The 72,089-nt window shown below is 46.2% G+C and overlaps 3 protein-coding genes across 3 annotated transcripts in view; 1 reads left to right on the top strand and 2 right to left on the bottom strand.

The window, feature by feature from the left end:
• The window catches only part of LOC144602821 (nuclear factor 7, brain-like), a 17,511-nt gene extending 10,601 nt beyond the window's left edge, over positions 1–6,910 (bottom strand). The window contains exon 1 of the mRNA XM_078415942.1: positions 6,500–6,910. Within this exon, the coding sequence (XP_078272068.1) occupies positions 6,500–6,910 (411 nt within the window). The remainder of the gene's footprint in view (positions 1–6,499) is intronic.
• Positions 6,911–25,715: 18,805 nt separating this feature from the next.
• LOC144602822 (zinc-binding protein A33-like) lies at positions 25,716–44,091 on the bottom strand. The gene is made up of 9 exons (XM_078415943.1): positions 44,035–44,091; positions 39,437–39,590; positions 38,105–38,219; positions 34,271–34,481; positions 34,085–34,180; positions 30,236–30,469; positions 28,690–28,712; positions 28,479–28,594; positions 25,716–26,361 (listed from the first exon to the last, which is right to left on the bottom strand). Exons 1-9 carry the CDS (start codon positions 44,089–44,091, stop codon positions 25,871–25,873), a joined length of 1,497 nt encoding a protein of 498 aa, XP_078272069.1. The 3' UTR covers positions 25,716–25,870.
• A 23,281-nt stretch (positions 44,092–67,372) lies between these two features.
• Positions 67,373–72,089, top strand: part of LOC144603097 (zinc-binding protein A33-like) — an 8,151-nt gene continuing 3,434 nt past the window's right edge. Inside the window, exons 1-3 of the mRNA XM_078416237.1 lie at positions 67,373–67,780; positions 67,871–67,966; positions 68,844–69,077. Of these exons, the coding sequence (XP_078272363.1) occupies positions 67,373–67,780; positions 67,871–67,966; positions 68,844–69,077 (738 nt within the window). The remainder of the gene's footprint in view (positions 67,781–67,870; positions 67,967–68,843; positions 69,078–72,089) is intronic.

Genomic DNA, 72,089 nt, shown 5'->3' on the forward strand with positions numbered 1-72,089 from the left:
CCCGCGGGAAGGGCGATTGTTTCAATCTTTATATTTTCACAAAAGTAATTTCTGTTCCGTGGCCGGACGCGGTTAACGCGTTAAAATGAACGGATCGACACCTCTGATTCCACTTGCTGTTTATTTCTCTTTTCCCACATTTACATTCCCCCAGGTTTTATTTCTGCGCTCACTGGGGTTTTTACGACGTGGAATTTGGGGATTAAATGGGAGCCGTTCAACGCCGACCTGTTGTCCACCGGGTTTCTGCCCCACAGCCCCTGAGCCCCGCTCCTGACGCCGGTCCCGGGACCCGACCCTTTTACACACCTGGAGCGGAACCGGAGCAGATTCTCAGCCACTGGTCTTTCTCCCAAAGCCCGAAGAAAGGATAAAGTTTCTCCGTGAATTTATTCCCAGTGAAGGTGTGGAGATGGGACTTGGTGTCCGCGTCGTAAAATGAAACTGTCCCGGACTCGTAACTGAGATAAACTCCCACCCTCCCGGGGATGGGACGGGCGGGGAGACGGGATGGAGGGGAGGTGAGTGCAACAAACTTGTTACCCCAACGCCTGATGCTCCAGACTCCAGTCTCCGGGGTCAGTGCGACCCATTCCTTTCTCTCCACAGACTCTGCGGCGACTCCCAGACTCCAGCCTTCACTCCCCGCCACCTCCACCTCCACCTCCCAGTAATGTCTCCCCGATGTGAATCCCTCCGATCCCAGCACACACGCACTGTCTGTAAACCTCTTCCCGGTGTTAGGGAGACTCCTCCAGGTCCAGGTTCATCTCACCCTCTTCCGATCCTCAGACACCTCGAGCTCCGGATGCGCTGTTTCCACATCCAGGGTGACGGAGACTGGGGGGAGAAGCAGAGAATCAGAGAGTTCCCGGGGGTCGGGGGGAGACTCGGGCAGCGCGGCCCCGGGACCGGGAGAGAGGCCGCTCGGCCTCAGGCACAGGCGGGCGGACAACTGAAACCTTGCCCGGGGTTTCACCCACAACCACATCGGGTGGACAACAGACATCTTTACCGACGTTTTTATCCGGGGATGGAGAGGGGAATTTCATGAGGTGGAGGAGGGTGGACGGGGAGGACGAGTGCGGAGAGTGAGGGGGATTGCGGTGGGGATGGAGGAATGAAGCGGGTTGTTCAGATATGGAGGCAGATCGGAGCAAGAGGATATTGAGGTGAGTGGTCATTTGAGGTTGTTAAAGAGGAGTTAGAGGTGTGTGGTGGGGTCGTCATGATCACAGTGAAAGGGGGCAGACACGAGGGGCCAGATGTCCTGCTCCTGTGTTTTTTGAGTGGAGGGTGAGAAAAAGGGAAGGGTGGGTTTGTTAGTCAATTGGAGTGGGTGCAAAAGGGTTTACAACAACTTCATCAGGTCTGAAGGGCTGGGTTATCAGGTGAATTTGGACAGTCATAAGGTCATAATGTCATAAATGAAAGTATTCGAATGAGGCCATTCGGCCCATAAAGTCTACTCCACCGTTCAATCATGTCTGATCTATCTCTCGCTCCTAACCCCTTTCTCCTGCCTTCTCCCCATAACCTCTGACACAAACACTAATCCAGAATCCAGCTATCTCTGCATTAAAAATATCCACTGACTTGGCCTCCACAGCCTTCTGTGGCAAATGAATTCCACAAATTCACCACCCTCTGATTAAAAGCATTTCCCCTTATCTCCTTCCTAAAAGAACATCCTTTAATTCTGAGGTGATGATCTCCAGTCCTGGACTCTCTCACTAATGGAAACATCCTCTCCAAGTCCATTCTATCCAAGCCTTTCACTATACTGTATTTTTCAACGAGGCCCCGCCCTCATTCTTCTAAACTCCAGCGAGTACAGGCCCAATGCCGACAAACGCTCATCATAGGTTAATCTACTCATTCCTAAAACAGACTATTCGGACTGGGATATTTTTTCATGGGAGCCTGTCAGAGTGACATTATACATGTGTATAAGATGCACAGATAAGGTGATTAGTCACAATACTTTACCCAAGATCGGGGAGTCTAAACCTCGAGTGCATCAGTTTAAGGTGAGAGTGGAAACAATAGAAATGACCTGAGGAGCAGGTTTTTCAGTCAGTGGGTAGTGTAGATGTGGAACGATCTGACAGAGGAAGTGGGCGAGGCAGCTACAATTACAACAGTTTACAGAGAATTGGGTAGATACGTGGATAAGAAAGACTTGTAAGGATATGAGCCAGACTCAGGCAAGTGGTTGGGCAACTTGGTTGGCATGGTGTAGTCGAGTCAAAGGGCCTGTTGCTGTGCTACAAAGCTCTCTGACTCTGTGATGGTTCCCAGCAGATGAGCTTGGTGGGAGATCAAACCTTCAATTTCCCTTCAGTCCAAAATACCATTAACCTTTGCATCTTAGTATTACTTAAAGATAGACACAATCAAAGTTAGACACAAAATGCTGGAGTAACTCAGCGGGACAGGGAGCAGCTCTGGAGAGAAGGAATGGGTGACATTTCGGGTTGAGACCCTTCTTCAGACTGAAGAAGGGTCTTGACCTTAAACGTCAACCATTCCTTCTCTACAGAGATGCTGCCTGTCCCGCTGATTTACTCCAGCATTTTGTGTCTACTTTCGATTTAAACCTGCAACTGCAGTTCTTTCGTACACATGTTACGTAAAGATGTCAGAAACAAGAACAATGGAAAAGGTATTAGCTTTACCTTGCTTGAAGTCATCAGATGTTTCTTTAAATGCTGTGTTGAATGAAACAGGGCTATGAAACTTTTCAATTGGCAAGGCTTCATCTACCACCAACAGTGGTTTGGCTTCATCACGAACCCTGCGAATATTTAACAGCTGGTTATCAACTGAGCATTAGAAATGTTTTGAACTGTTCCACCAAAACTTACGACGTTTCCGTCAAGAGCATGTCCTACCTTCGCTTGCGACCAGCTTCCTCCTGAAAGAAATAAAAAACAAATCTCAATTGACTGAGATGGACCGTCCTCATCCCGACAGCGGGAATTTCTCCACATTTCTACAAACCTCTAATATTTCCCATTTCCCAACTCTTATCGCCGCTGTCATGCAGATAGAAAGTGGACATTACCGTTGAGACGTAGAACAATGGGGAAAAGCACAAGGATTGTTCATGAGAATTATATCATAACTGAGAGGATGGAACTCAATGGAAAGACTGGGCAGGTCGTGGGAGTTTATCTGGAGAGGATGTCAGGAATCATGAGAGAGGATTTAAGTTTTTTCGGTGGATTTAAATGGGTGAGGATGAAATAATATCTCTAATCGATGGGAGAGCAAAAACCAAAGCTGAAATGTAACGTGGTCTTCAACAAATTCCGAAAGGAATGCAGTCATGAGAACATGGACCTCACTTGCATTGGAAGGACTGAAGCCAACAGCAGAGATAAATTTAAGGGCGATTGGGATAAACACGTGAGCACTCCTGGAATTCGGGGTATTGTTACCGGGTGTGGTGAGTAGATGGCAGGGATGTTGAGTGGAGCAGAAATCCTGACTGGATAGGATGGGCCGAATGGCCTGTCTATGATGTAGAATGGGATGTCATTCTATGGTGAACAAAGGTGGGTAAAACAAACAGAGCAAATTCCCCCAAGGTGACCGCCCACTGCTGATGGGAACCGGATATAGATGATCAATCTGCTGTGTGTGTTCAATGTTAATCCCCACAATGTGGTCATGGCTGTTCTAGCCCAGGACTGAACTCCTCCGCTTTGTCCCATTCCCTTTCATATCAGTTCCCCGAATTTTCAAAAATGTATCTTCCTCTGGTATAAATAAGTCTAACAGGTTAAACCTCTCAGAGTGTCTGGGTTGGAAAGTCCCAGAGATTTACTGCCCTCTGTCCATTCATGGTCCTTGGGATCAGATATAGGATCACCCGTCATAGTTCTGAACTCCACAGACTACAAACACCTCTCTACATTCCGGCCAGGCAGTCCTGAGATCCCATAGATTATGTGGGAGGCCAATTAGTTTGGGGACAACAACAGCTGGAACAGGCACAACATTTACCCAGTTCTGAATTACTGGTAAATGCAGCATTTATTTCAGAAATATCCCCCACCATTTTGTGACTGCACTTTCACTTCGCCAGACTGTAGTGTCACCCCTCACCTTCAGAAATACCACACTGTCTTTTTGATCCATCTGTTGCTGCAACTTCAAGAGTTCCTCCTGAATAAATGTTAAATTCTCTTCGATCTCTCCAAGATTTTTCTTCATTCTATTCAGAATCCTCTTCTCTTCCTTCCGGATATCTGCCAGTACCCGCTGCTCTTTCCCAGTGAGAATCTGGTGCAGTTCAGCAAACTGGGATATGATCTTGGACTGAAGGTTGTGTGACTGTTCCTGTGAAATGAAAGGTGAAGATCAATATTTCATGTCACTGATTATGGTTCCTCGCGTCTTTACTGGTGACATTTGGCCTGTGCATTTATATTTGCTTTTTCAATTCACTAGTTTTTCTAAATGTTTCTAAAGTATCGTGAGGGTAATCTTACAACCCATCAATCCTCTATCCCTAATACAATTCCCAGCTGCCTATTCCTTCTCACGTGTCCATTAATTCCCATTTATCCGTCCACCACCCCCTAGTGAGGTGCCGCAAGGCTCATTGCTGGGACCGCAGTTATTTACAATATATCTTAACGATTTAAACGAGGAATTAAATGTAATATCTCCAAGTTTGCGGATGCCACAAAGCTGGGCGGCAGTGTGAGCTGCGAGGAGGATGATGTGAGGCTGCAGGGTGAGTTGGATAGGTTGGGTGAGTGGGCAGATGCATGGCAGATGCAGTAAAATATGGATAAATGTGGCGTTATCCACTTTGGTTGCAAGAACAAGAAGGCAGATTATTATCAGAATGGCGTCAGATTAGGAAAAGGGGAGGTGCAACGAGACCTGGGTGTCCTTGTACATCAGTGAATTAGCAATTAGGCTTGTATACACTGGAATTTAGAAGGATGAGGGGGGATCTTATTGAAACATATAAGATAATTAGGGGATTGGACACATTAGAGGCAGGAAACATGTTCCCAATGCTGGGGGAGTCCAGAACAAGGGGCCACAGTTTAAGAATAAGGGGTAGGCCATTTAGAACGAAGATGAGGAAGAACTTTTTCAGTCAGAGAGTGGTGAAGGTGTGGAATTCTCTGCCTCAGAAGGCAGTGGAGGCCAGTTCGTTGGATGCTTTCAAGAGAGAGCTGGATAGAGCTCTTAAGGATAGCGGAGTGAAGGGGGTATGGGGAGAAGGCAGGAACGGGGTACTGATTGAGAGTGATCAGCCATGATCGCATTGAATGGCGGTGCTGGCTCGAAGGGCTGAATGGCCTACTCCTGCACCTATTGTCTATTGTCTATTGTCAATGAAAGTAAGCATGCAGGTAGAGCAGGCAGTGAAGAAAACTAATGGCATGTTGGCTTTCATTGTGAGAGGATTTGAGTTTAAGAGTAAGGAGGTCCTACTGCAGTTGTGCAGGGTCCTGTTGAGACCACACCTGGAGTATTGTGTGCAGTTTTGGTCTCCTAAATTAAGGAAGGACATTCTTGCTATTGATGGAGTGCAGTGTGTGTTCATCAGGTTAATTACCAGGATGGCAGGACTGACACATAATGAAAGAATTGGTCGACTGGGCTTGTATTCACTGGAACTTCGAAGGATGAGGGGGGATCTTATAGAAACATGTAAAATTCTTTGGGGATTGGAGGCTAGATGCAGGAAAAAAATTCCCGATGTTGGGGGAATCCAGAACCAGGGGTTATAGTTTAAGAATAAGGGGTAGGCCAAGAACATATTGAATGTTGGTGCTGGCTCGAAGGGCCGCATGGCCTACTCCTGCACCTATTTTTCTATTTTTTGTTTAGGACTGATATAATAATAATAATAATATATTCCTTTATTCGTCCCACACGGGGGAAATTTACAATGAGATGAGGAAAAAAAATTCACCCAAAGAGTTGTGAATGTATGGAATTCTCTGCCTCAGAAGGCAGTGGAGGCCAATTCACTGGTTGTTTTCAAGAGTTAGATGTAACTGTTACGGCTAATTGAATCAAGTGCTATGGGGAAAAACAGGAACGAAGTACTGAATTTGGATGATCAGCCATGATCATACTGAATACCGGTGATGGCTTGATGGGCCATATGGCCTACTCCTGCACCTATTTTCTATGCAGCACCCGAGGTCAGGATCGAACCCGCTCGCCAGAACTAGGAGACAGCAGCACTACTTGTGTCACTGAGCTGCCCTGTTATTACACGATTCACAGGGATAAAACCTGTAGAAGATCAGGAAATCAGAACTTAAAACCCTCACCAGAACTCCAGAAATCTTCTCTTTCTGTTGCTGCTCCATTTGCTGGATCTCTGATGTATCTTTTGTGAGAGACTGGATGGAAGATTTCACCTGATCCTGGAACAGTGTTTGAGAATCAGAAAAATAAATGGTTGAACAGTAAAAATGGAATTAAAATGATGTGATTAAAATCGGTTCGCTTTTACCTTGTGGTTTTCAACAGCTTCTTTAACCGGCATGAAGCTGTGAGACTTGTGTTCCCGCCCAGCTGCACAAACCACACAGATCAGCTTCTTATCTGTTTCACAAAACAGCTTCAGTTCTTCCTGATGTTCCTCGCAGTGAAGTTTACTTTCCTTCTCTGTCCGATTCAGGCTCAGTGTTCGAGCTTTCTCAGCCAGTCTCGCCAAGGCCCGATTCACCCTGAGGGTGCGGTCTGTAAACACCTCTCTACATTCCGGGCAGGAGTTTCTCCCCTCCCTGTCCCATCTCTGTGTGATACAGGGGCGGCAGAAGTTGTGCCCACACTCCAGTGACACCGGATCGGTGAAGAAATCCAGGCAGATGGGACAAACTGCCTCCTCGGTCCAACTCTCGACCTGGTCTTTCGAAGCCATTTTAACTCCGCCTCTTCCTGGTTCAAAACGCATTCCCTTTCGCGCAGCTGCTGATCAAAGATACTAGAGGAGCCTTAAACCGCAGTCGGTCATGGCGACATTTTAGTCGGCAGAAACATACAGATTTAAAAATTAAAAAAAACTAAAATCTGTGAATTGATAGATGAGATATATTCAGCATTTTTATGGCATCATCACACATACTTATGTGTACTAGGCTTATACTAGCTGGAATTTAGAAGACTGGGGGGGATCTTATAGAAACATATAAAATTCTTAGGGGTTGGAGAGGCTAGATGCGGGAAGATTGTTCCCGATGTTGGGGAAGTCCTGAACCAGGGGCCACAGCTTAAGGATAAGGGGGAAGTCTTTTAGGACCGAGATGAGAAAACATTTCTTCACACTGAGAGTGGTGAGTCTGTGGAATTCTCTGCCACAGAAGTTTAGTTGAGGCCAGTTCCTTGGCTATATTTAAGAGGGAGTTAGATGTGGCCCTTGTGGCTAAAGGGATCAGGGGGTATGGAAAGAAGGCAGGTATAGGTTACTGAGCTGGATGATCAGCCATGATCATATTGAATGGCGGTGCAGGCTCGAAGGGCCGAATGGCCTACTCCTGCACCTATTTTCTATGTTTCTATACTGTTCCCCAAAACACTGATTACACTGCGAGAGGCGGGTTTTGCCGTTGATAGGCAGACGGTTGGACAAAGGCCAGAAATGAGAAGACAGAAGGTGTGTGACAAAATGATTGAGGACTTGCGAATTGTGTCCTGATCATCAAACAGTCTTCTCCTCAGACGGCCAAAGGTTGTGCAGGTGCACTGAAGGCGCTGGTGAGTTTCACCATCAATGTCTGCCTTCGTCTGGGAAGAGGAGCGCCGGCCAGAGCACCCGAGGATCACCATCGTTACGACCATTTTAAAGGAAGGAGACAAATCCACCCGCGGAAACTATGGAGGGTTCCCCAGCTGTGTACCACAGGGAGGTGTCAGTTACACATTAAACTGTCCTGGATATAAACGGAAGCGGAGAGTAGCGCTTGGGACAGTGTAAGGCAGGATAAAATGTTGGAAACAACTGCAGAGTAGATACACGAAGATGGTGCAAGGATTTGAGCGTCAGAGCGAAAGGGAGAGGTTGGGCAGGGAAGGATTTATTGGAGCGCAGGCTAAAGTGCATAAGATCAAGAGGTGAATAGATAGGGTGAATGCAGTCTTTTACCCGGAGCAGTGGAATCGAGAACTAGAGGACGTAGGTTTGTGGTGAGAGGTGCAAGATTTAATCGGGAACCTGAGGAACAACATTTTCACACCGAAGTTCGTGGGTGTCTGGAACAAGCTGCCAGAGGGGGTGAGTGAGGCTGGACAACAACGTGGAGTGGAGTTGAAGCCCCGTTTCCTGAACAAAGACGACACCTCCGAATCACCCCTCCTCCTCCTCTTGCTCCTCCCCCCCTCACCCCTCCTCTCCCACACATTCACCCCTCCCTCTCCTCCTCTTCCTTTCACCCTCCTCTCCCCCTCCACCACTAACTCTCATCCTCTCCCTGCACCTCCTCCTCACCCCCCTCTTCCTCTCCTTCACCTCTCCTCCTCCTCCCCCTCCTGTTCCTCTCCACCTCTCTCCTTCCCCTCACCCCTCCTCTCCCTCGCCTCCTCAGCTTCCTCTCGTCCTCACTCCTCCACTCCCTCTCCTCCTCTCCCTCACCCCCCCCATTCCTCTCACCTCCTCTCCCTCACCCCTCCATTTCTCTCTCCTCCTCTCCCTCACCCCTCCATTTCTCTCTCCTCCTCTCCCTCACCCTCCATTTCTCTCTCCTCCTCCACTCCGGGCCTCCAAGGCCGCCTCTCTCCGCAGCCGCCGCCGCTCCTTGTGGAGCCGCTGCCGGGCGTGGTCGGGTTGGGGGCCGTCGCTGCAGACCCGGCGGAGAGGGAGGGGGATGAGGGGGAGAGGGTGGAGGAGGGGGATGAGGTGCCGCCTCAACAGCGGGTCTCGGGTTGCCGCCGCCATCAGCGCCATGGGGTCTTGCTTCCATAATACCGGTTCCATCAAAGCTGAAGTGAACAGTAGTCAGTCGTTATGTGTAGGAAGGAACTGCAGGTGCTGGTTTAAACCGAAGACAGACACAAAATGCTGGAGTAACTCAGCGGGACAAACAGCATCTCTGGAGAGAAGGAATGGGTGACGTTTCGTGTCAAGACCCATCTTCAAACGGTCAGAATCGACCCGTGCGTTGGAAGGAACTGCAGATGCTGGTTTAAACCGAAGATTGAGTCTGAAGAAGGGTCTCGACCCGAAACGTCACCCATTCCTTCTCTCCAGAGATGCTGCCTGTCCCGCTGAGTTACTCCAGCTTTTGTGTCTATCTTCAGCAATCAGTCGGTGACAAGCTTTGAGTTTAAAGTGTGAAGATGTTAGAGGGGGTGATTGAGGTGTAAGTGAGGAGAGAATCAGGCTGGCAGATGGCATCACAGATCCTGATTATACAATAATCAGAAAAAAAGATAAGGTGTGAACAAGAGCTAGTTTAAAAGCATTAAATTCTCCAAGTAAGCTTCAGTAAGTTTTAGAGTCAAAGGTCTTTTATTGTCACGTGTACCAATTAAGGTACAGTGATATGCGAATTACCATATAGCCAGACAAAAAAAAGCAACAAGACACAGAATTACATAGAAGTTAACATAAACATCCACCACAGCGGATTCCCCACATTCCTCACTGTGATGGAAGGCAAAAAAGTCCAATCCTCGTCCTCTTTTTTTATCTTCCACTTTATAGCACAGAAACAGGCCCTTCGGCCCACCGAATCCACACCGACCACCGATCCCGCACACCAGCACTATCCCACACACAGTAGGGACAATTTACTATTTTACCGAAGCCAATTGATCCACAACCTGCACATCTTTGGAGTGTGGATGGAAATCTGAGCATCCGGTGAAAACTCACGCAGGTCACGGCGACAACACACCTACTCCGTACAGACGGCACCCTAATATCCATCAGAGGCACAAGCATTCCCAAATGGACAATAATGAAAAGAAATTCGGGCAGACACACAGACAGGAAAGGTTTGGACGGAGAGACACAAAGTGCCGGAGTAACTCGGCAGGTCAGGCAACATCTCTGGAGAGAAGGAATAGGGAGATGCTGAAAATCAAAAATAAAATCCGAGAAATACTCAGCTGGACGGTTAGCGTCTGTAGAGAGAGAAATAGAATTAATAACTCAGGTTGGTCATCATTTGTCATCAGTATCAGATCTGAAAAACATTTGGATTGCAGTAACAGGATCGTTCTGAGTCAACAGGGATTTACGAAGGGGAAATCATGCTTGACTAATCTTCTGGAATTTTTTGAGGATGTAATGAGGAAAATGGACAAGGGAGAGCCAGTGGATGTAGTGTACCTGGACTTTAAGAAAGCCTTTGATAAGGTCCCACATAAGAGATTAATGAGCAAGATTCGAGCACATGGTATTAGGGGTAGGGTGCTGACATGGATAGAAAATTGGTTGGCAGTCAGGAAACAAAGAGTAGGGATAAATGGGTCCTTTTCAGAATGGCAGGCAGTGACTAGTGGGGTACTGCAAGGCTCTGTGCTGGGACTGCAGCTATTTACAATATACATTAATGGGCTTCCGGTGGCGTTATGGACTGAGCAAGTCGCACGCCAATTAGCTCCGTGAACATTTCGATCTAAGTAGAGGGAACGGGTCGGGCCCGTTGCGACTTACCGGCAAATTTCAACGAAGGTGGGTGACGTCATCAGATCGCGACTTTTAATAGTAAATGTCGACAAGTCGCACCCCCCCCCCCCCCCCCGTTAAAAAAGGAACGGGTAGAACAAAGACCCGTGGAAGAAGAAGAACCAAGACAGATGGAAGCCTCTGCTGCAGCCCAAACCTCAGCGTCGACCTGGGAAGAAATTGCCAAACGAACAACCCGGAATCCACTGCCTAAAAAAATTGGTTTGGAAGAATTTCGCAGCGTTGTTGGTGAGGAGCTTTCAGGTATGAAGTCTCAAGTGGCAAATATGACAGTTGAACTCCAAGAGGAGCTTTCAGGTATGAAGTCTCAAGTGACAAATATGACAGTTGAACTTCAAGAGATGAAAGCTGAATTAGTATCGCTTAAAGGAATGAAGGGGGAAATACTATCTACTATTAAGGATCAGTTGGCTAAATCAAAGGCTGAAATGTGTGTAATTATGAATGAACACATGGAGGAAGTAACCTCCAAGTTACAAAAGTTGGACTCTGATTTTTCCGGTAAGCTGAACCACATCACTGCGTCAATAGAACAACATGATGAGGCTATAGGCGAGTTGGAAACTTTAGCTGAGACGAGTGCTGAAACAACAAAAGTAGTACTGTCGGAGACTCAGCGTTTTTCTGATTTATTGATGAGATTAACTGAAAAATGTACTGACCTAGAGGGTCATTCTAAACGACAAAATTTAAGAATTCTTGGAGTTAAAGAAGGCAAAGAAAAAGATAAAAACCTTCGTGATTTTACTGCTGAGTTGTTACAAGAAGTTTTGAAAATGGATTCAAAACCTTTGTTGGATCGAGCCCATAGAGCACTGAGAGCACGGCCAGGTGCTAATGCGCCTCCAAGGCATTTGATTCTGAGGGTGCATAATGCTCACGTTTTAGAAGATATGCTGTCAAGAATTGCTAGTAACAGAGCTTTATTATTTCGAGGCGATGAGATTCGCATCTTCAGAGATTACCCCTCTGAGGTGGTTAAGAAAAGAGCACTGTTTAATGAGACAAGATCTATTCTTAGGAAGATCCCAGCGCTCAGATTTGGTATGTTGTATCCAGCAAAACTTCGAGTGACCTACAATCAAAACGAATCCTTTTTTACTGACCATAATAAAGCACTGGAATTTGCTCGGGAGATCGAAAGGTCGCTGAAGGCTTGATTATGACTTCACGGCTATATTAATTGGCAGGCATCTGATTGGACTTTAAAAATATTAAAACTTAAAGATTTAAGTTTAGTGTATATACTATACGAATATTAACCGTAACTAATTACTATTAATCAAAAAACATATATATTTTTATTAATCATTACTAATAAGTATAACTAATATTTGATTTATGTAAACTTTACTTTGAATACTCAATTAATACACCTTAGACAGAAAAATCGATTTATTATAGACTAATTAGTTTCGGGCCTGCCCCGTTTACCTCTCTTTTTTAAAAAAAACAAAAAAAACAAACAATAACTTTGTTAAAAAACGGAGCTAGTATAATTTTTTTTTTACATCTCACGGAAGTCCTTGTAAGAAGTGTGGACTTCACAATGTCGTTAACTTCTAAAGTATTTATTAAGAACACAAGCCGGGAGCAAATGAGTAAACGTCCGCACAGTACACCACAGTTTCGAAGCCTACCTAATCTACCAAGCAAAACTAAACATCGGTTTCAAAACAAATACCAGTCATGGATCATGGATCTGGTTGGCAATCTGAAAGCCAGACATGGATCAATCCGAAAAAACGGATTGATCTACATCTTCCCTTTTTTCAGACTAAAAAAAACCCACAGCTACTCTCTAGCATTCCAATACACAACAGTACAGCACAAAACAGAATGCAATTGCAAAAACAGCAGTAATGGGAATATAATAGCACATATTGTAGTAGCAGCAAGCGTCCTGGGAGTCTCTAGACATAGTCCTTATATCTAGGGTTGGGCTTACAAATCCGCCCCGCACGAGTCCGATACGGCCCCTCAGAGGTACCCCTCGCTGGAGATGATGCGACCGGCATGGGCTTCCCCGGGGATCGTGCCACAGGCCTCATAGGCGATTTGGATGTCGGAGGCAGCTCCACGGATGGTGCGTTCACCGATGTTGAATTTGTCTCCTTCGCAAGGGGCAGCTCTCGAGCTGTGGGTGACGAATCATAGTCACCTCCTTCCGGCCATAGCACATCGTCCGGGTCATCGGGCAACCCGTTTAAGTCCCACTGAGATGGCATCGGTTCATTTACCGGTAAGATGTGTCTCCGGTTCCGCCTGTATAGACCTCCATCAGATTGAACGAGGTAAGATCGGGGCTCCGCGCAGACCCCCTTGACAATACCCTTGCGGTCGTATCCCTTCGGGGACTGCAGCCGGACGACCTGACCCTCTGACAGCGGGGGTAAAGGGCGACTGGATCGGTCGTAACTAACCTTCTGGGTCAGTCGCTTTTGGTGCAGTCGAGCCTGAATGGTGGAAGGTTCGTAGACCTCCGGCTGGAGCTGCTGCTTCGAAACGGGCAAGGTGATGCGTGTCCTCCTGGACATCAGGCGCTGAGCCGGGGAGCCCAGAGTTGAGTCTCGCGGAATGTTGCGGAGATTAAGAAGGTCTAGGAAAATGTCCGAACCTGACCTGCTGGACTTCTCGAGGGCCTGCTTCGCACTGCGGACCGCCCGCTCTGCTAACCCGTTCGACTGCGGGTACTCTGGACTGCTGGTGATGTGTCGAAAGCCCCAACGCTTCGCAAAGTCCTGGAAGCGCTGGCTTGAAAACTGTCCAGCATTGTCGGAGATTAGAGTGCAAGGTGCCCCATGGACCGAGAAGCGCCTGCGGAGCTTCTTGACTACTGTCGCGGATGATGTGGAGTGGAGCACATCGATTTCGAACCAACCAGAGTAGGAGTCCACCAAAACCAAGTACTGGTGCCCATGCCAATCGAAAAGGTCTGCGGCTACTAGGGACCATGGGAGGTCAGGAACAGGGTGCAGCTGTAGCGGCTCCTTCTGCTGATGTGGAGTCATGCTGTTGCAGACGGCGCAAGACTGTACCCACTGACGTATAGTGTCAGCCATGCCTGGCCAGTAGAACATGTCTTTGGCCACCCGCACGGTGGCATCCGCACCAGGATGCCCTCTGTGTACGGCATCATAGTACTCGCGCTGGAGTGAGGCTGGAATCACCGCCTTGTGACCTTTCAGGATGATCCCGTCGTCTATAGTAAGCTCATCCCTGATAGGAAAATAGGGCTGAACGGTCGTCGGAAGTGAGTGCTGTTTGCGCGGCCACCCGTGTCTGATAACGGAGGCGAGTGGCTGAAGCGTGGCATCTTCAGCCGTGGAGGCCACCAGTGCGTCCCGACAAGAGGGAGGTATGTGGTCGAGGGTTAACACCACCATGGAGTCCCGCTCAGAAGCGTGTTGTGCACTGGACCGCAAAGGGGCACGAGAGAGTGCGTCCGCCAGATGCAGGTCCTTGCCTCGTTTGTAAACCAGGGTCACGTTATATTTCTGGAGCCGTAACATCATACGCTGCAGTCGCGCCGGAGCCGCGTGTATGGGCTTGTTCATAATGGTTACTAAAGGTTGGTGGTCTGTCTCTACAGTCACAGGTTGGCCAAAGATGTAGTCATTAAACTTTGCACAAGCGAAAACCACCGCCAGCAGCTCCTTCTCAATTTGTGCGTACCTGGTTTCTGTTTCCGTCAACGTTCTGGACGCATAAGCAACAGGCCGTTCCGCTTGTAGACATGCAGCACCGAGACCGTATTGGGAAGCGTCGCAGGTGAGTGCGACAGGCCGGTCAATGTCGAAGTACGCCAGTGTAGGAGGGCACGACATCTGCATTTTTAGCGTGTCGAAAGCTCGTTGTTGCGGCTCGTCCCACAACCAGGCAGTGTCTTTGTGCGTGAGCTGACGCAGTGGAGCCGAGAGCTCGCTAAAATTGGGGATGAACTTCCCGAGATAGTTGATCATGCCTAAAAACCGCTGTAGGCCGGTAACATCGGTCGGCGCCGCCATCGCACTGATGGCCACCGTCTTGGAGGGGTCAGCCTTGAGCCCCTCACTGGTAAAGACATGTCCCACGTACTTCACCTGGTCAACACGGAACCGACACTTGCGGGGGTTGAGCTTCAGGTTGACCTCTCTGGCACGCTCAAGCACCCTCTTTAAATTATCATCGTGCTCCTGCACATTCTTGCCAGCAATGATGATATCGTCCACGATGATGGAGCACGGCAAGCCATCAAAAATTTGTTCCATAGTTCGTTGGAAAACCTCACTGGCCGAGCTGATGCCAAACGGCATGCGAAGGAAGCGGTAGCGCCCAAACGGAGTGCTGAAGGTAGTTAGCAGGGATGAGACATTGTCCAGGGGAATTTGCCAAAACGAGTTCTTGGCGTCGAGCACTGAAAAGACAGAAACCTTTCCCATGCGAGCAGCTACCTCTTCCACGGTGCGCATGGGGTGGTGCGGCCTCCTCAGAGAGGCGTTCAGGTCCCTGGGGTTAATGCAGATCCGGAGCTCTTGTTTGTCTTTCTTAGCGGCAACTACCATTGAGGACACCCAGTCCGTAGGATCCGTAACGGGCGTGATAACTCCAAGCACTGCCATCCTGTCCAATTCAGCCTTGACCCGGTCCCGCATTGTAACGGGGACACGGTGGGCAGGACGCACCACAGGGCGCGCGTCCGGGTCTAAAGCAATGGAGTACGTGACCGGCAGCCTGCCCAGCTCATCGTCGAAAAGGTCATGGTATGCAGAGAGGATGCGCTGCGTGGAGTTAGGGCTAGGAGCCAGTTGATGCACGGCCTCGCTAAACGTGACCAGTCCCATGTCAGTGCAGGCAGCGGATCCCAACAGTGTCTCTACATCGCCCCTGACAACGTAGAATCGCAACACTTGCGATTTGTTCCGGAGACTACACAGCAGCTTGACCTGCCCAATAGGGTTGACGTGACTGCCACCGTACGCCACAAGGGTGGCACTGCAGGTGGATAGTTTCTCTGCCTCCCTGGGATTCCGAACACGGAGGAATTCAGTCTCAGACACAACATTACATTTGGCCCCAGTGTCAATTTTCATTTCCAGAGCATGGCCATTCACCATCACTGTGGCCATGGGTTCGCTGTTCCAAGCACCAACCCCCACAGTGGAATGCACAAGCAGCTCGATACCGTCGACCTTGGGCCCTCCGTCTGAACTGTTATCAGAGGATTCTGATAAGGGCTCCGGCAGGACCAGGTGCACAGGTTTTTTAGGTATTTTCGCGGGGGCATCACGAGCCCTGGACCTGCAAAATCTCCAGAAATGGTTCCTCCTTCTGCAGCCGTGGCAGATTTGGCCAAAGGCAGGACATTTCTCCCTGTTCGTGACATGAGAGCCCCCACAGTTAGAACAGTTTGTAACAAATCCTTGCTTATCTCGTTGTACGTACCAAGGTGTCTCAGGCTTTCGTTGTCTTGGAAACGTAGTCTGGACGGCATCGATTCCCAAGGGTGTGGAATGTTGTGCCCCGGACAGCGTCGCGGCGTTACGGTTGCCAATTTCGTAGTTTGCACAGAAAGAGACAGCTTTGTCCAGAGTCAAAGCAGGGTCGCGGATAAGCTTTCTCCTTAATTTATCGTTCGCAAGCCCACACACCAGCCTGTCCCTCACAAACTCGTCGCAGAGTTGTCCAAACCCGCAGCCCTTGGCTGCCTTTTTAATAGCACACAGAAACGATTCAATTGTCTCACCGTCATTCTGGTGACGAGAGAAAAACTTCACCCGCTCCACAATGGGGTTCGTCCGAGGTTCGCAAAGCTGGCGAAACTTTATTATCAAACACTCCGGGTCCTCTGCCGATTCCGCAGGGGTCACAACCGAAGGTGCATCGCCTACCGGGGGATGAACAATCTCCTCCTCGTAGACGAATTGCTGCGCTCGCTCGTAAGCCTCATCTCCCGCGAGATTGAGGAGCATGTAGGCCCGAGCCGTGGCAGGTTTGTCGTGATGGACGGCATGAATAAACACATTATACTGCCTCTCGAAGAGGCGCCAACGCTCACCGATCTGGTCGTCGAAGACGAGAGGGTCCGGTTGTCGGAATGTCCCAGCCATGTTATAACAGTAGAAATGAGCTGAAACAAATCCACAGTACTTCTGACACCATGTAAGAAGTGTGGACTTCACAATGTCGTTAACTTCTAAAGTATTTATTAAGAACACAAGCCGGGAGCAAATGAGTAAACGTCCGCACAGTACACCACAGTTTCGAAGCCTACCTAATCTACCAAGCAAAACTAAACATCGGTTTCAAAACAAATACCAGTCATGGATCATGGATCTGGTTGGCAATCTGAAAGCCAGACATGGATCAATCCGAATAAACGGATTGATCTACAGTCCTTAGATTTTTTGCCACCTTAGGGTGGCTAACACTAACTGCACTAATTGTAGTTGTAGTTTTAGTTGTTTCTTCTTCTTTCCTGCACTCTTTTAACCTTTTATATATTGATTTTTTTTTTAGATTTAACTTTTATTACTATGTCATTTTTCAGAATTTATATACTTTTGGGAGATATTTCCGGGAAACACTCTACGTAGTACAAAAGATCATCCACCCTTCATTCAAGAAAAATGTTGTAGTTCGGGTGCCAGACCATTTGCTTTATTATAGACTATCGGTTAAGATGCAAGATTCTATTAGGAAAACAGGGGTAAAGGTATTACATTTTGTAGTTGGAATGTCAAGGGTGTTAATGAACCAATTAAAAGAGGTAAAGTACTTTCACATTTAAAATCTATTGATGCAGATATAATGTTCCTTCAGGAAACTCATCTACAAAATGTAGCACATAATAGACTGAAAGGCAAATGGATTGATAAAGTATTTCATTCATCGTTTCCCTTTAAATCAAGAGGTGTTGCCATTTTAATTCGTAAGGGTATACCATTTATACATACTTCCTCTATAGTCGACACTGAAGGTAGATATGTTATATTAGTGGGAGAACTATATTCTACAAAATTGATATTGGTGAATGTCTATGCACCAAATTTTGATAATCCGTTATTTTAAAAAAAAATATTTAATACCATTCCAGAATTTGGACAATATAACTTGATAATTGGAGGAGATTTAAATTGTACATTAGATCCTTATTTGGATAGATCTTCAACTCAAAGGAAAACAAAATCCAAGTCGTGTGAATTATTAAACTCTTATATAAATAGTGCAAATATAAAAGATGTTTGGAGGATTGATAATCCTTCAGGCCGAGAGTATTCATTTTATTCACCAGTGCATAAAACTTATTCAAGAATTGACTATTTCTTGGTGGACTCCAAACTTATTCCTTATACGTATAATTCAAAATATCATAATATTATTATATCCGATCATGCCCCTTTAACATTTAGGGTAAAACTCCAAGGAGTAACGGGGAAACAGACTAATTGGAGATTTAATCCGCAAATCTTAAATGAAAAAGCATGTTATGACTATCTTAAATCGCAATTTGAAACTTTTTTTTACGCAAATGACCTTCCTGAAACACCTGCGTCCCTGCTTTGGGAAACATTTAAAGCGTTTGTGAGAGGATGTATTATTGCTTTTCAAGTGTCTCAAAATAAGAAGAAGCGGACTGAACAACATGACCTAGAAAGTCAGATAAAACAGTTAGACATAACAAATGCCATCGCTCCCTCTATTGAAATACATAATAAAATTGCAGCTCTCAAATATAAGTTAAATTATATTCTCTCAGCTCATATTTTAAGGCTTTTTCAATATACTAAACAAAAACATTTTGAATTTGGAGATAAACCACAGAAATTGCTAGCACGTCAACTCCATAAATTAGAAGATGATTCTACAATTCATAAAATTAGATCAGAAAATGGAGATTTGCTTAAATTACCTAAGGATATTAATCAGAGATTTTTGCAATTTTATCAGTCATTATATTCATCAAAAATAACAGATAGTTCTGCGCAGATGCAAAACTTTTTGCAGGAATATAACATATAACATATAACAACTACAGCATGGAAACAGGCCTGTCCGACCCTACCAGTCCACGCCGACCATTCTCCCTGACCTAGTCTCATCTACCTGCACTCAGACCATAACCCTCCAATCCCCTCCTATCCATATACCTATCCAATTTACTCTTAAATAATAAAATCGAGCCAGCCTCCACCACTTCCACCGGAAGCCCATTCCATACAGCCACAACCCTCTGAGTAAAGAAGTTCCCCCTCATGTTACCCCTAAACCTTTGTCCCTCAATTCTGAAGCTATGTCCCCTTGTTGGAATCTTCCCCACTCTCAAAGGGAAAAGCCTACCCACGTCAACTCTGTCCGTCCCTCTCAAAATTTTAAAAACATCTATCAAGTCCCCCCTCAACCTTCTACGCTCCAAAGAATAAAGACCCAACCTGTTCAACCTCTCTCTGTAGCCTAAGTGCTGAAACCCAGGCAACATTCTAGTAAATCTCCTCTGTACCCTCTCCATTTTGTCGACATCCTTCCTATAATTTGGCGACCAGAACTGCACACCATACTCCAGACTCGGCCTCACCAATGCCCTGTACAACTTCAACATTACATCCCAACTTCTATACTCGATGCTCTGATTTATAAAGGCAAGCATACCAAACGCCTTCTTCACCACCCTATCCACATGAGATTCCACCTTCAGGGAACAATGCACAGTTATTCCCAGATCCCTCTGTTCCACTGCATTCCTCAATTCCCTACCATTTACCCTGTACGTCCTATTTTGATTTGTCCTACCAAAATGCAGCACCTCACACTTATCAGCATTAAACTCCATCTGCCATCTTTCAGCCCACCCTTCCAAAAGGCCCAAGTCTCTCTGTAGACTTTGAAAATCTACCTCACTATCAACTACTCCACCTATCTTAGTATCATCTGCATATTTACTAATCCAATTTGCCACACCATCATCCAGATCATTAATGTAAATGACAAACAACAGTGGACCCAACACAGATCCTTGGGGCACTCCACTAGACACTGGCCTCCAACCTGACATACAATTGTCAACCGTTACCCTCTGGTATCTCCCATTCAGCCATTGTTGAATCCATCTTGCAACCTCACTATTAATACCCAACGATTTAACCTTCTTAATCAACCTTCCATGTGGAACCTTGTCAAATGCCTTACTGAAGTCCATATAGACAACATCCACAGCCTTGCCCTTATCAATTTCCCTGGTAACCTCTTCAAAAAATTCAAGAAGATTAGTCAAACATGACCTTCCAGGCACAAATCCATGTTGACTGTTTCTAATCAGGCCTTGATTATCCAAATAATTAACCTTCCTGGTTTGAATGTGAGTGATAGAAATTTACTGGGCGCAGAAATAACTATGAAAGACGTTGAAGAGACTATTAAATCCATGAAAAATGGGAAGACTCCTGGCTCTGATGGCTTAAATAATGAATTTTATAAAAAATTCAGTGATTTGATCTCTCCACGTTTGCAAACTGTATATAGTCACGCCTTTGAACAACAGAGATTACCACAAACTCTGACTGAATCAACAATAATCCTTATTCCTAAAAAAGATAAGGATTCTGAAGACCCTGGTTCGTATAGGGCGATAGCTCTTTTAAATACTGATCAGAAGATATTAGCTAAAATCTTAGCTCAGAGATTAAGTCTAGTTATAGATAAATTGATACACCCCGATCAATCAGGCTTTATAGCCAAACGATATTCATTTTTCAACTTGAGACGCTTGTTCAATATAATTTATTCAAATAGACTATTAAATGAAGATTTAGCAATCATTTCGTTAGATGCTGAAAAAGCATTTGATCAAGTAGAATGGCCCTACCTTTTCTCAGTGATGGAAAAATTTCAACTAGGTGAAAATTTTTGTTCATGGGTGAAACTTTTATATACATCCCCAACAGCTAGAATATTAACTAATCAAATGCTGTCATCTAAATTTCATTTATCTAGGGGTTGTAGACAAGGATGTCCACTATCACCGCTTCTATTTGCCCTTATTATAGAACCACTTGCTGAGAGTATTAGATCAAATTCAGATATTCATGGCTATAACACTAAACATACAACCAATAAAATTTCTTTATATGCGGATGATGTATTAATATATATTACAAAGCCAGAAATTAGCATTCCGAATTTATTAAATCTCATAACTCAATTTGGTTCATTTTCAGGTTATAGAATTAATTGGTACAAAAGTGAAATTATGCCAATAATGGAGCATAATCCGGCCATACTTCAACAATTTCCTTTTAAAATTGCCTATGAAAAGTTTAAATATCTTGGAATTTACGTGACTAGGAAATATACTTCTTTATTTAAATTAAATTTTCCTCCTTTACTCACTAAATTACACAGAAATATCCAATTTTGGAAAACACTTCCTATATCATTAGTTGGTCGTAGTAATGCTACAAAGATGATCTTTCTTCCACAGCTACTATATTTATTTCAAGCAATTCCGATCTATCTTCTAAAAAAATTGATTCAATTGTTACTAATTTTATTTGGGACTATAAGACTCATAGAATAAATAAAAGACATCTATGTAAGTCTAAAATTAATGGAGGAATTGCTTTACCTAATTTTTTATTTTATTATTGGGCGGTTAATATTAAAAATATAACCTGCTGGTTGGATGATTCTGATCAACAACCGGATTGGTTAAAGATGGAGAAAGAGGATTGTTTACCATTTGATATTGGTGCGATCCTCTTAGCTCCAATAAATTTAAATAAAAAAACATATGGAGGTAATCCCATTATACACAGTGTTATCCGTACCTGGAAACAATTAAAGCTTACGTTAAAATTGAGTAAATTATCTGTTTTCCTTCCTATTGCGAATAATCCTTCTTTTAAACCGTCTGTCTTAGATAGAGGCTTTGCTCAATGGAAAAGTTATGGAATTAAAAGGGTGGGAGATCTTTATCATAAGGGAACTTTTCTTTCTTTTCAGGATTTACAGCAGAAGTACGGATTACATGTTAATAATTATTTTAGATATTTACAACAGAGATTATGTAAAATCACACATGCAAGAATATAAGTTTAGAGGTCCAGAAACACTTGATGTATGCCTGAATATTCATTATAATTCAAATAAATTAATATCCTTTATTTATAATACTCTCCTTGACACTGACATTCCGTCATCAGAATCTTATAGACGAGCATGGGAGGACGAATTGAATCAATTTATAAGGCAAGATATATGGGATGAAAGTTTACAACATATACATCAATGTTCATTGAATACTAGACATTCCTTAATACAATTTAAAATAATACATAGATTACATTATTCGAAGACGAAATTAAATAGGATTTTTCCTAGTATCTCTCCTATTTGTGATAAATGTCAATTTCAAGAAGCTAATTTAACTCATATTTTCGTAACTTGTATAAAAATGCAAAACTTCTGGTTGGAGATTTTTAAAATAGTTTCTAAAGTTATTAATAAAAAATTAGATATGGATCCAAAATTAATTATATTAGGATTATCAGAATATACTACAAATTTTACAGCAAGTCAGGTACATTTTCTTGATTACAGTCTAATAACTGCGAAAAAATTAATACTTAAATTTTGGAAAAAACCAATAACCCCCACAATTAAAATGTGGACTACGGAAATGACAGAGACCCTGCATTTGGAAACAATAAGGTTTGCCTTAATCGACAAACCTGAGTTATTTTTTAAAATATGGTCTCCATTTATTGAATTTTTAGAAAAGTAAATGGGTTTGGCACATGACTAAAATAAAAAAATTATATTAAACGTTGAAACTTGAGTTAGGGGTTGGATGTACAACTGTGGTTATTGTCTCCCGGATCTACTCCCTTTAATTTTTATTGTTAGATCTTTCTTTTTTTTAACCCTCTTATTCTCTCTCCCCAAGTTTATAGTTTTTTTTTTTTTTTTACTTTCTCTCTTCAAAAATTTAAAAATTGAAGCTATGTAAGAACTTTGTAACAAATGTGTTTTTTAATTTCTATTTGTACATATGCTTTTCAAAAAAAAAAAAAAAAAAAAAGAGAGAGAGAGATGGTAATGAGTTGCAAGCGAGAGGTTTAGAGAGAGAGAGAGAGATGGTAATGAGTTGCAAGCGAGAGGTTTAGAGAGAGAGAGAGAGAGAGATGGTAATGAGTTGCAAACGAGAGGTTTAGAGAGAGAGAGATGGTAATGAGTTGCAAGCGAGAGGTTTAGAGAGAGAGAGAGAGAGAGAGAGATGGTAATGAGTTGCAAGCGAGAGGTTTAGAGAGAGAGAGAGAGAGATGGTAATGAGTTGCAAGCGAGAGGCTTAGAGAGTGAGAGGGTCACATAAATGAATGAGAGTAGTGGGGGACTGGGGTGGTCTGAATGAGCCGAGTGAGACAGAAGCAGTGGTGAGGAATGTCAGGGGTAAAGGGTTTTGAAAGTCGAGTGGGAACAAGTGGGAAAAGGGCCGGAGTGGGCAAGATGGGCCGAAGGGCCTGTTTCCCCGCTGTACCACTCCACGACTCTATGAATCTATGACAAAGATGTGGCAGATTAAAGAGAAATGCAGAGCTTGTGACAAAAGGTCTTCAGAAAGTAAAACCGTCACTATTTCCAGCGACTTTCATCATCAATGGCAGTCTTGATTTTGTTACTACTCTGTATTTGTGTATAATTGAAATAAAGCATTTTGGATGATATTTTTTTTAAACACAGGGCAAGGGTTAGATGAAGAATGAAGTTCCCTCTGCACTGTCCTGTCACACACTCCCTGGTAGACACGGAGAGAAGCCCCCTCTACCCAGTCCCATCACCCCCTCAGCAAACAGCAAACAGCTTTGCAAGGCAAGGCAGCTGACCTAAGATAGACACCAAATGCTGGAGTAACTCAGCAGGACAGGCAGTATCTCTGTCTGGACAGAAGGAATGGGTGACGTTTTCGGGTCGAGACCCTTCATCAGTCTTCTCCTTCTATCCAGAGATGCTGCCTGGCCCGCTGAGTTACTCCAGCATTTTGTGCCTATTCTCCGATTTAAAGCAGCACCTGCAGTTGTTTCCTGCCCATGATGACTGACCTAGTTTGCGTCTCGGTTTCCTGTTCACTTTGGGTCTAAGGTAAACCACAATCGAGACAGGGAGGAAGATACCAGAGGTTTTGCTTTTGCTGCTGAAACCGTTACATCTCACAGCTGTGCTGAAGGTTGGGGACAATAGACAATAGGTGCAGGAGGAGGCCATTCGGCCCTTCGAGCCAGCACCGCCATTCAATGTGGTCATGGCTGATCATTCTCAATCAGTGCCCCGTTCCTGCCTTCTCCCCGTACCCCCTGGCTCCGCTATCCTTAAGAGCTCCATCTAGCTCTCTCTTGAATGCATTCAGAGAACTGGCCTCCACTGCCTTCTGAGGGGAGAAGGTCTTTGAGAGAGGGGGGTCGGGGAAGGGGGTCAATGAGAGAGGGAGTCACTGAGATGGATGGGGGGGGTGCAGTTTCGGAAGGGGGTCTGTGAGAGGGAGAGTAGGCTTGGGGGAAGCTCGGAGAGTTGGAAAGATGGGAGGTGGAAACCCAAAGGGTCACAGGAAGCACGTACAAACTCCGACCAGACAGCACCGGTGGTCAGGATCGAACCCGGGTCTCTGGCGCTGTAAGGCAGCAGCTCTACCACTACCGCTGAAGAAGTGCCCCATCCCAAATGGTCGCCTATCCATTCCCTCCACGGATGCTGCCTGACCCGTTGAGTTACTCCAGCACTGTGTATTTTCTTCAAAGGACCTTTCTGTAAGGTGGAGTCGCTACCTCACAGCGCCAGAGATTCGGGTTCCATCCTGACTACGGGTGCTGTCTGCATGCTGTCTGAACGTTCTCGAATGTCACAAAAACTGAGGAGCTGATCGTGGACTTTAGAAGGGCCCAACATCCGAGGACGTACACGCCACTGGAGTTAAATGGGATTACTGTGGATAGGGTGAGCAGCTTTAAATACCTGGGAGCCCACATCACAGAGGATCTGACATGGACAACACACATTGCTGCTGTTTCTGCAATTGTCAAAGTTAATTCTCAAAGTTACAGCTGGTCTGTGGTCGCACCGCGTGGCGTTGCTGCCATCTAGTGGCGGGATCAAGAAGTGACGCGGTTAACGCGTTGAAATGAACGGATCGACAGCTCTGATTCCACTTGCTGTTTATTTCTCTCTTCCCACATTTACATTCCCCCTGGTTTTATTTCTGCGCTCACTGGGGGTTTTTACAACGCGGAATTTGGGGATTAAATGGAAGCCGTTCAGCGCCGACCTGTTGTCCACCGGGTTTCTGCCCCACAGCCCCTGAGCCCCGCTCCTGACGCCGGTCCCGGGACCCGACCCTTTTTCACATCCGGAGCGGAACCGGAGCAGATTCTCAGCCACTGGTCTTCATACCAAAGCTCGAAGAAAGGATAAAGTTTCTCCGTGAATTTATTCCCCGTGAAGGTGTGGAGATGGGACTTGGTGTCCGCGTCGTAAAATGAAACTGTCCCGGACTCGTAACTGAGATAAACTCCCACCCTCCCGGGGATGGGACGGGCGGGGAGACGGGATGGAGGGGATGGAGGGGAGGTGAGTGCAGCAAACACGTCAAACAACCGCCCGATGCTCCAGACTCCAGTCTCCGGGGTCAGTGTGACCGGTCTCTTCCTCTCCACAGACTCTGCGGCGACTCCCAGACCCCAGCCCTCACTCCCCGCCACCTCCACCTCCCAGTAATGTCTCCCCGATGTGAATCCCTCCGATCCCAGCACACACGCCCTGTCTGTAAACCTCTTCCCGGTGTCAAGTCAAGTCAAGTCAAGTCAATTTATTTGTATAGCACATTTAAAAACAACCCACGTTGACCAAAGTGCTGCACATCTGACTAGGAAAAAAAAAAGAAACATACAGTGGCAGGCAGCCAAAAACAACGGCGCGGCCATCTTAAACAAAATGTTAATTCAATCACCTACAGTCCAACAATAAAACCACTAAACAGGCACCCAAATTACCCAACCCCAAAAAACCCCCCAAAACACAGTCCAACAATAGAAGCATTAAATAGGCATTCAAATCACACACCCCAAAACCCCCAAAAACACAGTCCAACAATAAAAGCATCAAACAGGCACTCAAACCACCCAACCCCAAAAACACACAAAAAAGAAACATCCATCACAGAAACATTCATCACAGTGAGTCTCCTCCAGTCCTCTCTCTCCTCACTGTGATGGAAGGCCACAATGTCTTTCCCTTCTCCTGCTGTCCTCTCCCGCAGTCAGGTTGTTGTGGTTGCAGGCCGCACCGGATGGTCCACAGCGGGCCAAGCCCAAGGCGCGTCGCGTCGCAGCCGCTCCCGCAGCCTCCGAAGACGGCCGGCTCCGCCGATGATAAGTCCGATCCGGGGCGGGCGAACACGCTGCTGCTGCCGCTGTTGCTGCACGTCGGGGCGGTCGTGGCTCCCGACATTGAAGTCCCCGCCCAGCAGAGAAATATCCCGCGGCCTATCTTAGGCCGCGCCGGACGGTGAAATGTCCGTGACCCAAGCCCCGCGATCCAGGGTGGGCGAACACGCTGCCGCTGCCGGAGACTCCTCCGGGTCCGGGTCCATCTCACCCTCTTCCGATCCTCAGCCACCTCGAGCCACGGACCCGCTGTTTCCACATCCAGGGTGACGGAGACTGGGGGGAGAAGCAGAGAATCAGAGAGTCCCCGGGGGTCGGGGGGAGACTCGGGCAGCGCGGCCCCGGGACCGGGGGAGAGGCCGCTCGGCCTCAGGCACAGGCGGGCGGACAACTGAAACCCTGCCCGGGGTTTCACCCAAAACCACATCGGGTGGACAACAGACATCTTTACCGGCGTTTTTAACCGGGTTGTAGAGGGAAAATCCCGCGGGTTATCGGGAATGGGAGGGAGCGGTGCATGCGGACGGGGAAAACAAATGCGGAAAGTGAAAATGAACGAGAAATTGCGGGTGGGGATGGAGAAATAAGGCGGGCAGTCAAATATCTTGCCAGTAGATGGCGAGGGAGAGGCAGATCGGAAGATGAGGAGACTGGTGTGAGGGGTAATTAGAGGTGATTAAAGAGGAGGTAGAGATGTGGGGTGGAGTTGCGGTGATCACACTGAACGAGAGTGGACTGGACGGGCGAGGCAATCTGCTACTGGTTACTTGCTTTATTTATTGGAGGGTGGATTTAATGCGTCTGTGCAACCAAGAACACTCTGGTCTCGTTGTGAACCAATATATGAACTTCACTGAGGGACTTGACAATGTTCCGCATGTAAGGCTGGTCCAGAAAGCGAAGGCAGGTGGGATCCAAGACGAGTTGGTAAAATGGACCCGTAATTGGTTTGGTGGTTGGAGGTAGAAGGTGTGATTACTAAGTTTGTGGAGAACGGGTATTGTTGTGGACAGCAAGGAAGTCTGTCAAAGTCTGCAGCAGGATATAGGCTAGATCACCGATACTTTATTGTCATGAAGTAGGTGGTGGAATCAGATGTCATCACGACATTTCAGAGGCATTGCAATTTAGCCATCGAGGTGTAAAATAACACGGTTCTAATGCTAGCAAATGGGATTTGTTTGGCCGGGACAAAAGATGGAGATGGGCACGATGGGCTGAAGGGCCTGTCCCTGTAATGTACAACCATGGCACTCTGGCTCCAAGAGTACTGAAAGACCAAGTCATCTCAGCCACCAATGCAGGGAATTCCTAAGGATCCCCAGACTTTGCGTGCAGCAATGACTCCTTATCTCTGTCCCAAATGGTCCAGCCCACATTCTGAGAGGGTGGCTGCTGGCTTCAGACCCCTCAGACATGGGAGACATCCTCCCTACACCCAGCCCACTGAACAGTCAGATCTCCTCAAATACAACTGAACTCTCGAGTGCACAGGCCGAGTCTACTCAATCTCACCCGCACAACACATATCATTACAGAAACAAGTATTGTCTATCGTTGCTGCATTCCCTCTGTGCAAAGCTTATCTTTGTTTAAGTAGGAAAAAAATAAGACAGGAAGAAAGTAGATACGGGAGTAGGCGCTGCCCCTCAGGCACATCCTCTGTTCAATGTGATCATGGCTGATCTAAGCTGGCTCCAATTCCTCTTCAGTGTGACTTCACCATAACCCTCAGTTTAATGATCTTCCCAATATCCAACTATTTTCCCTTCACATATATCCAAAAATCTGGCCTGTCGCCATTAATTAGGTCACACAATTCCAGATATTTACTGCTATGCTGGAGAAACAACTTCAACCCTCTGCGTGGTACGCGGGCTGGATGTTTGGATCTGAGCGAATACAGGGCGAGTTACACAATGGAGCAGAGCCGTGGCCTGAAGTCAGAAGACAGCGGGTTGGTGGAGGGATGCACACTGGAGTCTCTCAAAAGGTGTGCCACAGACCTTGATGCTCTGTCCATTGTTGGTCGTTATTTATATGGGCGCTTTGTATGAGTATGTGGGTGGCATGGTTAGTAGTTTTGTGGAGGACATTAACATTGATGGCGTCATGGACAGGGAAGAAGGTTATCTGAGATGAAGAGTGATCTTAATTAGCGGGTGTAATGGGCTGAAGAATGGAAGACGGAATTTTCTGAAGTCTAAAGATTGAGGGCATCAATTTAAGGTGAGATGGTAAAATTGGGAAAGGCAGTGAAGGTCAATGTTTTCAGACGGTGAATGGTCGAGAGATAGAACGAGATGCCAGAGGCGGAGGCGGGTACAATTACTGCGTAATGCTTACATTTGTGGTGTAAACAATAAGAAGAATGGAAACTGAACATGTTTTACCTCGTTGAATGACACAGGTTTCTCTCCACAACGTGTTCAACACAAAGTGGTTATGAATCTTTTCAATCGGCAAGGCCCTGTCTGTCACTGACAATGTATTAACCTCATCACGAACCCTGCAAATATTTAACAGCTGGTTAGAATTTGACCTTCAACAATTTCGGAGCTGTTCTACGAAAACATCACCGTTTCAATCAAGAGTGTATCCTACCTCCTTTTCCGACCAGCTGCCTCCTGAAAGAAACAAAACACAAATCTGAATAACTGGGCCAGAATATCTGCATCCCAACAACCGAAATGGCAAGCAAATTGACACAAGATTCGTATTTACCAACTCTTATTGCGGCAGGCACACATAAAGAGGATACAGTATTTCTGTAGGGACAAAGAACACACGGAACGCACATGGAAATTATGCCATAATTGAGAGGGGGCATGTTACGGGGAAGAATGCGAAGATGGTGGGGTGTTATCTGAAGAAGATGGCAGGGAATGAAGGGGTGGAATGATTTAAGATTATCTGTGGATTTAAATGGGTGGGGCGAATAATAGTATTCCTACTTTTAGGGAGAACAAAATTCAAAGATGAAATATGGGATGGCCTTTAATAAATCCCATTAGTAATGCAGCAAAGGGAACGTGGAACTCAATCGCACAAAAGTGGCTGAAGCCATTACTGGAGATACATTGAAGGGGAAGCTGGATAAGCACAAGAGTTTTCCCCCTGTTTGCCCCATTCCCTTCAGGTCCAATTCATGGATGACAGATGACAAACGATGATGTGTGTGCCACATTCTAGATTTCAATGCTAACCCCCACAATGTGGCCATGGCTAATCTTGCCCAGGACAGAACTCCCCCTTTTCCCCCATTCCCCTCATGTTCATTTCCTGGAAGTTTCAACAACAAAAAAAGTCTCTCCTCCTGGTTCAAATACTGCCAACAGTTTAAATCCCCAAATGTCTCTGGGTTAGAGAATTCCAGAGATTCACTGCCCTCTGTCCAGTCGTGGACCTTGGAGACAATGGTAAAACGACTGTTCATCCTTTTAAACTGCAAGGAATATCGATCCAACCTCGATAAGGACAGCTGATGAGACCAGCCTCTCATCCTGCAATGATCCCGATGATTCACTTTTGTGTTGCCTCCATTACTGTAACATCATTTCATGGTTAACGTCATGAAATCTCTGCAAGGTGCTCATGATGTAGGTCGGATAATTGTGACAACCTCCTCGACAAGATTCTACGAGTGTATTACCAGCAAAAGAATAACCGGCGGAGAACATTCCCCTTTAAGAGCAGAAGGATAACTAGGGATAGGACAGGTCCAATTAAGTGCTGTTGAGGAGGTCAGATTCCAATGTGCATCCCAGACTAAAATCATTAGACTGCCTTCACGGGGATGCTCTAACGCCACAAACTCCTTTTCCTCTAATGCTGACCATACAAAAGACTTTCCCCTTGGTCTTATGATCCCTGCAGATTTTCCTTCTTTTCGGGGAAATATTACACGTTCACTAACTCAGTGACAAGGTCACAGCGACTCTTTCTCAAGGAGTTTGCAGGCCGTGTTGAGATCACACAGTTTAATCAGGAGGTCCTTTCATTTGGGAAGAACAGCAGCACGGTGCTGGAACAGACGGAACATTGACCCAGCTCTGAATTACGGGTGAATGATGCATTAATTTCAGAAATGTCACCCACCATGTTGTGACTGTGCAGTTTCACTTCGCCTAACAGCAGGGTAACCCCTCACCTTCAGAAATATCCCGTTGTCTTTTTGATCCATCTGTTTCTGCAACATTGAGAGTTCCTTTTGGATGGAATTTAAATTCGCTTGAATCTCTTGAAGACTTTTCTCCATTGTGCGTCGAATCTTCTCCTCTTCTTCCCGGATATCCGCCAGCACGCGCCGCTCTTTCTCAGTGAGAATCTGGTGCAGGTCAGCAAAATGGGATGTCATCTGTGACTGAAGGTCGTGTGACTGTTCCTGTGAAAGGGAAGGTGACGATCAATATGTAATACTACTCTATTGTGTTTCCTAACGATATGGGAGGGGGTAGTTGGTAAATCACCCTTGTGGCATGGAGCACAATAATAATCTATTTGGCCCACCATGTCCATGCTGCCCTTTGTAGACATCTACGATAGTCCCATTCACTTGGGTTTAATCCGTGTGTTTAATTACCGTGGCAATTCAAAAGCTTGTCTTAATGCTTATTCCATTTCGCCTGCCCGTTCATTCCCACTCATTCGCCCACCGCCCACTTTCACGAGCATAACATGCAGTTGCCATCTGGTCATCTAACCCATCTGACTTTGGGATGTGATATGAATCCCTCGCTGTCACAGGGAGAATGCATGAATAACACGGACAGCACCGAGATCAGACTAGAACCATGTCACCAGAAGAAGGAGACACCAGCAAATCGTAGAGTCACATAGGTGACTGTGTGGAAACAAGTCAATAGACAATAGGTGCAGGAGGAGGCCATTCGGCCCTTCGAGCCAGCACCACCATTCAATGTGATCATGGCTGATCATTCTCAATCAGTACCCCATTCCTGCCTTCTCCCCCATACCCCCTGACTCCGCTATCCTTAAGAGCTCTATCTAGCTCTCTCTTGAATGCATTCAGAGAATTGGCCTCCGCTGCCTTCTGAGGCAGAGAATTCCACAGATTCACAACTCTCTGACTGAAAAAGTTTTTCCTCATCTCAGTTCTAAATGGCCTACCCCTTATTCTTAAACTGTGGCTCCTTGTTCTGGACTCCCCCAACATTGGGAACATGTTTCCTGCCTCTAACGTGTCCAACCCCTTAATAATCTTATACGTTTTGATAAGATCTCCTCTCATCCATCTAAATTCCAGTGTATACAAGCCTAGTCGCTCCAGTCTTTCAACATATGACAGTCCCTCCATTCCGGGAATTAACCTAGTAAACCTACGCTGCACGCCCTCAATAGCAGTCCAACTTGCCCAAGGTGACTCACCTACTCTGGTTCCACCTGCCCGCTTTTGGCCCCAGTCATTCTAAACCTTTCTAATCCATATCGCGGTCCAAATCTATATATTACTAAACCTCTCATCTTGTATATATACATATTTGTACCCGAAATTGAGCCAAAACAGTACCCGATCGCACAACAATAAGGCACATCTTACTCACCATTGCCGTCCGGTTCAAATGTTTGTTATATTTTAAAAGTTATTCACTTTTTAAACTTAAATATCACTTTTTAAACTTTAATAAATGCCTTTTCCACTCTCCCTGCGCGTCAGCCGCCCCTGCGCAGTAATACCTCCGTGTCCGATGTCACAATGGGAAGCTCGGGTCCGCGCCTGCGCAGTTGGGGCCCGTTGATGTTAAGGGGGTCGGAGTGGGTGAGTTGGGGGGGGGAGGGGGGAGCGGGAGAGGGGACGATGCTACACAAATGCAGGAGATGTTTTGACCCAACGGGTCCACAGCAGCTTGTGTATTGTATATGTTGTTATACCTGACTCAACCACCTCCTCTGGCAGTCTGTCCCATACCCCCACCATATGCTGTGTGAAAAATATTCGTAGTAAATCTTTCCCCTCACACATTAAGCATATGTCCCCTGGTTATTGATTCTGCTAGTAGGGATAAAAGGGGAAAGTTGACACGAGTGGAATTGGGCCATTCGGCTGATCAAGTCTACACCGCCGCTCATTCATGGTCTAATCCCATATTCCTGCCTTCACCCCATAACAATTGACACCGTTCCAATAGGTAATTTGTCTCTCTCTGCCTCAAAAATATCCGCTGGCCTCTACAGCCCGCCACGCAGTGAGTTACACAGATTAACTCCCCTCTTCCTCACTGCCTTCTCTGCCTCAGAAGGCAGTGGATGCCAATTCTCCGAATGCATTCAAGAGAGAGCTAGATAGAGCTCTTAAGGATAGTGGAGTCAGGGGGTATGGGGAGAAGGCAGGAACGGGGTACTGATTGAGAATGATCAGCCATACGAAGGGGAAATCATGCTTGACAAATCTACTGGAATTTTTTGAGGATGTAACTAGGAAAATTGACAGGGGAGAGTCAGTGGATGTGGTGTACCTCGACTTTCAGAAAGCCTTCGACAAGGTCCCACATAGGAGATTAGTGGGCAAAATTAGAGCACATGGTATTGGGGGTAGGGTACTGACATGGATAGAAAATTGGTTGACAGACAGAAAGCAAAGAGTGGGGATAAACGGGCCCCTTTCGGAATGGCAGGCAGTGACCAGTGGGGTACCGCAAGGTTCGGTGCTGGGACCCCAGCTATTTACGATATACATTAATGACTTATATGAAGGCATTAAAAGTACCATTAGCAAATTTGCAGAAGATACTAAACTGGGGGGTAGTGTGAAATGTGAGGAAGATGCAATAATGCTGCAGGGTGACTTGGACAGGTTGTGTGAGTGGGCGGGTACATGGCAGAAGCAGTTTAATGTAGATAAGTGTGAGGTTATTCACTTTGGAAGTAAGAATAGAAAGGCAGATTATTATCTGAATGGTGTCAAGTTAGGTAGAGGGGATGTTCAACGAGATCTGGGTGTCCTAGTGCATCAGTCACTGAAAGGAAGCATGCAGGTACAGCAGGCAGTGAAGAAAGCCAATGGAATGTTGGCCTTCATAACAAGAGGAGTTGAGTATAGGAGCAAAGAGGTCCTTCTACAGTTGTACCGGGCACTGGTGAGACCGCACCTGGAGTACTGTGTGCAGTTTTGGTCTCCAAATTTGAGGAAGGATATTCTTGCTATTGAGGGCGTGCAGCGTAGGTTCACTAGGTTAATTACCGGAATGGCGGGACTGTCGTATGTTGAAAGTCTGGAACAATTAGGCTTGTATACACTGGAATATAGAAGGATGAGGGGGGATCTTATTGAAACATATAAGATAATTAGGGGATTGGACACATTAGAGGCAGGAAACATGTTCCCAATGTTGCGGGAGTCCAGAACAAGGGGCCACAGTTTAAGAATAAGGGGTAGGCAATTTAGAATGGAGATGAGGAAGAACTTTTTCAGTCAGTGAGTGGTGAAGGTGTGGAATTCTCTGCCTCAGAAGGCAGTGGAGGCCAGTTCGTTGGATGCTTTCAAGAGAGAGCTGGATAGAGCTCTTAAGGATAGCGGAGTGAGGGGATATGGGGAGAAGGCATGAAAGGGGTACTGATTGAGAGTGATCAGCCATGATCGCATTGAATGGTGGTGCTGGCTCGAAGGGCTGAATGGCCTACTCCTGCACCTATTGTCTATTGTCTATCAATTGAATAGTGGTGCTGGCTCGAAGGGGCCGAATTGCCTACTCCTGCATCTATTATCTATTTTCTATATTGTCTGACTAAAGAAGTTCCTCCTCACCTCCTTTATGAAAGAGCGCACTTTAGTGCAGTGGCAATGATCTCTGGGCCTGGACTGTCCCACCAGTCGAAACATCCTTTCCACATCCACTCCATCTCAGTGCCTTCCCACCCAGTGTCTCTCCATAGCCCCAACCCTCGACTCCTGAACTGCAGAGAGGTGCCCTCACGTGACACACACATCACGTTGACGAAAACTGCACAAGATGTGGTAATCGAAATTGGAAAACCTCACCAGAACTCCAGAAATCTTCTCTTGCTGTTGCTGCTCCATTTGCTGCATCTCTGATTTCTTTTTTGTGAGAGATTCGAAGGATGATTTCACCTGATTCTGGCATTGGGTGTGAGATCAGAGAAGAAATTTGTTAGCCAATAAAGAAGAGATCACACAATGATGCGATCAAAATCGGTTTGCTTTTACCTTGTAGATTCCAACAGCTTCTTCTATCGGTAAGAAGCTGTGAGTCTTGTGTTCCATCGCATCTCGACAGATCACACAGATCAGTTTCTTATCAGTCTCACAAAACAGCTTCAGTTCTTCCTGATGTTTCTCGCAGAGAAGTTTACTTTCCTTCTCTGTCCAATTCAGGCTCAGTGCTCGAGCTTTCTCAGCCAGTCTCGCCAAGGCCCGACTAACCCTGAGGGTGCGGTCTGCAAACTGCTCTCTACATTCCGGGCAGGAGTTTCTCTCCTCCCTGTCCCAACTCTGTGTGATACAGGGGCGGCAGAAGTTGTGCCCACACTCCAGTGACACCGGATCGGTGAAGAAATCGAGGCAGATGGGACAAACTGCCTCCTCGGTCCAACTCTCGACCTGGTCTTTCGCAGCCATTGTAACTCCGCCTCTTCCTGGTTCAGTGTTTTCCACTGCGCGCGCTGCCGTCTCGGGCAATGACGTTATTTGGCTGCAAATGTTCAGTGTGAAGGTGTCCTGGCCACTTCCAACTAATCACTCGAGGGAGGGGTCACTTCGACATTAAACCGGCCTGAATATAAATTAGATGAAAGCGGAGAGATTGTCCTGGGATTGTCCAAGGCAGGGCAGAAGTCAAGTCAAGTCAATTTTATTTGTATAGCACATTTAAAAACAACCCACGTTGACCAAAGTGCTGTACATCAGTCCAGGTACTAAGAAAAGAACGTACAATGGCACACAAACATAACAGCCCATACATAAACAGTTCACAGCGCCCCCTCAGAGGGCCTCAAACGCTAGGGAGTAAAACTAGGTTTTGAGCCTGGACTTAAAGGAGTCGATGGAGGGGGCAGTTCTGATGGGGAGAGGTATGCTGTTCCACAGTCTCGGAGCTGCAACCGCAAAGGCGCGGTCACCGCTGAGCTTAAGCCTAGACCGCGGGATAGTGAGTAGCCCCAAGTCGGCCGACCTGAGAGACCTGGAGTTAGAGTGGTGGGTTAGAAGATTTTTGATAGGGGGGGGGGGGGGGGCAAGCCCGTTTAGGGCTTTGTATGTGAATAGGAGGAGCTTGAAGTTGATTCTGTACTGTACTGGGAGCCAGTGGGGAGAGGCCAGAATCGGGGTGATGTGGTCCCTTTTACGGGTACAGGAACAATAGACAATAGACAATAGACAATAGGTGCAGGAGTAGGCCATTCAGCCCTTCGAGCCAGCATCGCCATTCAATGCGATCATGGCTGATCACTCTCAATCAGTACCCCGTTCCTGCCTTCTCCCCATACCCCCTAACTCCGCTATCCTTAAGAGCTCTATCCAGCTCTCTCTTGAAAGCATCCAACGAACTGGCCTCCAGTGCCTTCTGAGGCAGAGAATTCCACACCTTCACCACCCTCTGACTGAAAAAGTTCTTCCTCATCTCCGTTCTAAATGGCCTACCCCTTATTCTTAAACTGTGGCCCCTTGTTCTGGACTCCCCCAACATTGGGAACATGTTATCTGCCTCTAATGTGTCCAATCCCCTAATTATTTTATATGTTTCAATAAGATCCCCCCTCATCCTTCTAAATTCCAGTGTATACAAGCCCAATCACTCCAGCCTTTCAACATACGACAGTCCCGCCATTCCGGGAATTAACCTAGTGAACCTATGCTGCACGCCCTCCATAGCAAGAATATCCTTCCTCAAATTTGGAGACCAAAACTGCACACAGTACTCCAGGTGCGGTCTCACCAGGGCCCGGTACAACTGTAGAAGGACCTCTTTGCTCCTATACTCAACTCCTCTTGTTACGAAGGCCAACATTCCTTTGGCTTTCTTCACTGCCTGCTGTACCTGCATGCTTCCTTTCATTGACTGATGCACTAGGACACCCAGATCTCGTTGAACTCCCCCTCCTCCTAACTTGACACCATTCAGATAATAATCTGCCTTTCTATTCTTGCTTCCAAAGTGAATAACCTCACACTTATCTACATTAAACTGCATCTGCCATGTATCCGCCCACTCACACAACCTGTCCAAGTCACCCTGCAGCCTTATTGCATCTTCCTCACAATTCACACTACCCCCCAACTTAGTATCATCTGCAAATTTGCTAATGGTACTTTTAATCCCTTCGTCTAAGTCATTAATGTATATCGTAAATAGCTGGGGTCCCAGCACCGAACCTTGCGGTACCCCACTGGTCACTGCCTGCCATTCCGAAAGGGACCCATTTATCCCCACTCTTTGCTTTCTGTCTGTCAACCAATTTTCTATCCATGTCAGTACCCTACCCCCAATACCATGTGCCCTAATTTTGCCCACTAATCTCCTATGTGGGACCTTGTCGAAGGCTTTCTGAAAGTCGAGGTACACCACATCCACTGACTCTCCCTTGTCAATTTTCCTAGTTACATCCTCAAAAAATTCCAGTAGATTTGTCAAGCATGATTTCCCCTTCGTAAATCCATGCTGACTCGGAATGATCCCGTTACTGCTATCCAAATGCTCAGCAATTTCATATCATATCATATATCTACAGCCGGAAACAGGCCTTTTCGGCCCTCCAAGTCCGTGCCGCCCAGTGATCCCCGTACATTAACACTATCCTACACCCACTAGGGACAATTTTTACATTTACCCAGCCAATTAACCTACATACCTGTACGTCTTTGGAGTGTGGGAGGAAACCGAAGATCTCGGAGAAAACCCACGCAGGTCACGGGGAGAACGTACAAACTCCTTACAGTGCAGCACCCGTAGTCAGGATCGAACCTGTGTCTCCGGCGCTGCATTCGCTGTAAAGCAGCAACTCTACCGCTGCGCTACCGTCTTTTATAATTGACTCCAGCATCTTCCCCACCACTGATGTCAGACTAACTGGTCTATAATTACCCGTTTTCTCTCTCCCTCCTTTCTTAAAAAGTGGGATAACATTTGCTATCCTCCAATCCACAGGAACTGATCCTGAATCTATAGAACATTGAAAAATGATCTCCAATGCTTCCACTATTTCTAGAGCCACCTCCTTAAGTACTCTGGGATGCAGACCATCAGGCCCTGGGGATTTATCAGCCTTCAGTCCCATCAGTCTACCCAAAACCATTTCCTGCCTAATGTGGATTTCCTTTAGTTCCTCCATCACCCTAGGTTCTCCGGCCCCTAGAACATTTGGGAGATTGTGTGTATCCTCCGCAGTGAAGACAGATCCAAAGTAACGGTTTAACTCGTCTGCCATTTCTTTGTTCCCCATAATAAATTCCCCTGCTTCTGTCTTCGAGGGACCCACATTTGCCTTGACTATTTTTTTCCTCTTCACATACCTAAAAAAACTTTTGCTATCCTCCTTTATATTATTGGCTAGCTTACCCTCGCACCTCATCTTTTCTCCCCGTATTGCCTTTTTAGTTAACTTTTGTTGCTCTTTAAAAGAGTCCCAGGGACAGGGACCAGCGCTCAGGAGGTGTAACTGAGGGCAGTGGAACCCGCCGCCCGCATCTGCGTTCACAGCCCGGGATCAGGATGGAAGTCAACACATTTTCATCCACATCAGTACACTCGTCTCTCACGCTCCACTCTTCAGGTCCATCTATATTTGGAGAAACCGTGCATCATTTCATATAAGGATGGCCAGTGTGGACCAATGTGTTCAGCTTTGTTCACTCTGCTGTATGAAGAATGTGGATACATTGGAAAGGGTGTAGATATACTTATGAGGACGTTGCCAGGGCCTGAGGGCCTCACTGTAGGGAGAGATTGGGCAGACCTTATTCCTTGGAGGATGAGGGGTGATTTTATAGAGGTGTGTGAGATCGTGACGGGAATAATCCCGGTTTTGGACATGGTTATTAACTGACGGGCCGCAATCCCACAGGAACTGGTGAACTGCTGAGAGCGGCGCGGTCACTCTGCAAACCAGCGGGACAGACCGGCTTCCGTCTTTCTTTCTCTCTTTCTTACTTTCGTCCTTCCCTAAACTCAAATTAACACATTTACCATGCGGGAGATCGTGCACATACAAGCCGGCCAATGTGGCAACCAGATCGGAGCCAAGGTAATTATTGTATCCGAGGCTTCTATTGTTGTAATTTTTTTTAATCCCCGGAGAAAGACGGAATCCGGACTGCATATTAGGCTACTAAATTACATATTAGGCAACTAAATTTAAGGCAGCTCTTCGTCTCCAAGAAGCCCTTCTTGCTTAAGTCCATACTACGCCACCTCCAGTTTAAATTCCATTTGGAATATTTTGGAGGACAATAGACAATAGACAATAGGTGCAGGAGTAGGCCATTCAGCCCTTCGAGCCAGCACCGCCATTCAATGCGATCATGGCTGATCACTCTCAATCAGTACCCCGTTCCTGCCTTCTCCCCATACCCCCTCACTCCGCTATCCTTAAGAGCTCTATCCAGCTCTCTCTTGAAAGCATCCAACGAACTGGCCTCCACTGCCTTCTGAGGCAGAGAATTCCACACCTTTACCACTCTCTGACTGAAAAAGTTCTTCCTCATCTCCGTTCTAAATGGCCTACCCCTTATTCTTAAATTGTGGCCCCTTGTTCTGGACTCCCCCAACATTGGGAACATGTTTCCTGCCTCTAATGTGTCCAATCCCCTAATTATCTTATATAGGACCAAGAAACAAGAACTCGAGGCATCAACTAGAGGTTGGAGTGCGGTGGCGAGGCACCGATTTAATTATCGAACGAGGAATCCAGTGGCACAATCCAGGGACACAATGTAAATTATTTTTCCGCACCTTAAATACAGTTAATCGCCTCGAATACTTGAAAAAAATAAACTGTCTGAAAAACGATGAGCGCAACACTCTTATTTTGTTAAAGATCCAACTCGGTCAAAGTGGTTGAAGATCAAATGTCCTTGGAAATGGCCGAGCGATCTACTCAGAGGGCAATTAGTGATATGAAATAAATGCTGTTCGTGCCGCGACATCTACGTCCTGAGAAATTGACCACCGACTTACATTAATTCCTTAATAAGAAGGTTAAGTTTTGTTTATTAAGAACAGCATTGTATTAACTCACGAAGCTGATGAAAAACAATGCAAATAATAGCACAATGTATTACTCAAGTTATAGAAACATAGAAACATAGAAAATAGGTGCAGGAGTAGGCCATTCGGCCCTTCGAGCCTGCTGTCTCTTCTGTTCATTTCACTCGTCATACCGGAGTGTGTTTCAGTCACCGCCACTCCTCCCACGTCGATGCCGGCCTCCAGCATCGGAATCTGTTCATTCTCGCAGCCCCAGATCCACTTTCCCCGCGGGTAACGGGTTAATATATCGGCCGATACCGCAGTACCTGGTTTTACCTCTGTCTTCTGTGGCAGAGAATTCCACAAATAGCGGAGTCAGGGGGTATGGGGAGAAGGCAGGAACGGGGTACTGATTGGGAATGATCAGCCATGATCACATTGAATGGCGGTGCTGGCTCGAAGGGCCGAATGGCCTCCTCCTGCACCTATTGTCTATTGTCTATTGAATTGACTGGACATTCTTTTTAAAATCACAACAGCAGGAATGCCATGCAAAGTACTACAAGCCTCTGGCGCCACACAGACAGAACGTGCATATGGTTCTGGGGACAGAGAACCAGGTTTGAAAGCACCAGCAATGTTCACGAAAATCATGCCCCAACTGAGAGGAAGCATCTTACAGGAAAGACTGAGCAGGTCTGGAGAATATGTCAGGGAGGATGGGATGATGCCGGAATGCGAGATTAGCCATTTATTAAAAGAGGTGGGGGTGTAGAAATAGTAGTTATGGGAAGTCCAAATCTCGAAGATGAAATTTAACATAGATCCCAGAGTAAATCCAGTAAATATAATGTCAGGCTAAACCATGATTGTAACAATATCGAGAGCAGGGCAGACACAAGTGGACAGAGGACACAAGACTCAGGAGTGGGTCAAAACTCAAAGAGCTTTTATTAAAATCCTGGTCGAGAAAACAGGCCGCAGATTCGAAATCCGCAAATGCAAAGGCGGAGGAATCGAGGTCGAGCGTTTAGGAAAAAAAGGTCGAAAACACGAGTGAAGCGAACAAGAGCACAAGTCAGTGCACGAGAAACTCCTAGACTGCACAACGATAGAGACAAACATCAGAAATTAAACGGGGAACTCAATTGGTAGCACAAATTACAGTGATACACAGATGGAAATAAACATAACTAGACCAAGTGGGGGACAAACGTCTCCTGTATTGGTGCAGCACCCTCCCCTCCCTCCCCCTTCACCACTCCCCTCCGTCCCTCCCCCTCCTCCTTCCTCTCCTTTCCCTCCCCCCCTCCCCCCACTCCATCCCTCTCAACCCCCCTTATCCCCCCTGCCTCCACACCCCTTCCTCCCTCCCTCCCCCTCCCTCCCTAGGAGATAGATTTAAACTTTAAAATGTGAATAACTAAAAATATAACACCGATTTCAATAAACAATAGACAATAGGTGCAGGAGGAGGCCATTCGGCACTTCGAGCCAGCACCGCCATTCAATGTGATCATGGCTGATAATTCTCAATCAGTACCCCGTTCCTGCCTTCTCCCCATACCCCCTGACTCCACTATCCTTAAGAGCTCTATCTAGCTCTCTCTTGAATGCATTCAGAGAATTGGCCTCCACTGCCGTCTGAGGCAGAGAATTCCACAGATTCACAACTCTCTGACCGAAAAAGTTTTTCCTCATCTCAGTTCTAAATGGCCTACCCCTTATTCTTAAACTGTGGCCCCTTGTTCTGGACTCCCCCAACATTGGGAACATGTTTCCTGCCTCTAACGTGTCCAACCCCTTAATAATCTTATACGTTTCGATAAGATCTCCTCTCATCCTTCTAAATTCCAGTGTATACAAGCCTAGTCGCTCCAGTCTTTCAGCATATGACAGTCCCGCCATTCTGGGAATTAACCTAGTAAACCTACGCTGCACGTCCTCAATAGCAAAAATATCCTTCCTCAAATTTGGAGACCAAAACTGCTTCCATTAACACCAAAATGGACGGCGGTGTGTAAGGTGGGCCTAAAATTGTCGCGCTATCGTGTACTGTTTTGGCTGTAGTTCAGGAACAAACAAACAAACAAACGAGAGTTTTAGCAAAGAGATGAACACAAAAGAAGACACCGACTACACCGCCCTCAAGCGGTCAGAAGTGGAAGCAGCAGGCACCGTGACAAATATCTGGGAATACTTTCAGAGAAAGCGGGATAAACACACTTGGAATTCGGGGCATTGTGGCAATTAGATGAGAGGGATGTTTAGTCGAACAGAAGATTTGACAGAAGGTGATGGGCCGAATGGCCTGTCAATGATTAGAATGGGATGTCATTCGACGTTGAGCGCATATAGACAAAACAAACAGAGCAAATACCCCCACGGTGAGCACCCACTGCTGATATGAACTGGATACAGATGATAATTCTGCTGTGTGTAACATTTCAATGTTAATGCCCACAATGTGGTCGTGGCTGATCCAGCTCTGGTCTGAACTCTTCCTCTTTGCCATATTCCCTAAGTCTTCGGTTTCCCTGAATTTTTGGGAAAAAAATGTCTCGCACTAGTTTAAGTACCTCCAACATGTGAAACCTCCCAAAGTCTCTGAGTTGGAGATTTCCAGAAATTCGTTGACCTCTGTCCGGTCGTGGACTTAAGGGTCTGGTTTTGGACCACTCTTCATTCATCTAAACTCCAAAGAATACAAATACAAGAAGGGCCTCGACCCGAAACATCACCCATCCCTTCTATCCAGAGATGCTGCTTAGCCCGCCGAGTTACTCCAGCATTTTAGTGACTATTTACGTTTTTACCTTCGCCTGACAAGACAATACCTTGATCCCAGGAATTGGGAACGTGCGTGCTGCCTTCAATGCTATCACATACGTTCTTAGTTAGCACAATGCTGGAGTATCCCACATTCCCTCCTGTCCCTCTCTCCCCTCCCCTCCATTAGTCGCCCTACCAGTTCCACTGTTTGCATCCTTATATCCTTCTCGTTAGCACTCCTTTCCCAGCCAACAATGGGCCATTATGAGCTCTACCCTTCCTGAGGTCATTCTGATATGTTATGGTCTTTTCTTCTCTAATATCTACATTCCAGCCCTTTAACAAAAATGGTCAAAGCGCCATTTTCTCTTTTGCTCATCTTTTGTGATTCGAGCACAAGAACGCATAGACAAGCCCGCCTTCCATTCATCAGACGGTCTCTTTCCATTTCAATAATGATCTCGTGTTTGGTTTATATTTACTGAAGTGCATAATTTTACACTTTCCGACATTGAAAATATACTTGCATGCTCGCTGAAAATGTCATATGCTATTCCTATGTCACAATGATTTCCTGATAACGTGCCGCATATTTTGCCCCTTTCCTCTGCTCATGAACATAAGTTGCAAATAGCCCAGAATTGAATATTCCTGTGAGAGTGAAGGGCAAGGCTGGAAGGATGAGGGAACCACAAAGGGAGCGAGGCACTGGTCGGGCAAAGGCTGCTATCATCAAGCTATTTGTTTAGGAGTATAAAAACCTGCAGGAGCAAATTAAAAGGAAAATCAGTGGAACAAAACAGAGTCACGAGTCACGACAAACAAGAGAATCCCCAGAGATACGACAAGCATATTAATAGCAAAATAATAACTCGGGGGAGAATGGCTCCCTCTGATGCCAACAACTAGAGAGAGAATAAGTGTGTAGGAAAGAACTGCAGATGCTGGTTTAAATCGAAGGTAGACACAAAACGCTGAAGCAACTCAATGGAATTTAGTTTTTTCTTGAATCTCTTGAAGATTTTTCTCCAGGGTATTTAGAATCTTCTCTTCCTCTAAGACAGGACGGAAAGGGACAGGGCCCATTAATTCCCACTCGTTTGCCCTCCACTCACATTCACAGTGATAATTTATAGTTCACGATTCACTATCCAACCAGCGTGTTTTGGGGAGGTGGAAGGGCTCCACAGGGTCAACACGCAACACAAGTAAAACACCCGAGGTCAAGTTCGAAGTAGGTCACCAGAACACGCCAGAGACCAGGGTGGTTGAATCTGTGGAGTTCATTGCCACCGAAGGCTGTGGAGGCCAGGTTAATGGATATCTTTTAAGTCAGAGATAAATAGATTTTTGATGAGTTTACGTGGAGAAGGCAGGAGAATGGGGATCAGGGGAAAGGATGGCGAATGGCGAAGACGATGGCCCGAATGGCCTAATTCTGCTCCTATCACTTATGAAATTGTGAATTGTGTCCTATTTGTCCATGCCGACCAAGGTGCACCATCTCTGCCAGATCCACCAGCCTGAATTTGGCCCAGTTTGCTCCAAACCCATGTCCGGCCAAATGTCTTGCATGTTGTTATCGTATTTATTTAAACTACCTACTCTGGCAATTTCTTCCACATACCGATAACACTCTGTTGAAAATACTGCCGACTAGTTTCCCTGAAATCCTTCCACTCTCACTATAAAACGATGTCCTAACAAACAATCAACAATGAAAATAACTGCAGATGCTGGTACAAATCGAAGGTATTTATTCACATGGAGTTACACCAGCATTTTGTGAATAAATACCTTCGATTTGTACCAGCATCTGCAGTTATTTTCTTACACTAGAGAGATAAATGTCAATGAATGAAAGATATGCACAAAAGTAACGATGATAAAGGAAACAGGCCATTGTTGACTGTTTGTTGGGTGAAAACGAGAAGCTGGTGCGACTTGGGTAAAGAAGGGATTGAGAAAGAGGGAATGCCGGGGCTACCTGAAGTTAGAAAAATCAATATATTGTTACCACTGGGCTGTCGGCTGTAAACACGATGCGTTGCCCCCTGGAACCCGCCGCCCGCATCTCGGTTCACAGACAGGGCTCAGGGTGGATGGAGACCTCCCTCCGGCCTCATTTTAGGCCACAACAATGCAATGGCCACTGGTGCGCCAGTCTTTAGGTCAATCTATAATCGGAGGCACGGCGTATCGTTTGATAAAGGATGTTATGGGATGCTCTGCCATTTATCCCAGTATTTTAAGCAAGATGCGTTGCTCCAGTCTTACCATGGACCCCAAACGCTTCGTCCCCGAAACCATCCCCGTAAATATCTGCATCCTCCAGAAGATCCATTTCTATTCCTTATATTTGGTGACTAGAAAATGACACATGTTTCTCCATTTGCCACATGCGGACACGGCCGGGGAGACGGGTTAAAGGCCGGGCGAAACACTGGGGACTTCTCCGGCAGACCCTAGTGACTCGGGTGTGACTCGCTTCCACTCCAGTTCAGTTGAGGTGGTTGATTGGGCCAGTTGCAGACGCGCAGTGGAACGCTAATGTCGAGTGGCATCCAGCTTGGTTTGGGAACATTAGTGCCCAGGACCACACAAAATTGCAGGAAGTTGTGGGCGTAACCCAAGTCCATCACACAGACCAAAATCCCACCATTGACTTCACCTGGGCTTCACGCCAACTCGGCAAAGCAACCAACAGAGTCAAAGACTTACCCGAGCCGGTCATTCCGTAGTCCACCTGCTCGGGGCGGGCAGTTTAAGAATAAGGGGTAGGCCATTTAGAACGGAGACGAGGAAAAACCCTTTCAGTCAGAGAGTTGTGAATCTGTGGAATTGACTGCCTCGGAAGGCGGTGGAGGCCAAGTCTCTGAATGCATTCAAGAAAGAGCTAGATCTAGCTCTTAAGGATAGCGGAGTCAGGGGGTATGGGGAGAAGGCAGGAACGGGGTACTGATTGAGGATGATCAGCCATGATCACATTCATCATCATCATCATCATATATATACAGCCGGAAACAGGCCTTTTCGGCCCTCCAAGTCCGTGCCGCCCAGTGATCTCCGTACATTAACACTATCCTACACCCACTAGGGACAATTTTTTTACATTTACCCAGCCAATTAACCTACATACCTGTACGTCTTTGGAGTGTGGGAGGAAACCGAAGATCTCGGAGAAAACCCACGCAGGTCACGGGGAGAACGTACAAACTCCTTACAGTGCAGCACCCGTAGTCAGGATCGAACCTGAGTCTCCGACGCTGCATTCGCTGTAAAGCAGCAACTCTACCGCTGCGCTACCGTGCCGCCCTTGATTGGTGGTGCTGGCTCGAAGTGCCGAATGGCCTCCTCCTGCCCCTATTGTCTATTGTCTAAAATACAGAAGCTTGAAAGCGCGCACCCCCCAGACTCTGGGACAGCTTCTTCCTCCCTGATGAACAGTCCTTCCATAAGTAAGGATGCAGTCCAATTCCCGTCTATCTAATTGGGGTATATTGGACGTTGCCTTTGAAACCGTTACGCTGCAATGCTGGGAACTATATTCTGCACATTGTATCGTTCCCCCCACTCTATCGCTGGGGTCACTTCAAGCAGCCAATTAACCAAAAACTCCAAAAAACGCGCGCCTGGAGGAAGTAGCAGGAGACCGAGGCACCCGGGGGGAAATCGCGTGATCGTGGGAGAATGAACAACCTCCACACAGGCCGAAACCGGAGGTCAGGATCGAGCCCATGTCGCTGGAGCTGGCAATAGACCATAGACAATAGGTGCAGGAGTAGGCCATTCGGCCCTTCGAGCCAGCACCGCCATTCAATGTGATCATGGCTGATCATTCTCAAACAGTACCCCGTTCTAGCCTTCTCCCCATACCCCCTGACTCCGCTATCCTTAAGAGCTCTATCTTGCTCTCTCGTGAATGCATTCAGAGAAGTGGCCTCCACTGCCTTCTGAGGCAGAGAATTCCAGAGATTCACAACTCTCTGACTGAAAAAGTTTTTCCTCATCTCCGTTCTAAATGTCCTACCCGTTATTCTTAAACTGTGGCCCCTTGTTCTGGACTCCCCCCAACATTGGGAACATGTTTCCTGCCTCTAACGTGTCCAACCCCTTAATAATCTTATACGTTTCGATAAGATCCCCTCTCATCCTTCTAAATTCCAGTGTATACAAGCCTAGTCGCTCCAGTCTTTCAACATATGACAGTCCCGCCATTCCGGGAATTAACCTAGTAAACCTACGCTGCGCGCCCTCAATAGCAAGAATATCCTTCCTCAAATTTGGAGACCAAATTTTGTGGCAGGTGCAACCACTGGAACACTCTGCGAGCCACAGCGGCGCTTGTCTTGGGGGGCAGTGCAGCAAATTTGCCAATTAAATAAGATGCACGACACCCAGGTAAGTCATTCTCCCTTTTTATTCCAGATATGCAACTTTAATCACAGAATTTCCAAATGTCTGCGTGATGCTGTTGATGGCAAGGTTTTTTTTAAAATCGCAGCTATTCCTTACAGTCCTTGTGCAATTAACAATTAATTCGACTTGAATTAATTCTAAATCTATTTTAGACAATAGACAATAGGTGCAGGAGGATGCCATTCGGCCCTTCGAGCCAGCACAGCCATTCAAATGTGATCATGACTGATCATTCTCAATCAGTACCCCGTTCCTGCCTTCTCCCCATACCCCCTGACTCCGCTATCCTTAAGAGCTCTATCTAGCTCTCTCTTGAATGCATTCAGAGAATTGGCCTCCACTGCCTTCTGAGGCAGAGAATTCCACAGATTCACAACTCTCAGACTGAAAAAGTTTTTCCTCATCTCAGTTCTAAATGGCCTACCCCTTATTCTTAAACTGTGGGCACTTGTTCTGGACTCCCCCAACATTGGGAACATGTTTCCTGCCTCTAACGTGTCCAACCCCTTAATAATCTTATACGTTTCGATAAGATCTCCTCTCATCCTCCTTTTTAACCATCGTTTTATACCCAGGTCAGTCTCCTTTTAGGTCTCCGCCCCGCTCCGGACAGTCTTCAGCGCATTCTCTGCACCTTCACGCTGAACAATTGCAGCGGAATTTCCCGTTATACGTGCGCAATGGACACTCGCAGTATTGCAGGGGTTCAGCAACAGAAGGTGACAGGATTTCGAATCAGTGCAGGGAGATAAAATGGCTTCTCAATGTCAGTTCGTGGCGGAGGCACTTTTGTCCCATTTGCCAGGATTTCGTCGCCGATCTGGTTATACTGGAGTGCGGGCACAGCTTCTGCCGATCCTGTACCACACAGAGTTGGGACAGGGAGGGGAGAAACTCCTGCCCGGAATGCAGAGAGGAGTTTGCAGACCGCACGGTTCGGGATAATCGGGCCTTGGCGAGTATCACTGAGAAAGCTCGAACACTGAGCCTGAATTTGGAAGATAAGGAAAGTAAACTTCACTGCGGGCAACATCGGGAAGAACTGAAGCTGTTTTGTGAAACGGACGAGAAACAGGCCTGCCTGGATTGTCGAGACGAGCGGGAACACGAGTCTCACAGCTTGATGCCGATTAAAGAAGCGGTTAAAATCTATAAGGTAAAAGCAAACCGACTGCGATCACTTGCTTGAATGTACAGTTGAAAGTTCACTGTGTAACCCCCTTTCCATCTGATTCCCAGAATCGGGTTAAATCATCCATACAGTCTCTGACAAAAAATAAATCAGCCGTCCAGGAAATGGAAGAGAAACAGGGGCAGAAGATTTCCCAAGTCCGGGTGAGACCTTGTTGGGTGGCATTTCTGATCTTGTTGTGTAGTTTTGTATTTTGGGTAATGCACTGCAACAGTTAGTTTCCCAGTTATTGCAGCTTTAATTACCATGGTTCGACCCTGAGTCCTCTCTGCGCGAAACTGCCATCGCTGTGACCAGGATGGGCACCGCCCTCATCTACATAACACGTCGATTTAATTTGTGTGGGGAAGAAATGCAGATGCTGGTTTAAATCGAAGGTAGACACAAAATGCTAGAGTAACCCAGTCTGAAGAAGGGTCTCGACCCGAAACGGATCAGTCTGAAGAAGGGTCTCGATAGGAAACATCACCCATTCCTTCTCTCCAGAGATGCTGCCTGTCCCGCTGAGTTACTCCAGCATTTTGTGTCTACGTCGATTTAATTGTCTCCTGTAATTAACCCACTGAATGCGGGATCTGGCAATCGGTTGGAGTTAGTGTGAACGTGAGGGCGGATATATTTCATGGAAAAAGATTTCGACAACCCTTACCTTTCATTGTACAGGAACAGTCACAAGGCCTTGAGTCTCACATCACGTCGCAGTTTGCTGAACTGCACCAGTTTCTCGTGATGAATTAATGAAGGGATAGACTTGATGGGCCGAATGGCCTAATTCTGCTCCTCTCACTTATGAGCTTCTGACATTATTCAGCAGAAAATTCACTACACGTTACGACTTTCTTGCACCTCTGAGTTATAGCATAATTTTCAGACATGTATCATACCTCCAACATCGGTTCCATCGCTGTGGTTCCTCCTGCATTGGTTCCATCGCTGTGGCGTTCTCTGCGTGTCAACAGTGGAGGGAGGGAGAAAATGGGAATTTTCAACTCTGTGAAATAACTTGGGTGAAATTGCTGCCCCCTCAGTCAATCTCTGCTTTATTTATTTCAGGAGGAGGCTGGTCGCAAGAGGAGGTAGGACATGATCTTCAGTTAAACTCTACACGGATCTGTAAAGTCACATTAACATGTCGACGAGCAAGTTTTATCGGTTGTTTAATAATTGCAGGGTTAGTGATGATGCCCAGACATTGTCATTGAGGGAGGGTGCCGTGCCGGCTGAAAATTTGAATCTCCCCTTCTGGCTGAATGCAATGTTGAGAGAACCCTTTGTTGCGATTAACCAAGGTAAAACGTGTGGATTACTTTCTTCTTATGTGGATGACATATTGAAATTGTAAAAAGATGCAAAGATCGACCGCAATGATGAAATGAAGGGGAACTAAAGTTTTATACCAGCACCAATCTCACCTGATGGGAAGCTTGACAGTCAAGTGGTCAGCTGGAGATGTCAGAACCCTGAACACATCCAACACAGGAACGCAAAACAACCAAGGCACAGATTGCTAGATGATATAATATATCTTAATCCCATCCGCATCGCAAAATCACGCCACGATACGAGTTTGAATTCTACCAGTTAGCCAGCAAAGACAACTTGACTTAATTAAATCAGAGGTATTGAAAACTGGTAGGAATTTGATGACCAAGATTGTCATAAAACCCACAGGGTTGCATCAGAGAAAGAAATATATGCCACTGATCCTCCTTGTCCTGTCAGTGACGACTGACTTTGGTTAACTCAGGCCTGTCCCCTGCTGGAGTTACAAACTTCATTGTTATTGACTATCCACCACATTGAAGCATGGTATGAATGAGACTAGTCAGACAAACTAGCATAGACCTTAGCCCAGTATTTCGTCTCGGAGGAAAACACCTAGCTACTTGTCCAGTTGAGTTAAATTTGATTTAACCTAACTCATAAGGATTGAAATCTGGTATTAATGTACTGATCAGGATTATTATCACAAATATATGGGCGATCTTAAGGGAGGGAAATCTGTGCCATAAATCTGTCTGACGTTTCCTTGATCTTTGTTACTTTTTTGCATATCTTTCATTCATTGCTCTTTATCTGTCTACATCATCGTCGACAGCTCTCGTTTCCCTTATCCCTAATCAGTCTGAAGAAGGTTCTCGACCCGAAACGTCACCCACTCCTCTCCAGTGATGCAGCCTATCCCGCTAAGTTACTCCAGCTTTTTGTGTCTACTCTGCCTGGCCTGTCAGTGACTGGACTCAGGGTTGCCCCATGTTGGAATCGCGAGGTTCACTGTTATTAACTGTCTATCATATTGAGGCATTGTTTGAATTAGATTCGCCAGGGAAACTGGCATTGACCTGAGGCTAGGCTTTTGTCTCGGTGGAAAACGCTCAGCTACCTGTCCATGCAAAGATCCTCTTACATACATGCACCTGAAAAATTGAGGATTTTGCGCCGAATCTCTCCCCATAACGAAAGTTTACCAACACAAGCAACATCCCAACGAATCTCCTCAGTTCACCCTCCAGCACAAACCCATCCTTCCTTGAGCGTGTCGACCTGCACACAATACACCAAGTGAGGCTGACCAGTATTTTGTAAAGTTGCATCATTGTGTACCAACTCCTATATTTTACACCCCCATCTATGTGCGTAAGCATGTCATGTGCCTTCCGAACTTTATGCAGTCAGTGCAACTTTCAGGGAACTATGGACTCAGAGCCCGGGGCCATTTTGTTTATCAACATTTCTCAATGTCCAGCCACTTCTGGCATACGACAAGAAATATGTGCCACTGGTCCTCCTTGTCCTGTCAGTGACGACTGATTTGGTTGACTCAGGTCTGTCCCCTGCTGGAGATACAAACTTCATTGTTATTAACTACCCACCACATTGAAGCATGGTATGAATGAGACTAGTCAGACAAACTAGCATTCCTTCTCTCCCGAGATGCTGCCTGACCTGCTGAGTTACTCCAGCATTTTGTGAATAAATCCATTTGTACCAGCATCTGCAGTTATTTTCTTAAACTAGCATAGACCTTAGCCCAGTATTTCGTCTCAGAGGAAAGCACCTAGCTACTTGTCCAGTTGAGTTAAATTTGATTTAACCTAACTCATAAGGATTGAAATCTGGTATTAATGTACTGATCAGGATTATTATCAAAATATATGGGCGATCTTCAGAGAGGGAAATCTGTGCCATCAATCTGTCTGACCTTTCCTTGGTTTTCGTTACTTTTTTGCATATCATTCATTCATTGTTCTTTATCTGTCTACATCATCGTCTATAGCTCTCGTTTCCCTTAACCCTGACCAGTCTGAAGAAGGTTCTCGACCCGAAACGTCACCCATTCCTTCTCTCCTGAGATGCTGCCTGTCCTGCTGAGTTACTCCAGCATTTTGTGAATAAATACCTTCACTGTTATTAACTGTCTATCATATTGAGGCATTGTTTGAATTAGATTCACTAGGGCAACTGGCATTGACCTCTGGCTAGGCTTTTGTCCCCGCTCTTTGCTTTCTGTCTGCCAGCCAATTTTCTATCCATGTCAGTACCCTACCCCCAATACCATGTGCTCTAATTTTGCCCACTAATCTCCTATGTGGGACCTTGTCGAAGGCTTTCTGAAAGTCAAGGTACACTACACCCTTTGGCTCTCCCTTGTCCATTTTCCTAGTTACATCCTCAAAAATTTCAGAAGATTAGTCAAGCATGATTTCCCCTTTGTAAACCCATGCTGACTCGAAACGATCCTATTGCCGCTATCCAAATGCTCCGCAATTTCGTCTTTTATAATTGACTCCAGCATCTTCCCCACCACTGATCCTCCGACATTTTCGCGACCTGCCAGGGGATCCCATCATTGGTCACTTCTACCCATCTCCACCCCTTTCCGCTTTCCACAGAGAACATTCCCTCCGCAACTTCCTGGTGAACTCGTCCCTTCCCACCCAGACTACCCCCTCCCCAGGTACCTTCCCCCGCATCAGCAGAAGATGCAACACAGTCACAATCACAATCATACTTTATTGGCCAAGTATGTTTTGCAACATACGAGGAACAGAAACATAGAAACATAGAAAATAGGTGCAGGAGTAGGCCATTCGGCCCTTCGAGCCTGCACCGCCATTCAATATGATCATGGCTGATCATCCAACTCAGTATCCTGTACTTGCCTTCTCTCCATACCCCCTGATCCCTTTAGCCACAAGGGCCACATCTAACTCCCTCTTAAATATAGCCAATGAACTGGCCTCAACTACCTTCTGTGGCAGAGAATTCCACAGACTCACCACTCTGAAGAAATGTTTTCTCATCTCGGTCCTAAAAGACTTCCCCCTTATCCTTAAGCTGTGACCCCTGGTTCTGGACTCCCCCAACATCGGGAACAATCTTCCCGCATCTAGCCTCTCCAATCCCTTAAGAATTTTATATATTTCTATAAGATCCCCCCTCAATCTTCTAAATTCCAGCGAGTACAAGCCGAGTCTATCCAGTCTTTCTTCATATGAAAGTCCCGCCATCCCAGGGATCAATCTAGTGAACCTTCTCTGTACTCCCTCTAAGGCAAGAACGTCTTTCCTCAGATTAGGAGACCAAAACTGCACACAATACTCCAGGTGCGGTCTCACCAAGGCCCTGTACAACTGCAGTAGAACCTCCCTGCTCTTAAACTCAAATCCTCTTGCTATGAATGCCAACATACCATTCGCTTTTTTCACTGCCTGCTGCACCTGCACGCTTGCTTTCAATGACTGGTGCACCATGACACCCAGGTCACGTTGCGTCTCCCCTTCTCCTAATCGTTCACCATTCAGGTAATACCCTGCTTTCCTGTTCTTGCCGCCAAAGTGGATAACCTCACATTTATCCACATTATATTGCATCTGCCATGCATTTGCCCACTCGCCTAATCTATCCAAGTCACTCTGCAGCCTCCTAGCATCCTCTTCGCAGCTAACACTGCCACCCAGCTTCGTGTCATCCGCAAACTTAGAGATGTTGCATTCAATTCCCTCATCCAAATCATTAATATACACTGTAAATAACTGGGGTCCCAGCACTGAGCCTTGCGGTACCCCACTAGTCACTGCCTGCCATTCCGAAAAGGACCCGTTTATTCCTACTCATTGCTTCCTGTTCGCCAACCAATTTTCTATCCACCTCAACACTGAACCCTCAATACCGTGTGCTTTAAGTTTGTACATCAATCTCCTATGTGGGACCTTGTCGAAGGCCTTCTGAAAGTCCAGATATAACACATCGACTGGTTCTCCCTTATCCACTCTACTAGTTACATCCTCGAAAAATTCTATAAGATTCGTCAGACATGATTTGCCTTTTGTAAATCCATGCTGACTTTGTCCGATGATTTCACCACTTTCCAAATGTGATGCTATCTCATCTTTAATAACTGACTCTAGCATTTTCCCCACTACCGATGTTAGGCTAACTGGTCTATAATTCCCCGTTTTCTCTCTTCCTCCCTTTTTAAAAAGTGGGGTTACATTAGCTACCCTCCAGTCCTCAGGAACTACTCCAGAATCTAAGGAGTTTTGAAAAATTATCACTAATGCATCCACTATTTCTGAGGCTACTTCCTTAAGCACTCTGGGATGCAGCCTATCTGGCCCTGGGGATTTATCTGCCTTTAATCCATTTAATTTACCTAACACCACTTCCCGACTAACCTGGATTTCCCTCAGTTCCTCCATCTCATTAGACCCCCGGTCCCCCGCTATTTCCGGCAGACGGTTTATGTCTTCCCTAGTGAAGACAGAACCAAAGTATTTGTTCAATTGGTCTGCCATCTCCTTGTTCCGTATGATCAATTCCCCTGTTTCCGACTGCAAGGGACCTACATTTGCCTTAACTAATCTTTTTCTCTTCACATATCTATAAAAGCTTTTGCAGTCAGTTTTATGTTCCTTGCCAGTTTTCCCCTCATAATCTATTTTCCCTTTCCTAATTAAGGCCTTTGTCCTCCTCTGCTGGACTCTGAATTTCTCCCAGTCCTCTGGTATGCTACTTTTTCTGGCTAATCTGTATGCTTCATCTTTTGTTTTAATACTATCCTTGATTTCCCTTGTTAGCCACGGATGCACTATCTTTCATATCATATCATCATATCATATATATACAGCCGGAAACAGGCCTTTTCGGCCCACCAAGTCCGTGCCGCCCAGCGATCCCCGCACATTAACACTATCCTTCACCCACTAGGGACAATTTTTACCTTTACCTAGCCAATTAACCTACATACCTGTACGTCTTTGGAGTGTGGGAGGAAACCGAAGATCTCGGAGAAAACCCACGCAGGTCACGGGGAGAACGTACAAACTCCTTACAGTGCAGCACCCGTAGTCAGGATCGAACCTGAGTCTCCGGCGCTGCATTCGCTGTAAAGCAGCAACTCTACCGCTGCGCTACCGTGTTCTTTTGCCAAACTGGGATGAACACTTGTTGTAGTTCATCCATGCGACCTTTAAATGCCTTCCATTGCATGTCCACCGTCAACCCTTTCAGCATCAATTGCCAGTCTATCTTGGACAATTCACGCCTCATACCCTCAAAGTTACCTTTCTTTAAGTTCAGAACACTTGTTTCTGTATTGACTTTGTCACTCTCCATCCTAATGAAGAACTCCACCATATTATGATCACTCTTGCCCAAGGGTCCTCGCACAACAAGACTGCTAACTAACCCTTCCTCATTACACAATACCCAGTCTAGAATGGCCTGCTTTCTCGTTGGTTCCTCGACATGTTGGTTTAGAAAACCATCTCGCAAACATTTTCTGAGGCATCATGTGTTGTAGATGCCCTCCAAGGCTGGTAGCTGTGTTCCGATGGTCCTCTGAGCTCTATGGACTACCCGCTGAAGAGATTTCCTCTCTGCCTCCGTGCAGCTGAGATACCACACAGGGATGCCATGTGTTAGGATGCTCTCTATGGTGCAGCGGTAGAATATCGTCAGCAGCTGTTGGGGTAGTCCAGACTTCTTCAGTGTTCTCAGGTAGAACAGTCGTTGCTGCGCCTTCTTGACCAGCGCATCAGTGTTATTGGACCATGTGAGGTCCTTCGAAATGTGAGTGCCCAGAAACCTGAAGATGGACACTCTCTCCACACTGTCCCCGTTGATAAAAATCGGGGCGTATTCCCCGTTGTGTGAACTACGGAAGTTGATGATCAGCTCCTTGGTCTTGGTGGTATTTAAGGACAGGTTGTTATCAGAGCACCAGTCCGCCAGGTTCTGCACCTCGACTCTGTATTTTGTTTCATCACCGTTGGTGATCAGCCCGATCACCGCTGTGTCGTCTGCAAACTTGACAATGGTGTTGGTGTCGAATGCAGGAACACAGTCGTGTGTGAAGAGGGAGTAGAACATGGGGCTCAGAACACAGCCCTGTGGTGTGCCGGTATTCAGGGTGATAGTGTCTATCATATTGAGATATTGCTTGAATTAGATTCAAAGATCCTCTTACACATTTGCACCTGGTATATTGAGATTTTGTGCCGAATCTCTCCCTGTAACGAAAGTCCACCAACACAAGCAACATCCCAATTAATCTGTATAAGAAAATAACTGCAGATGCTGGTACAAATCGATTTATTCACAAAATACTGGAGTAACTCAGCAGGTCAGGCAGCATCTCGGGACAGAATGAATGGGTGACGTTTCGGGTCGAGACCCTTCTTCAGTCTGAAGAAGGGTCTCGACCCGAAATGCTGCTTGACCTGCTGAGTTACTCCAGCATTTTGTGAATAAATCCCAATGAATCTCCTCTGTTCCCCCTACAGCACAAACCCATCCTTTCTTGAATGTGTCGACCTGCACACAATGCACCAGGTGAGGCTGGCCAGTATTTTGTAAAGTTGCATCGTTATGTACCAACTCTGATATTTTACACCCCCATATATGTGCGTACGCATGTCGTGTGCCTTCCGAACTTTCAGGGAACTATGGACTCAGAGCCCCGAGGCTATTCTGTTTATCAACATTTCTCAGTGTCCAGCCACTTCTGGCATATATGACCTCAAGTCAAGTCAAGTTTATTTGTCACATACACATACAAGATGTGCAGTGAAATGAAAGGTCACCCACAGTCCAGCAATAGAGCAATAAAAATAAGCAATAACACACACACAATCACAAACCAACACAAAAAACAAAAAAAAAGAAACATCCATCACAGTGAGTCTCCTCCAGTCACCTCCTCACTGTGATGGAAGGCCAGAATGTATTTCCTCTTCCCCTGCCGTCTTCTCCCGCGGTCAGGCTGTTGAAGTTGCCACGTTCCAGGCCGCGCCGGACGGTGAATGGTCCGCAGCGGGCCGACCCAAGCCCCGCGATCCAGGCGGGCGAAGACGCTGCCGCTGCTGGAGCTCCTGATGTCGGCCCCGCCCAGGGCAGGGGCTGCGAGCTTCCGATATCCACTCGGCCGAAGCCTCCGAGGCCTCCGAAGGAGAGTCGCAGCCGCTCCCGCAGCGTCACCGCAGCCTCCGAAGGCAGCCAGCTCCGCAGATGGTAAGTACAGTCCGGTCCGCGGGATCTGCGAACCAGAGCCCAGGTGGTCCCAGCTGGAGGCCGCCAGCTCCAGGTGTTTGGCCGATGGTAGGGCGCAGCGGGAACGGAGACACCACCCAGATAAAAAGGTCGCGTCTCCGTTTGGAAGTCAAGTCAAGTTTATTTGTCACATACACATACACGCGCACCCCCCCCCCCCCCCACACACACACACACATAGTCCACAACCACAAAAAACACTACATAACATCTAAACACTACAATCAAGACAAAAAACCATCAAAAAACACAAAAGACAGACGGACTGCAGGTTAGCCGCAGCTGTTAGGGTTATCTGTATCACTCGTGATCGTATAAACGTATATAATGTCACCCCTCAGCTTCCCGCTGCGCAAGAAAAAAATACCCAGCCTCTTCTTTTGTCTCAGCCCCCTCCACACCGCTAAAATAATTGTCCATTTTTATTGCACAATCCCGTTTCGTGACACCCTTCTTAACAAAGGGCCGCACCATAAATCGACACGGGACTTTACACGTTCCCTCGCCAATGTCTGGTACAATTGTATCAAATCCTGTATGTCAATCTAAACCTGCCTGTCTCTCTCTGTCTAAGCCTGCCTGTCTGCGTCCCAACTTTCGTGGAACTAGAATGTTCCCTCCAAGATCGAGTGCGTACAACAACAACCCGCATACATTTACACTGCGTCCTCGCATCCCTTTTGGGAGACCCCAAAGTGCTTTACAGGCGTAAATCTCTTGGAAGTGCAGCCACGAATAGCAACTGAAATGCAGGTATTTATAAAATTCACAAAATGCTGGAGTAACTCAGCGGGTCAGGCTGCATCTCAGGAGAGAAGGAATGGGTGACGTTTCGGGTCGAGACCCTTCTTAAGACTGATGTCAGGTGGGCGGGACAAAGGAAGGATATAGGTGGAGACAGGAAAACAGTAGGTAAACAGGGAAGGGGGAGGGGAAGAGAGGGACAGAGGAACTTGCAAAAGTTGGAGAAGTCAATGGATAAGGCACCAACTGAAATGCAGGAGTCAAACTGCAGGCAAGAACATTCACAAACAGAGTTTAAAAGCAAGCTATACTGTCCAAAGAGATTTGGGTTTATTTCAATTGCAGTATTAGAAGCACCAAGCACATAATTCGAACAAACACAATCTTTCTATTCGGTTCTTGTTAATGTTACTACTGGTCGTGCGAATTATCCAAAATCAACAAAGGGGATTAAATATATCTGTTGCATCAATCTAATAATGTATCATTTTGTCATGTTTAGGGGGTCTTTACCCTCAAAGAGGATCCGCTCTTAGCTTCCACAAATGTTTCTTGATCAATTTAATTCTACCAGAAGTTATCTTCTCGCTCCTGCATTGAGGGTCTCTCCACTATTCCATCTCATGCATGTGCCGTATCTGCACACTCGTGTGTCTCCGTGAATTCAGGATATTAAACAACGATGAACCAAGCATTATAAATTATTACGTTAAACAAATCTCATGCTTGTAGAACTTCAAAATAGCAGAATATGTTCTAAAAATATGCAGCACTCCAAGAAGGTCAGTATAAATTTCACGCAACCTCATGCATGTCAGTAAGTTCAGTTCACCGCAGTGCCGCTTTCAACCACCAGATGGTGACGCCGAGCTGTCTAAATGTTTGCGCGGCGCAGGTCCCCCATCTGCGAGTAAACACAGGTACTGCGGATGCGGCCGATATATTAACCCGTTACCCGCGGGGAAAGTGGATCTGGGGCTGCGAGAATGAACAGATTCCGATGCTGGAGGCCGGCATTGACGTGGGAGCAGTGGCAGCGACTGAAACACAGTCCGGCATGACGAGAGAAATGAAAAGGAGAGACCGCAAGATCTACCTGGCTGAATAACTTGAGTAATACATTGTGCTATTGTTTGCATTGTTTTTCATTAGCTTCGTGAGTTAATACAATGCTGTTCTTAATAAACACAACTTATCCTTCTTATTAAGGAATTAATCTAAGTAGGTGATCATTTTCTCAGGATGTAGCTGGCGCGGCACGAACAGCATTTACTGCACATCACTAATTGCCCTCTGAGTAGATCGCTCGGACATTTCCAAGGACATTTGATCTTCAACCACTTTGACCGAGTTGGATCTTTAACAAAATAAGAGTGTTGCGCTCATTGTTTTTCAGACACTTTATTTTTTTCAAGTATTCGAGGCGATGAACTGTATTTAAGGTGCGGAAAAATAATTTACATTGTGTCCCTGGATTGTGCCACTGGATTCCTCGTTCGATAATTAAACCTCCAGTTGATGCCTCGAGTTCTTGTTTCTTGGTCCTCCAAAATATTCCAAATGGAATTTAAACTGGGGGTGGCGGAGTATGGACTTAAGCAAGAAGGGCTTCTTGGAGACGAAGAGCTGCCATAAATTTAGTTGCCTAATATGTAATTTGGTGGCCTAATATGCAAACCGCCGGGGATTCAAAAAAATTACAATAGAAGTCTCGGATACAATAATTACCTTGGCTCCGATCTGGTTGCCACATTGGCCGGCTTGTATGTGCACGATCTCCCGCATGGTAAATGTATTAATTTGAGTTTAGGGAAGGAACGAAAGTAAGAAAAAGAGAAAGAAAGACGGAAGGCGGACTGTCCCGCTGGTTTGCAGAGTGACCGCGCCGCTCTCAGCAGTTCACCAGTTCCCGTGGGATTGCGGCCCTTCAATTAATAACCATGTCGAAAACCTGGATTATTCCCGTCACGATCTCACACACCTTTATAAGATAACCCCTCATCCCGCAGGAGTCCCCTGAGGTCATCTCCCTCCTAAACAGATATGCCATTTTGGATACTGTTGGGGGAGATGGCTCATCAGGGGAAGGCAGCAGCAGCCAAGTTCATGGCACAGTGGGTGGCTCTGCGGCAAAAGAGGGGAGGAAAAAGAGTGGAAGGGCTATAATGATAGGGGATTCAATTGTAAGGGGAATAGATAGGCGTTTCTGCGGCCGCAAACGAGACTCCAGGATGGTATGTTGCCTCCCTGGTGCAAGGGTCAGGGATATCTCTGAGCGGCTGCAGGACGTTCTGAAGGGGGAGGGTGAGCAGCCAGTTGTCGTGGTGCACGTTGGCACCAACGATTTAGGTAAAAAACGGGATGAGGTCCTACAAGGTGAATTTAGAGAGCTAGGAGATAAACTAAAAAGTAGGACCTCAAAGGTAATAATCTCTGGATTACTACCAGTGCCACGTGCTAGTCAGAGTAGGAATAGGAGGATATTTCAGATGAATACGTGGCTTGAAAAATGGTGCAAGGGGGAGGGATTCAAATTTTTAGGACATTGGAACCAGTTCTGGGGGAGGTGGGACCAGTACAAACAGGACGGTCTGCACCTGAGCTGGAATGGAACCAATGTCCTAGGGGGAGTGTTTGCTAGTGCTGTCGGGGAGGATTTAAACTAATGTGGCAGGGGGATGGGAGCAGAGAGAAAGAGGGGTGTAAAATGAGGGTAGAAGCAACAGGTAGCAAGGTGAAAAGTAAAAGTGGTAAGCAGACAAATCCAGGGCAAAAATCAAAAAGGGCCACTTTTCAACATAATTGTATAAGGGGTAAGAGAGTTGTAAAAACAAGCCTGAAGGCTTTGTGTCTCAATGCAAGGAGTATACGTAATAAGGTGGATGAATTAAATGTGGAGATAGTTATTAATGATTATGATATAGTTGGGATTACGGAGACATGGCTCCAGGGTGACCAAGGCTGGGAGCTCAACATCCAGGGATATTCTATATTCAGGCGGGATAGACAGAAAGGAAAAGGAGGTGGGGTAGCGTTACTGGTTAGAGAGGAGATTAAAGCAGTGGAAGGAAGGACATTAGCTTGGAGGAAGTGGAATCGATATGGGTAGAGCTACGAAACACTAAGGGGCAGAAAACGCTAGTGGGAGTTGTGTACAGGCCACCTAACAGCAGTAGTGAGGTTGGGGATGGCATCAAGCAGGAAATTAGAAATGCATGCACTAAAGATGCAGCAGTTATAATGGGTGACTTCAATCTACATATAGATTGGGTGAACCAAACTGGCAGGGGTGCTGAGGAAGAGGATTTCTTGGAATGTTTGAGAGATGGTTTTCTAAACCAACACGTCAAGGAACCAACGAGAGAACAGGCCATTCTAGACTGGGTATTGAGTAATGAGGAAGGGTTGGTTAGCAGTCTTGTTGTGCGAGGCCCCTTGGGCAAGAGTGATCATAATATGGTAGAGTTCTTCATTAGGATGGAGAGTGACAAAGTCGATACAGAAACAAGTGTTCTGAACTTAAAGAAAGGTAACTTTGAGGGTATGAGGCGTGAATTGTCCAAGATAGACTGGCGATTGATGTTGAAAGGGTTGACGGTGGACATGCAATGGAAGGCATTTAAAGGTCGCATGGATGAACTACAACAAGTGTTCATCCCAGTTTGGCAAAAGAACAAACCAGTCCGAGTGGCGGACCTGTTGGCAAGGATACACGACAGGGGAGACCGAAGTCTGGAAGAGCCGTAGTGGTCGGTGACTCCATAGTCCGAGGGACGGATAGAAGATTCTGTGGCAGCAGGACGGACTTGAGGATGGTCTGTTGCCTCCCTGGTGCCAGGGTTCAACACATCACAGACCGGCTTCAGAAAATCCTAGCGAGGGAAGGCGATCAACCTGAAGTCGTTGTGCACGTGGGCACGAATGACGTCGGGCGGAAGAGGAAGGAGGTGCTACAGCGGGAGTTTAGAGAGTTGGGAAAAACGCTGAGAAGTAGGACGTCGAAGGTAGTTATCTCTGGACTGCTACCGGTACCTCGTGCTGGTGAGGCCAGGAACAGAGAGATAGAGGGTATGAATTTATGGCTGAGGGACTGGTGCAGAGAGCAGGGATTTAGATTTCTGGACCACTGGGATCTCTTCTGGGCTAGGGGTGACTTGTACAAAAGGGACGGGTTGCATCTTAACAGCAGGGGGACAAACATTCTGGCAGGCAGGTTTGCTAGTGTGACACCTGTGGCTTTAAACTAAGTAGTGGGGGGGAGGGGTTAACAAATTGTGAATATGAAGATGAGGTAAAAGGGAATACAGGAGATATTGCAAAAGACTCTCGGAAGAATGGGAACAGAAGTTCTAGAGCGGAAAAGAAATTAAGGGCAGGGCCAATTGTGAACGATGTGAGAGGGGAGGTAAATACAGAAGTTAAAGTGTTGTACTTAAATGCGCGTAGTATAAAAAATAAAGTGGATGAGCTTGAGGCTCAGTTAGTCATGGGCAAGTATGATGTTGTAGGGATCACTGAGACATGGCTACAAGAGGACCAGGGCTGGGAACTGAATATTCAGGGGTACACAACGTATAGAAAAGACAGACAGGTGGGCAGAGGGGGTGGGGTTGCTCTGATGGTAAGGAATGATATTCATTCCCTTGCAAGGGGTGACATAGAATCAGGAGATGTTGAATCAGTATGGATAGAAATGAGAAATTGTAAGGGTAAAAAGACCCTAATGGGAGTTATCTATAGGCCCCCAAACAGTAGCCTCGACTTAGGGTGCAAGTTAAATCAGGAGATAAAATTGGCGTGTCAAAAATGTAATGCTACGGTGGTTATGGGAGATTTCAACATGCAGGTAGACTGGGAAAATCAGGTTGGAAATGGACCCCAGGAAAGAGAGTTTGTAGAGTGCCTTCGAGATGGATTCTTAGAACAGCTTGTACTGGAGCCTACCAGGGAGAAGGCAATTCTGGATTTAGTGTTGTGTAATGATCCTGATCGGATAAGGGGACTAGAGGTAAAAGAGCCATTAGGAGGCAGTGATCACAACATGATAAGTTTTACTCTGCAAATGGAAAGGCAGAAGGGAAAATCGGAAGTGTCGGTATTACAGTATAGCAAAGGGGATTACAGAGGCATGAGGCGGGAGCTGGCCAAAATTGATTGGAAGGAGGCCCTAGCAGGGAAGACGGTAGAACAGCAATGGCAGGTATTCCTGGGAATAATGCAGAGGTTGCAGGATCAATTTATTCCAAAGAGGTCGAAAGACTCTAAGGGGAGTAAGAGACACCTGTGGCTGACAAGGGAAGTCAGGGACAGCATAAAAATTAAGGAGAGGAAGTATAACATAGCAAAGAAGAGTGGGAAGACAGAGGATTGGGACTCTTTTAAAGAGCAACAAAAGTTAACTAAAAAGGCAATACGAGGAGAAAAGATGAGGTACGAGGGTAAACTAGCCAATAATATAAAGGAGGATAGCAAAAGTTTTTTTAGGTACGTGAAGAGGAAAAAAATAGTCAAGGCAAATGTGGGTCCCTTGAAGACAGAAGCAGGGGAATTTATTATGGGGAACAAAGAAATGGCAGACGAGTTAAACCGTTACTTTGGATCTGTCTTCACTGAGGAAGATACACACAATCTCCCAAATGTTCTAGGGGCTGGAGAACCTAGGGTGATGGAGGAACTGAAGGAAATCCACATTAGGCAGGAAATGGTTTTGGGTAGACTGATGGGACTGAAGGCTGATAAATCCCCAGGGCCTGATGGTCTGCATCCCAGAGTACTTAAGGAGGTGGCTCTAGAAATAGTGGAAGCATTGGAGATCATTTTTCAATGTTCTATAGATTCAGGATCAGTTCCTGTGGATTGGAGGATAGCAAATGTTATCCCACTTTTTAAGAAAGGAGGGAGAGAGAAAACGGGTAATTATAGACCAGTTAGTCTGACATCAGTGGTGGGGAAAATGCTGGAGTCAATTATAAAAGACGAAATTGCTGAGCATTTGGATAGCAGTAACGGGATCGTTCCGAGTCAGCATGGATTTACGAAGGGGAAATCATGCTTGACAAATCTACTGGAATTTTTTGAGGATGTAACTAGGAAAATTGACAAGGGAGAGTCAGTGGATGTGGTGTACCTCGACTTTCAGAAAGCCTTCGACAAGGTCCCACATAGGAGATTAGTGGGCAAAATTAGGGCACATGGTATTGGGGGTAGGGTACTGACATGGATAGAAAATTGGTTAACAGACAGAAAGCAAAGAGTGGGGATAAATGGGTCCCTTTCGGAATGGCAGGTAGTGACCAGTGGGGTACCACAAGGTTCGGTGCTTGGACCCCAGCTATTTACGATATACATTAATGACTTAGACGGAGGGATTAAAAGTACCATTAGCAAATTTGCAGATGATACTAAGTTGGGGGGTAGTGTGAATTGTGAGGAAGATGCAATAAGGCTGCAGGGTGACCTGGACAGGTTGTGTGAGTGGGCGGATACATGGCAGATGCAGTTTAATGTAGATAAGTGTGAGGTTATTCACTTTGGAAGTAAGAATAGAAAGGCAGATTATTATCTGAATGGTGTCAAGTTAGGAGGAGGGGGAGTTCAACGAGATCTGGGTGTCCTAGTGCATCAGTCAATGAAAGGAAGCATGCAGGTTCAGCAGGCAGTGAAGAAAGCCAATGGAATGTTGGCCTTCGTAACAAGAGGAGTTGAGTATAGGAGCAAAGAGGTCCTTCTACAGTTGTACCGGGCCCTGGTGAGACCGCACCTGGAGTACTGTGTGCAGTTTTGGTCTCCAAATTTGAGGAAGGATATTCTTGCTATGGAGGGCGTGCAGCGTAGGTTCACTAGATTAATTCCCGGAATGGCGGGACTGTCGTATGTTGAAAGGCTGGAGCGATTGGGCTTGTATACACTGGAATTTAGAAGGATGAGGGGGGATCTTATTGAAACATATAAGATAATTAGGGGATTGGACACATTAGAGGCAGATAACATGTTCCCAATGTTGGGGGAGTCCAGAACAAGGGGCCACAGTTTGAGAATAAGGGGTAGGCCATTTAGAACGGAGATGAGGAAGAACTTTTTCAGTCAGAGGGTGGTGAAGGTGTGGAATTCTCTGCCTCAGAAGGCAGTGGAGGCCAGTTCGTTGGATGCTTTCAAGAGAGAGCTGGATAGAGCTCTTAAGGATAGCGGAGTGAGGGGGTATGGGGAGAAGGCAGGAACGGGGTACTGATTGATAGTGATCAGCCATGATCGCATTGAATGGCGGTGCTGGCTCGAAGGGCTGAATGGCCTACTCCTGCACCTATTGTCTATTGTCTATTGTCTATTGAAAGGTAGTGCATCCGTGGCTAACAAGGGAAATCAAGGATAGTATTAAAACAAAAGATGAAGCATACAGATTAGCCAGAAAAAGTAGCATACCAGAGGACTGGGAGAAATTCAGAGTCCAGCAGAGGAGGACAAAGGCCTTAATAAGGAAAGGGAAAATAGATTATGAGGGAAAACTGGCAAGGAACATAAAAACAGACTGCAAAGGCTTTTATAGATATGTCAAGACAAAAAGATTAGTTAAGGTAAATGTAGGTCCCTTGCAGTCGGAAACAGGTGAATTGATCATAGGGAACAAGGAGATGGCAGACCAATTGAACAAATACTTTGGTTCTGTTTTCACTAAGGAAGACATAAACCGTCTGCCGGAAATAGCGGGGGACCGGTGGTCTAATGAGATGGAGGAACTGAGGGAAATCCAGGTTATATAAGAAAATAACTGCAGATGCTGGTACAAATCGATTTATTCACAAAATGCTGGAGTAATCCAGGTTAGTCGGGAAGTGGTGTTAGGTAAATTAAATGGATTAAAGGCAGATAAATCCCCAGGGCCATATAGGCTGCAACCCAGAGTGCTTAAGGAAGTAGCCTCAGAAATAGTGGATGCATTAGTGATAATTTTTCAAAACTCTTTAGATTCTGGAGTAGTTCCTGAGGACTGGAGGGTAGCTAATGTAACCCCACTTTTTAAAAAGGGAGGGAGAGAGAAAACGGGGAATTATAGACCAGTTAGCCTAACATCGGTAGTTGGGAAAATGCTAGTGTCAGTTATTAAAGATGTGATAGCATCACATTTGGAAAGTGGTGAAATCATCGGACAAAGTCAGCATGGATTTACCAAAGGCAAATCATGTCTGACGAATCTTATAGAATTTTTCGAGGATGTAACTAGTAGAGTGGATAAGGGAGAACCAGTCGATGTGTTATATCCGGACTTTCAGAAGGCCTTCGACAAGGTCCCACATAGGAGATTGGTGTACAAACTTAAAGCACACGGTATTGAGGGTTCAGTTTTGAGGTGGATAGAAAATTGGTTGGCGGACAGGAAGCAAAGTGTAGGAATAAACGGGTCCTTTTCGGAATGGCAGGCAGTGACTAGTGGGGTACCGCAAGGCTCAGTGCTGGGACCCCAGTTATTTACAGTGTATATTAATGATTTGGACGAGGGAATTGAATGCAACATCTCTAAGTTTGCGGATGACACGAAGCTGGGTGGCAGTGTTAGCTGCGAGGAGGATGCTAGGAGGCTGCAGAGTGACTTGGATAGATTAGGCGAGTGGGCAAATGCATGGCAGATGCAATATAATGTGGATAAATGTGAGGTTATCCACTTTGGCTGCATGAACAGGAAAGCAGAGTATTACCTGAATGGTGACCGATTGGGAGAAGAGGAGATGCAACGTGACCTGGGTGTCATGGTGCACCAGTCATTGAAAGCAAGCATGCAGGTGCAGCAGGCAGTGAAGAAAGCGAATGGTATGTTGGCATTCATAGCAAGAGGATTTGAGTTTAGGAGCAGGGAGTTTCTGCTGCAGTTGTACAGGGCCTTGGTGAGACCGCACCTGGAGTATTGTGTGCAGTTTTGGTCTCCTAACCTGAGGAAAGACGTTCTTGCCTTAGAGGGAGTACAGAGAAGGTTCACCAGATTAATCCCTGGGATGGCGGGACTTGCATATGAGGAAAGACTGGATAGACTGGGCTTGTACTCGCTGGAATTTAGAAGACCGAGGGGGGATCTTATAGAAACATATAAAATTCTTAAGGGGTTGGAGAGGCTAGATGCGGGAAGATTGTTCCCGATGTTGGGGGAATCCAGAACCAGGGGTCAGAGTTTAAGGATAAGGGGGAAGTCTTTTAGGACCGAGATGAGAAAACATTTCTTCACACAGTCTGTGGAATTCTCTGCCACAGAAGGTAGTTGAGGCCAGTTCATTGGCTATATTTAAGAGGGAGTTAGATGTGGCCCTTTTTGCTAAAGGGATCAGGGGGTATGGAGAGAAGGCAGGTACAGGCTACTGAGCTGGATGATCAACCATGATCATATTGAATGGCGGTGCAGGCTCGAAGGGCCGAATGGCCTACTCCTGCACCTATTTTCTATGTTTCTATGTTTCTATCCTCCTGCGCTCCAAGGAATAAGGTCCTAGTCTGCCCAATCTCTCCCTACAGTGAGACCCTCAAGCCCTGGCAACGTCCTCATAAGTATCTCTACACCCTTTCCAATGTATCCACATTCTCCATACAGCAGAGTGAACAAAACTGAACACATTGGTCCACACTGGCCATCCTTATAACAGTATAACAGTATAACAGAGCTTTATTTGTCATTCGGTACCAAGGTACCGAACGAAACTACATAGCAGTCACACAAAAAAGAACACAAGACACATAACCCCAACACAAACGTCCATCACAGTGACTCCAAACACCCCCTCACTGTGATGGAGGCAACAAAACTTCCACTCTCTTCCCCACGCCCACGGACAGACAGCTCGTCCCCGACCGACCCGCACAGTCCCCGCAAGGGGATGGAAGTCCCCGCGGCCGAGTCGCACCGGGCGATGAAACGTCTCGCGGCCGAGCCGGGCGATGAAAGGCCCCGCGACCGAGCCTTGCGCAGCTAAGTTGCGCACGGTTTCTCCAAATATAGACGGACCTGAAGACTGGAGCGTGAGAGACGAGTGTACTGATGTGGATGACAATGTGTTTACGTCCATCCTGATCCCGGGCTGTAAACGGAGATGCGGGCGGCGGGTTCCACTGCCCATCAGGTGCAACGCCTCCTCAGTTACACCTCCTTAGCGCTGGTCCCTGTCCCTTTCTGTCCCGCCTTACACAATCCCAGGGCAATCTCTCCGCTTTCGTCTATATTCAGGCCGGTTTAATGTCTAAGTGACCCCTCCCTTGAGTGATTAGTTGGAAGTGGCCAGGACACCTTCACACTGAACACTTGCAGCCAAATAAGGTCATTGCCGGAGACGGCAGCGCGCGCAGTGGAAAACACTGGACCAGGAAGAGGCGGAGTTGTCTCGACCCGAAACGTCACCCATTCCTTCTCTCCCGAGATGCTGCCTGACCTGCTGAGTTACTCCAGCATTTTGTGAATAGAGCCGGAGTTAAAATGGCTTCGAAAGACCCGGTCGAGAGTTTAACCGAGGAGGCAGTTTGTCCCATCTGCCTGGATTTCTTCACCGATCCGGTGGCACTGGAGTGTGGACACTACTTCTGCCGCTCCTGTATCACACAGAGTTGGGACAGGGAGGGGAGAAACTCCTGCCCGGAATGTAGAGAGGTGTTTACAGACCGCACCCTCAGGGTGAGTCGGGCCTTGGCGAGACTGGCTGAGAAAGCTCGAAAACTGAGCCTGAATCGGACAAAGGGAAGTAAACTTCACTGCGTGAATCATCAGGAAGAACTGAAGCTGTTTTGTGAAACTGACAAGAAGCTGATCTGTGTGGTTTGTGCAGCTGCGCGGGAACACAAGTCTCACAGCTTCATGCTGATAGAAGAAGCTGTTGAAATCTACAAGGTAAAACCAAATCGTTTTTCATCACATCATTGTGTAATCTATTCTTTATTATCTGACATTTTTATTCTCTGATCTGAAACCCAACCCTAGGATCAGGTGAAATCCTCTTTCGAATCTCTCACAGAAAATAAATCAGAGATCGAGTACATGGAACAGCGACAGGAAGAGAGCATTTCTGGAGTTCAGGTGAGGCTTTGTCTTATTGATTTAAAGTTTTTGTGTAGATTTAATCCCTGTGTTGCGTGTAATAAGTGGGCACTTGTAGAGAGCTCAGTGGTCGAGGGCCCGAGCTATTGGCAGAGGTTGGACAGGCAAGGAATTTACTAATTGGAGCGCAGGAGTCTGAATAATGATCTATTGCACGTGTATAATATCATGAAACGAAATGTTCGGGTGAATACTCAGTCCTTAACCCTGAGTAGGGCGTCGAGAGTGCGAGGGCATGGGTTTAAGGTGAGAGGGAACAGAGTTAATACGAACATTAAGGGCAACTTTGGTAGTGGGTATATGGAACGAGCTGCCAGAGGTAGTTGAGTCAGGTACCAAAACAACAGTTTAAATGTCTTTGAACAAATTCCTGGAGAGAAAAGTTTTAGAACTATCTGGGCCAAATGTGGACTTGTGGAAATAGTGCAGATGGGACGTCTTGGTCGGTATCTAACACCCCTTGCTGTATGACTATGTGAAATCTGTCATTCTAAGTGGTGCTGCTGTCTGCTAGTCCTGGTGACCTGGTTCTGTCCAGTGAGGGTTAATGGACACATGAAATAGAACAGGTTGCAAGGAACTGTACTGGGGAAATGGGAATGATGTGCTCGTACATTACTTTCACCAACTATTTCAGACTTATTAAGACGAGCTCTTGAATTGCCAACGTAATGAAAGCTATGGATTAAATAAATTAGATGTAAATGGGATTAGTGTAGATACGTACAGAGCCCAGCATGAACATGTTGGTCTGCACTGCAGGACTCGACATTGACTAGCCAAATGTCACCTTCAATGTCATGCGGAAACACAGCAGAGTGACACAATATATTGATTTTAAATTTTCATCTGACAGGAAGAGTCACACAAACTTCAGTCACAGATCACATCCCAGTTTGCTGAACTGCACCAGATTCTCGCTGAGAAAGAGCAGCGCTTACTGGGGGAGATCCGGGAGGAAGAGAAGAAGATTGTACAAACAATGGAGAAAAATCTTCAAGAGATTCAAGAGAATTTAAAGTCTATTCAGGAGGAACTCTCAAAGCTACAGGAACAGATAGATCACAAGGACGGTGTGATATTTCTGAAGGTGAGGGGTTACACTACAGTTTGGCGAAGTGAAAGTGCACAGGCACAATAGACAATAGACAATAGACAATAGACAATAGGTGCAGGAGTAGGCCATTCAGCCCTTCGAGCCAGCACCGCCATTCAATGCGATCATGGCTGATCACTCTCAATCAGTACCCCATTCCTGCCTTCTCCCCATAACCCCTCACTCCGCTATCCCTAAGAGCTCTATCCAGCTCTCTCTTGAAAGCATCCAACGAACTGGCCTCCACTGCCTTCTGAGGCAGAGAATTCCACACCTTCACCACCCTCTGACTGAAAAAGTTCTTCCTCATCTCGGTTCTAAATGGCCTACCCCTTATTCTTAAACTGTGGCCCCTTGTTCTGGACTCCCCCAACATTGGGAACATGTTATCTGCCTCTAATGTGTCCAATCCCCTAATTATCTTATATGTTTCAATAAGATCCCCCCTCATCCTTCTAAATTCCAGTGTATACAAGCCCAATCGCTCCAGCCTTTCAACATACGACAGTCCCGCCATTCCGGGAATTAACCTAGTTACGCCCTCCATAGCAAGAATATCCTTCCTCAAATTTGGAGACCAAAACTGCACACAGTACTCCAGGTGCGGTCTCACCAGGCCCGGTACAACTGTAGAAGGACCTCTTTACTCCTATACTCAACTCCTCTTGTTACGAAGGCCAACATTCCATTGGCTTTCTTCACTGCCTGCTGTACCTGCATGCTTCCTTTCATTGACTGATGCACTAGGACACCCAGATCTCGTTGAACTCCCCCTCCTCCTAACTTGACACCATTCAGATAATAATCTGCCTTTCTATTCTTACTTCCAAAGTGAATAACCTCACACTTATCTACATTAAACTGCATCTGCCATGTATCCGCCCACTCACACAACCTGTCCAAGTCACCCTGCAGCCTTATTGCATCTTCCTCACAATTCACACTACCCCCCAACTTAGTATCATCTGCAAATTTGCTAATGGTACTTTTAATCCCTTCGTCTAAGTCATTAATGTATATCGTAAATAGCTGGGGTCCCAGCACCGAACCTTGCGGTACCCCACTGGTCACTGCCTGCCATTCCGAAAGGGACCCATTTATCCCCACTCTTTGCTTTCTGTCTGTCAACCAATTTTCTATCCATGTCAGTACCCTACCCCCAATACCATGTGCCCTAATTTTGCCCACTAATCTCCTATGTGGGACCTTGTCGGAGGCTTTCTGAAAGTCGAGGTACACCACATCCACTGACTCTCCCTTGTCAATTTTCCTAGTTACATCCTCAAAAAATTCCAGTAGATTTGTCAAGCATGATTTCCCCTTCGTAAATCCATGCTGACTCGGAATGATCCCATTACTGCTATCCAAATGCTCAGCAATTTCGTCTTTTATAATTGACTCCAGCATCTTCCCCACCACTGATGTCAGACTAACTGGTCTATAATTACCCGTTTTCTCTCTCCCTCCTTTCTTAAAAAGTGGGATAACATTTGCTATCCTCCAATCCACAGGAACTGATCCTGAATCTATAGAACATTGAAAAATGATCTCCAATGCTTCCACTATTTCTAGAGCCACCTCCTTAAGTACCCTGGGATGCAGACCATCAGGCCCTGGGGATTTATCAGCCTTCAGTCCCATCAGTCTACCCAAAACCATTTCCTGCCTAATGTCGATTTCCTTCAGTTCCTCCATCACCCTAGGTTCTCCGGCCCCTAGAACATTTGGGAGATTGTGTGTATCTTCCTCAGTGAAGACAGATCCAAAGTAACGGTTTAACTCGTCTGCCATTTCTTTGTTCCCCATAATAAATTCCCCTGCTTCTGTCTTCAAGGGACCCACATTTGCCTTGACTATTTTTTTCCTCTTCACGTACCTAAAAAAACTTTTGCTATCCTCCTTTATATTATTGGCTAGTTTACCCTCGTACCTCATCTTTTCTCCCCGTATTGCCTTTTTAGTTAACTTTTGTTGCTCTTTAAAAGAGTCCCAATCCTCTGTCTTCCCACTCTTCTTTGCTATGTTATACTTCCTCTCCTTAATTTTTATGCTGTCCCTGACTTCCCTTGTCAGCCACAGGTGTCTCTTACTCCCCTTAGAGTCTTTCCACCTCTTTGGAATAAATTGATCCTGCAACCTCTGCATTATTCCCAGGAATACCTGCCATTGCTGTTCTACCGTCTTCCCTGCTAGGGCCTCCTTCCAGTCAATTTTGGCCAGCTCCTGCCTCATGCCTCTGTAATCCCCTTTGCTATACTGTAATACCGACACTTCCGATTTTCCCTTCTGCCTTTCCATTTGCAGAGTAAAACTTATCATGTTGTGATCACTGCCTCCTAATGGCTCTTTTACCTCTAGTCCCCTTATCAGATCAGGATCATTACACAACACTAAATCCAGAATTGCCTTCTCCCTGGTTGGCTCCAGTACAAGCTGTTCTAAGAATCCATCTCGAAGGCACTCTACAAACTCTCTTTCCTGGGGTCCATTTCCAACCTGATTTTCCCAGTCTACCTGCATGTTGAAATCTCCCATAACCACCGTAGTATTACATTTTTGACACGCCAATTTTATCTCCTGATTCAACTTGCACCCTATGTCGAGGCTACTCTTTGGGGGCCTATAGATAACTCCCATTAGGATCTTTTTACCCTTACAATTTCTCATTTCTATCCATACTGATTCAACATCTCCTGATTCTATGTCACCCCTTGCAAGGGAATGAATATCATTCCTTACCATCAGAGCAACCCCACCCCCTCTGCCCACCTGTCTGTCTTTTCTATACGTTGTGTACCCCTGAATATTCAGTTCCCAGCCCTGGTCCTCTTGTTGCCATGTCTCAGTGATCCCTACAACATCATACTTGCCCATGACTAACTGAGCCTCAAGCTCATCCACTTTATTTTTTATACTACGCGCATTTAAGTACAACACTTTAACTTCTGTATTTACCTCCCCTCTCACATCGTTCACAATTGGCCCTGCCCTTAATTTCTTTTCCCC

The sequence above is a fragment of the Rhinoraja longicauda genome, chromosome 19, assembly GCF_053455715.1.
Source record: "Rhinoraja longicauda isolate Sanriku21f chromosome 19, sRhiLon1.1, whole genome shotgun sequence".
Taxonomy (NCBI): Eukaryota; Metazoa; Chordata; class Chondrichthyes; order Rajiformes; family Arhynchobatidae; genus Rhinoraja; species Rhinoraja longicauda.

Bases quoted from the DNA above. Each gene is read 5' to 3' on its own strand.
- LOC144602822 (XM_078415943.1), bottom strand. From the start codon at position 44,091: ATGCGGGCGGCGGGTTCCAGGGGGCAACGCATCGTGTTTACAGCCGAC. The intron at 38,220-39,436 runs GTATGACGAGTG...ATTTGAGTTTAG, and splicing joins GGTGACTGAAACACACTCCG to GGAAGGACGAAAGTAAGAAA. The intron at 34,181-34,270 runs GTAAAAGCAAAC...ACCCAATGCCAG, and splicing joins AAGCTGTTGGAATCTACAAG to AATCAGGTGAAATCATCCTT.